The sequence below is a fragment of the Hypomesus nipponensis genome, chromosome 26 (genome assembly GCF_054491055.1).
Source record: "Hypomesus nipponensis isolate SF chromosome 26, ASM5449105v1, whole genome shotgun sequence".
NCBI classification, from domain to species: Eukaryota; Metazoa; Chordata; class Actinopteri; order Osmeriformes; family Osmeridae; genus Hypomesus; species Hypomesus nipponensis.
Window position 1 is genome coordinate 1,072,652 of NC_140386.1, and position 66,804 is coordinate 1,139,455.

The following is a 66,804-nucleotide window of genomic DNA, read 5'->3' on the forward strand; positions in this document are numbered from 1 at the left end:
AACCCTATATGCACAGAATACAATTACATTCTGAAGATCAAAATACACAGACACTAATTTGTAATTTTCAATTTCATTTTTTATTCCGAGACAAAAACTCTTATTAAATTATCTAGCACTTCTTCTGGTTTTACTCCTTCTTCCTCTTCTTCCTGGCCACCTCTAAGGGCACTAAATGTTGATGATCCTAGCCAACTCCTTCAGCTGAGTAACAGCCTGAAAATGGCCCCTCACCACAAGATCAATGGAGGACAAGGCCTGTAGATTCTTACTTTTGAGAGGTAGTTTGTTCTACTTGCCACAAGCTGTGTATGCCTTGGTCACCTTCCTAATAAAAGAATATAGCTCCTGATTGGAGCTTTAGATTGGGCACGGAAGATATAAAGCACATCTAGTGGGAAAAAAATATAGGCTATAGCACAAAATCACGCACCAATGAATTGCGTCAAGGTATTGCAGTCCGGACCGGAGTCCATTTATTGAGTACCCACCGCAGTGAGTAAAAGATACGCAGCAAGAAGAAACACTAGTGGTTCACGGTTGCGTGCATAGGCTACTGGTGATTTGCTTATTTCCTATTTACTTGTTGGGTGGAGGCAATCCAGAATTACTGTTGGTGCAATTATAATCAGACCCCCCCCCCTCCCTTAAAAAAAACAACTCTTTGGATCTGCACGATTCACGCAAGTCACCCAAACTGACGTGAAAAAAGCGTGAGGCGCCGAAAAGCGTGCTGTTTGCATCCCTGGTTGACGCTTAGTCCTGCAGAAGAAACCGATTTGTTGCAGCTCTGCTGCAATCGCACTGACGCTATGGATCTGTGACCTTATCATCATTCTGGATAAGCATTTCGTCAGAATATCCTGTCGTGAGTATAGTGCCAGTATTTCTATGCTTATTCCTTTCACTACCACGTACATGTGCGAATTGGGATTTTCTGTGCTCACAAAAATGAAGACAAAGCACAGAAACAGACTGAATGCTGTGCCTGATGCGTGTTGCGCTCTCCTCCTGCACCACGGACTGAAACGCACTACAAAAACGCAGACAGGCCCACCTATCCCATTAGCAATGTTGAAATGCTACAACATGTTTTGTATAATTTGTAATTATTTCAGATGTTGTTCCAATATTGCTGGTTCAATTGAATGTTGAAATAAGAAGAAATGGGCTATATGTTTTTTTTTTTTTTATAGTCTAAATTTAATGTCCGATTAGGCACTTATTTACGGTGGCCCTGAAGTGCAAAACATAACGGGAAATAGGAAAACACAACGGCAAATAGAAAAACACAACGGCAAATAGGAAAACACAACAACATTAATTTCTGACGGAAAAGGTAGGGCCTCTAGCAGAAGACGGACCCTCCTGATTGGATAAACGGACTGTCTGTTTTTTTAACAGGAAGGTGCGGTGAAAAACACGAACAGTACCTGTTTGAATGGTTTTCAACGGGACAGACAGCAGCACCATCTCGATTTACTGACATTTTCGGGATACTAACACATAATATCAATCGGTTACTGGTGTGTTGCATCATTTATATGTCTCATACTTTATTAACATTCACGTATCACATGATTAACTTATAACCATAGGCAGCCATATTGTGAAGCAAAGCTAGAAATGGCTATGCTAGCTGTGTGTTGTAGCCTAATGGTTGAGGACTATTGTTCTACTAAACATTTAACTTTCGAAGTAAATGAGACTTTTTTTATTCATCAGCCCAATTACAATTTACCACGTTAACAACATGTGTTATGTTCTGTGTACTTATATGTCATGCCAGGTTGCTTTGCTTCTTGTCCTAAGAATTTCCGTGCCCAGTCAGACCCTGTGTTGTTCTGTGCACCTGACAATAAAAGACTTGAACATTTATATTTGTAGTAGCCTACTTGATGCAAAGTTGAATCTAATCGAGATAGCAATCACACCAGCAACTGCTCAATTTAAGACAAGAAAGGAGTTTGCTATATAGAACAGAATATACAAGCAACCAATTGCATTCATTAAAACATTTTATAATACAATATGTCCGGTGAGAGGGTCATTGTTTTTCGTGAGAGGACCTGAAATTTCAGCCGAGCGTTGAGAGCTAGCTGGACGATAGGAACCCTTAATCAGCAATTCATTGTTGCTAGCTCTAATCACTAACTACGCTAATAACACTACCTTTGTATGCCAACGAACACCAATAACTAGAATTAATTTGACAAACGTGAGTTCAAGTGCTTATACTTATCCTGATGTTGTGATTGGTTGACAACATATCAACTATCACGTCATATGTAGCCTACGCCTTACATCAAAATCATTCTGAAAAATAGTGAAAGTATCTTAGAGGATTCATGTTTTCAAAATAGGTGTTCTCCTTCCTGTTAAAATACAGACAGTCCATTTTTCCAATCAGGAGGGCCGTATTCTGCTAGAGGCCCTACCTTTTCCATCAGAAGTTAATGTTGTTGTGTTTTCCTATTTCCCGTTGTGTTTTTCACTTCAGGCAGTGCTCAAAGTGGGCCGGTACTCACCGGCGCCTCTACATTTTACTCTTAAGCGTACCAGCACCTTTTCTTGCGTACCGGCACCTTTTCTTGCGTACCTGGTTCCGGACACGGTTTTACGGCATTGTTTATTTTACACAAAGTTCAAAAAACTATTTTGCGCTCAAATAAAAGCCAAAAAACTTGTCTCTCGCGCTACGCGCCCTTGCATTAAGTATCAAACTCCCGAACTAGCATCACACCAACACAGACTATGCATGCATTAGCAGGGCAGCTGTGGTGACATATACGGGGGCCGGTTCAGTCCAGGGGCTATTTTTACTCCCAGTCCGTCCCTGCCGCCCCGCAACATGAAGCCACCCCCCTGATAAAATATGTTCCCGTGGCTATACATTTATACTGTTAATAAATAACAATAAATTGTTGTTGTAACAGCAATATCTCCAAGTTTTGTTTTTCACTGTAGGAATCTCAAATTTCATAATGATTTGCCAATGCAAGAGAGTACCGGCACCTTTTTTTTTACACTTCAAGCACTGACTTCAGGGCCATCGTACTCATTGGATACCTTCTTTAAATATTGCTGGTTCAATTATTCAAAGAGAAGTGATCACTCAGTCTGAGATAGCTTATTAACAATGGCAGTAGGCCTACAAGTTCTGAAATAACAATAGAATATCCTCATTATTGTTCAATAATGGTCAAATCCACCTTTATTTTGTGATCTATAAATAATGTCTATTGGCTTGGGTCGTGAAGGCTTGTGACTTTTAAAATATGGGTCCCCAGAGAAAAAGTTTGAGAAACACTGGTCTAGGAGATGAAACCACCGACACGGGGCCCAGGTCTGTATCTAAACCCTCGGCCGATGGCCCACCCATAAGGGCTGTCAGTCCAATTAAGGCCCAAATGCACTGGTCCAGCTCAGATAGCTCTGGCCCAGCCTTCCTCCCTCCAGTGGCCAGCATCTGTCTTCTATGTTTCCATTTCTTTTTCACTTCATCGGTTCTGTGCCCTTCTCCGGATACAGCGTTCACACCATTGGTAATTGCATTCCATGCATCGATTTTATTTACCACTTTGTATAGTAGCTGACGCTACTAAATAGGATGTTGCGTTTTGCGCCAACTTCTTGCAGCAATACCTCCACTTCAGTATTACTGAACTTTTCTTTCTTTTGGAGTCGAGGTCTCCTACGTCTTTTTGACATTTCTCTGAGTGTGCGCACAGCCCTGTCATCTCATGCCCTTTATGGGAATTAACGGGCTGTTAACCTAACAAGGGGGCACAAGCTTTCAATTTACGACATATTGGGAGACATCATTCTAAGACCGAACCTGCAAACATTTCTGCTGTTTAGGAAACTGTCATGAATCACATGTAGACTTTTCTTAGGAACTTTCTTAAGAACAAATTTAAGAATTAACTTGAAAAATTATTGGTGAATGAGGCCCCTTGTTCTGAAGATGTCTAAAATGTGTTTTGGTCATTTGACCTGCTTGGCCGACTCACTGCTGCTTGCAGCTATATTTTTCCATTCATTTTGTCTGCAAGTTTTACACTAAATATTCAGTGGCCTAAGTTCCCAGGTCATTTTTTTTATTTATGAAAAGGTACATTATTTGTGTTTGTCAAACATCCCAGTTACCAGTGGTTAGATGCAGCACACATACAGTACTTTTGTTTGTAGGAATCAAGAGGTCAAGCATATGAAGCAATTCACATGGTTTAAAATGAAATCATTTAAAAGGCATGCCAGCATGTTATCATTTCAAGTCTGCTTTATAAATACAGATCATATAAAGATAATAAATATGTGCACATATTATGACTACAAAGGCAAATTATACGACACACTACAACACAGTCTAAATGGAAACACTCCAAAGTCCAACATTGGTCCATAGATATTCATTGTAAATATCCATTGTCTGAGGTCTCTTTTGTCCCCATTTGGCCTCCTATGTCATCATGCATCATTAAACTCCTTGCCCAAAAGCATTAGGAATATCCAAATCAGATAACAGAAGTCCATAAAAGACTCAAAAACGTAGCAGAAAGAAAGAAAAAAATATTCAATACTATATTCTTGGCACAACAGAAAAAAAGCACTCAAATTATTCCAGCATTTGAGGTAAGTGTCCTGTCCAAGAGTTAGACTTGACATATGTTGTAGTAGACGGTGTGTGTGTGCCTCTGGTTGATCGAATCCCCCATCACCTCTATGAAGCAATCTTTGTTTTGCATCTCTGTCATTGAGACGTTGACACTCTGTGTAGTGTGAGAGTTATGTGTGTTTGGCGTGCCATACGATGGCCCTGACTGGGAACAAACACACACAATCATCAATTAACATGCCAATAAAATGTTGGAACTATTCTTAAAGCTACAGCTACAACAGGATTTTAATTACATTTTCCAAAATGATTTCCCAGCATTTTTAGCTTACCTTTCCACTGAGAGGAAAGTCTTTACGGCATAGATGGGCGATGATCCCAGCAGCTAAGGCATCTCCCAATACGTTGATCATAGTGCGAAATCTGTCCCTATAGAACATAGTCATCATTAAAGGTAGGATGGACAATGTTGTTGAGAAGTACTATTTGTCTTATTTGCTGAAATAAACTTCACATCCTGATAGCAGTCATTAAATCAAATGCTCTGACAGTAAAATGAAATAAATGCGATATCAGACCGAATTTAGACCAAATGCAATGATTGGACGGGCGACTTGACTGTGTACTGCGTTCAGGTAGGTACGTAGTCAGGCAGCGCATTCATATGTTTTAGTAAAATGGCTTTGAAGGGAGGGGGTGTGATATTTTGGGTTGGATACTTTCAAACTCAAGCCAAAATTCCAGCCTTTAATGGCATTGTCTTTTTTTAGAATGGTTGGAAACTTCAGAAAAATCTTTGTTGGCTCCATTGTTTACATTGGCTGTAGTTCTAGTTCCAGTTATGACTAGTGTTGTTTTTGACGGCCTGTTTTAATTTTAGTTTTAGTTTAGTCTTTGTGTCAAGCTGTCATTTTAGTTTTGATCAGTTTTAGTCACGTTCATACTCTTTTTAGTCTAGTCAAGTTTCAGTCGACTAAAAGTCTGAACATTTTAGTCTTATTTTAATCAGACTTATCCATAACTATTTTTGTCTAGTTTTAGTCGACAAAAACTGCTGACATTTAGTCTAGTAATTTAAGTCAATGAAAATTGTATTTTAGTCTCTTTTTAATCAAAACAGAAGTAGTCTAAGCAGTAGTCTCGAGATGTTAATGCCAAAACCATTTGTCTAATGTAGTCCTATTGGTCTAGAATAAGGTAGGCCTATTAAAAGCCAAGTTGTTGATGCCAAATTCAGTTCAGTGTGATTGCTATGTGAATGACAAAACTAGCTACAGTATTTGGCCAACAAGGGATGCTTAGTTCACATGCAATCAGTCAGGTAGGAACTCAGAACCCACTCTCATACAAACAAATACACGAGCACACACACAGTAGCTACACACGTGGTAACCCACTTCACACAAAAAAACACACACATGCTAGTCACACACGTTTGTCTCAGACTCTCAGTCGGTTTCAGCTCCAGTGGCTAACGTTTAAAGCTAACGTCTAAAGCTAACGTTAAAATGAGACACATTAAGCACAGCCTCAAGAGCTAATAATAATAACGCGACAACGAGACGAAATAACGTTATAACATTTAGTCTCTTTTTATTTTGTAAACCACATTTCGTTTTTATTCGTCAACGATATTGCATTATACATTTAATTATAGTCATCGTCACATCACCAGCATTTACGTTGCGTCTCGTCTTGTTTTCGTCACTTCATAAAGGTTCGTTGACGACGATATTTAATCATAATTTTAGTTGACGAAAGCAATACTAGTTATGACTAGGGATGGGCGTGGTCCGGATATCCTAAAGTAAGTTAGTATTCGAATACTTTTTTCGAATCCTTATGAGCGTAGTTTAATTTAAAAAAACATTTTATTGAAAAACCGTTGCGTTGTGAATTCTAATAGTTGTGACGTTAGAAAATGATGAAAACCATCAAAAAAGGTAGGCTACGCCTGTGTTCTCCTTTCATTTCATTTAGCGCTACAATAAGCATAGTGTCCTGGCTAAGCAGTACCTCGCAGCAACCTCAGGTCCTGCAGTCTTTTCTACGCCGGCCTGCTCGTAAATCGACTCCGTACTCGCCTCTCCCCTGAGCATGTTTACATGCTAATTCTCCTGAATAAAAATGCGTATGGCTAATGCAGTTGTGGCTTATTTATTTTCTTACCAGTAGCTATGTAGAGCTAGTGTAATCGGCTGTTTATGTTTGCATTGTGTGGTGGCGCACCGTATCCTATAGGATTCCGGTTCCAAGTTAATATCCAAGTTAATATGCAATAGTTCTCCGTGTGTCTTTCGTTTTTATCGAGAATAGCCTACCCAATGTGTTTAATTCAGTCCAATGTAGCCAACTTTTTATTTCACATAATATTAGGCTAATCGCTTCTTCGCCAAATTAAGAGCCTACGTCTGAAGACGCAGCGTTTTTTCAAGTTCATTGTCTTTTCGTCATGTTAATAAATTGACCTTTCATTTGTTTTCTTTATTCAACCCTTATTTAATCTAATATCTTAACAGTCCCAATTATTGCCAGAATGTGTGGTGGTTCATGTGTTTACTGTATGCTTTGCGTCACGTCAGGCTAATTACATAACGGAACCACATTAACAAAATAGATTATCCGGATATTCGTAAATAATTTCGGATACTATTCGAATAGTGAAATCAGTTAAAATCTCCATCCCTAGTTATGACAAGTCCTTAGACAGTGACAAATAAATTATTTTGTCATTTTAGTTTAGTTAATTTTAGGTTACTTAAAAGTAGGGATGCACCAAATCCAGATTTTTGGGGTTTGGCCGAATACTGAATCCACTGGTTAAGATTCTGCCGAATCCAAAGCCGAATACCGAACCCTGCTTCCATCCTAAGTCCATTAACACAGTAAACATATTAATGAAGTAAACAACGTCCAGAGATGGGCAGTATTTCAATTACTTGTGTTTGAAATACACATTTCAAGACTTGAGTATTTTGTAATTTGTATTTGATATGGCCGATAAAAAATAAAATGTAATTTGTAACAAAATACTTTAGAGTGTTTATGTTAATCAAAATGTATTATATTGGTTTTCTGCTAAAATATATTACCATCACAAACATCAGGGGTCTCATTTATAAAGCTTGCGTACGCACAAAACGGGGCTGAAAATGTGCGTACGCCACTTTCCACGCAAAGGTTGTGATTTATAAAAAACAAACTTGACGGGAGGTCCTCCACGCAAACTCTGACCCTCCCGTAGGCCTACGCACATTTTGAAAACAGTTGGAATTGGCGACGCAGATGACCGTACTGTCGTCAGACTGCAGAAATTGAATGTGGGAAGAACATTACTCGTAATATTTATATATTTTGTTTTCCTCACACACTTTTTTCATTCAATTTCATGATTATCATGAAGATTGCATCCAGCAGTGTTATTTGCGCTTGTACTGAGTGATTCTTGTTCCATAAACACCTTGTACAATCCAACTCAAATTTTAAATAAAAATTCAGCGCTTCCTCACCATCAGATTGTCCACTACGGGAGTTCAGGAGGGGGAGATTCCCCGACTGCATGGAATACAGGATAACATCACATATCCTACCTTTAGATAACTGCAGAACACAGTGTATAACTAACTATATTTATTTAATACTGTGCAAATATCCTCATATGTCAAAAACTGGAAATACAGTCGTCAAGCTCCCGTGCAATCGCTACACTCTACGTCCTCGTTATCAGTCCAGACTTTAATAGATTACTGTTCATAACAAAACGCTTTTGTTTTCGAATTGTATCTCGACTCGCAGTATCACTGCCACAGTTGACGCCACTCGCACAGTTTTTTTTAAATTGGTGATCTACCGGCCACCACATTTTCGGAGTTTTCGGGCTCCACCAATAAGCTAACAGTGTCTGAGAAGTTGTCATGCGCTATGATTCACCGTAAAGAACAATCGTATGCCAGGGTCATGATGAGATACTAGATTAGCATTCATGAGGTGCTTTGCATTGACTATTGGTAAAAAATGGGCGTGTTCAGGGCGGGGTACAATGCTGATTCACGTACGCACACTTGTGGGTACTCTGTGATTTATAAAGGGAACATTGCGTACAGGTGTGCATACGCACGGTTTTATAAATCAGAATTTTTGTGTGCGTACGCCATTTTAGGCTTTTGGGCGTACGTACACTTTTAGTAAGAATCCTACGCACAGTTTTATAAATGAGACCCCTGGACATTTAGGTCATAACATAAGTCGTTATATCCACAATGGTTGAACCAGTTGTCATAATTGTAGGCCTAATTCACCATACAGCGCTTGCATGTACAGTTCTGCCTAAGGGTTGTTTGCTATGTTTACATTCATGTTTGGATTTTTCCCTTTGTGCTATGCAATGCTGTAAAATAGTCTGGGATTTTCTGAATCACACTGACATAAATTATATTGTTCCTGTCTTATGCCTGTTTTTGGCTCGCTATATCCATATAATTTTGGTTCGAAAGAGCTAGCTTAGTGCAACTAAGTAAACTCAACATGGCTGAGAGTCGAGAGAGAACAACATTTCCAAATTTTCCTTACTACTAACTCCAGTGCATAAAGCGCTTAATTTCATTTAACAAAATTCACTGAAGTATGGCCTCTTACCTCAAGTGCACATTAGTCCAAGCTCTTAGTAAAGGGTATAATGCAAGCTCAACATGGCTGAATAAGATCCATCGCAAAAGTGGCAGCTAATTTGGGGGGGAATGTTTAAAATGCTGATCCAAACAATGTCACTCTGCTTTCCATTGGATTATAAAAAGGAAATCTGCAAAAAAGGAAATCTGCAAAATATGAACTATGTAGACTGCACGGTTCTCCAGATGATTGTGGGAAACTAACACACAGAGACAGATATTCCTGGGATTATTAGAGATTTTTACTTGTGTCCATTTCATTTTGCAAATTGACTCTACTCTTAGAAATTTAGTCTTTCAGATTTTCACAGATTCACAGCAAATGTTAAATTGTATTTCCTTATAACAAATCTGCATTAATAATCAAGTTATCACTTCTGATGCTGGAGCTAGTTTGTTTGATTCTTCAAGTTAGGGTTTGCCAATACTAACCACTCTTTGTAGCCTAACCCACCACTATTCATGGAGAAGTTCATGGATAATTCTATTTATAATTTTCAACCGGAAACATTTTGGGTTGACTACGCAAGGCCGATCACATACTTTCGCCTTATCATTAAATTACTTGACACATATCATGAAAACTGTCCTTTAGACCTATGGGTAGTTATACCTGTGAAATACAACCTTATGTTAAGGACCACTGTTAAATAATATTTGTATTTAGACCCTTGCCCATTTTATAATCAAGATAGGGCACAACAGATAACATTTCAAAAATAGTTATTATTGCAGACTCACAGGACCCAGTCAATGGCAACAATGAGCGTGATGTCATCAGGTGGCAGTCCTACTGAAGTCAGCACAATCACCATAGTAACAAGGCCAGCCTGAGGGATCCCTGCAGCACCTATGCTGGCAGCTGTTGCTGTTATACTGAAAATTGTAAGTCAATAGAATTAAGAGAAGACATGAATAAACTGGTGTTTTTGAGTTGTGTCAGCAACTAAGCACAATTCTACAAACACTATACAATTCATATTGCATATAGGTAAAACAAACATGCTAAGAGTTTATTCATTAATTTTAAATTCATATGAAATAATAAGGAGATACAGCATTTACTGAAGGACATCTTCACGGGTTAAAGTGAAAAAGAATCTTGAGCCGGAACTTTTTTGAGGGGGGGGGGGGGGTTATCTTCTGCTAGTTTTCTACACAGGGTGACAAGTAGCTAATAAATTGTAAATGACAAGTCATGTTCCACAATAAATGTGCACAAACGTATTTTTAAGTCGCAGACACGGTCAGTCATAGACAAAATTGTGTCAGCTGTAACAGTTGCTCCCGGCAACGTTGTGGTAAGTTTGAGCACACGGGCAGCGGCTCTATGACATGACGAGCAAGCACTTTCTTACCGCTGCTGGCATATAGTAGCTTCCTCAAGCAAAACGTGCAGAAACAAGCTCCAGGCTTCATCAGTTTATTGCACCAACTGTCAAAAGGCTCGCCGTCTCTACCTTCTTCTATCCACGCCCAACGCCATTTATTTTTGCGTAATTTATCAATGGATAGGACATCATCCCCAGGCTTTATGAATTTGCGCTCCATGCATTAACCCTGTGTTGCCAGGACACACCCTGCTCTGCTTCTTATAGGCTTATAACATTAGTTATAGCTGCGTTCCTCTCATAAGATTGGTAGGGGTAATCAATTGATTCAAATATTAAACCGCATGCAAGTTCCCAAATAATTTTTCTCGTGGCCGCACGCCGGACATGAGAAAAAAATGATTCAAAAGAAAATACTTCAATACTGCATCTTGAAAACTAACCTCCCCAAAAAAGTTCGGAAAAGTTATTTTGGCAGATTATTACTCACCTTCAATAATACCAATTGGTATTGTATTTCATATTGTTGGAAAGCCTGATTAGTCTCATTTACAATGAGGTACAACTTGTAAGGATTCCATGTATGAGGTACAAATTTTAAGGATTCCATGTGCATTCGTGGAATGAGTAACACAGCTAAACGTGTGGGTAGCAGCCCCCAAAAATGTGCCAAAATCCCCTGCAATATTCTTCTGTTGGTATTCACTCTCGTTTTGAGCTTCATGTGGCATCAGCTTGGGCGTGCTGTATGTGCCAGAGTGACCAACGCAAACATGTTGGCTGACTTGCAACAAATCCTGGTTGAGGAATGGGATGTCATCCCACAGCAGTGTGTGACCAGGCTGGTGACCAGCATGAGGAGGAGGTGCCAAGCTGTTTTGGAATCCGTATGGATCTTCCACACGCTACTGAGGTCCCTGACAGTGTAAAAGGAATAAAGTGTAAAAATGGCCAATATGTGTTGTTTATGTGTCCTTATTACTGTGGGAGAGTGCAGTCAAAACGAGAGTGAATACCAATAAAAGAATATTGCAGGGGATTTGGGCCCAATTTTTTGGGCCGCTACCCACACGGTTAGCTGTGTTGCTGATTCCACAAATGCACAATCCTTATAAGTTATACCTCGCTGTAAAGGTGGCTAATCAGGCTTTCCAACTATATAAAATACAATATCAATGGTATTATTGAAGGGGAGGAATCATCAACCAAAAATAACGTTTCCAAACTTTTTTTGAGGAGTTTATTTGGTATAACTATTCAGCTAAAAACAATAATCATGTTATGAGTTATGAGGCTGAAGGAAAGACAAGATAATTTATTTTGGTCACACCCATCAATAGTAACATATTTAAGTAATTAGTTAAATCAAGCATTTTTTTCTAAATTATAATACCAGATTTGCCAGGATTCTACATAAAATCATACCTTATTGTGACCAGCTGGCCAAAGTCCAGCTCATAGTCGTTAACTTGGGCAATAAAGATGGCCGCTACAGCCTCATATAGAGCTGTGCCGTCCATATTGATGGTGGCACCCACAGGCAGGACAAACCGGGCAATCTGCCTATCCACATGGCAGTTCTCCAACAAGCACTTCATGGTGATGGGCAGAGTGGCTGAACTGTGGAAAGAGAGATAGGGTTTAGTAATTTTGGAATGTATGCAGTGAAAATTCTTGGCCATTCTAATTCTAGTGGTTCAAAAATACAATAATAATAAAAAATATATAGCTGCAAGCAGCGATGTGTGTTCCTCTGCAAAATGGCAAAATATTATGAACATGAACACTGTAGAAGATCGAGACTTGGTCAACAACAATAGGCTGAACGCGGATTTGAACTTGTAACCTTATGCTCATAAGTCAGTGTATCTAGCCACTCTGCTACACACCAAGGGCTGATTATTGACTTTCCATAGGATATTGAAATTGTTCTTGAGTTGATCTCTTTCCAGACTCTCAGTCAATTCACAACTAACAATAGTCATGTGGGCAACTGGGCTAGGCAGTGCTCATATTCAGCTCCTTGCGAGAATAGTCTGTGACAGTATTGTAGCTGATTTTCTGGTCCCATTAAACTACACAACATACACAATCAGGGTGACCAACAACATTATATTAACTAACCAACAATAACATTACAAACATCTAACTGAACGAACACAACAACTGAAATCACTCGCACAGCTTTTGTAACCAAACTATTTTCCACAAGTCTTTGCTTTTTTTGACATGCCGCACTGCATGCTAGGTACCCAAGGGTGCTGACACTGATTATCTAGATGTGTTCCCACTGCATGATATGAGTATTCGTTTTTGGTCAGCTTTGGGACAAAAGTTAAGAAACGGTTGACATTTCAAGGTAAAATTGCGCATGGTATTTCAAAAGGATGTCTGCCTGTTTAACTAAACAAGTAATCAAAATTATGACAGACTCAAACAGTGTGGCTGGATTCGAACCCATGACCTTGTACTTTGCAGGTCACCATTCCAGCTCGTTGAGCTATTCTCGTGTTGAATATTGTTATGTTCAGTTACTGTACAAAAAAGTAAGCTGTTTCTCCTGTGGTAAGCATTGTTAGATTCAGCCAATGTTGAAACAGCTCTAATTCAATCATATTTTGACATACCAAGGTGAAATTGTTTATGGTACTTCAGAGAGATGTCTGATGATCAATTTACTTAATTTGAGGCGAGCTAATTCGGTTGTAAATCTGACACTACCATATGTAGACTCCAAGTAGCTAGCTACTGTTGTAAACCTGGCTTGTTTTGCATTAACACAGTCTCGCTTAACAGATGATCGGAGTGTGGTTATGGGCTAAAATAAACACTCATTGCTATGTTTTACAACTGGAGGATTAACCGCAACACTCGAAACCGTTCTGTCAAAAAAAAAAGTAGCCTTTGACTGGTTTTGAATCTATTACCCTCTATTTATCAACACAACATCTCAGCCAATTGAGCCATTGCCAGATCTGGACTCTTGCCATGTTCAGTCCTCAACTGGATAATAAAATAAGATGTTTCTCCAATGGCAAGCATTGTCAGATTTGGTCCAAGCTCAAACAGCTGTAATTCAGTCATATTTTTACATATCAAGGTGAAACTTTGCAGGGTACTTCAGGGTGGTGTCATCTTAAAGCCTATTGGGTTTGAAAAACCATAATTCAAAACTACATTCGATTTAGTGACACAAACTTATTGAGGCAATGTGGACATTTACATAAATACACCCCTTTCGGACATTTTGTATTTGATTCAACTGTCTTAAGTAACATTTTTAAATAGGTCAATGATACATATCAGTTCAACATTTCAAGTCAATTTGACCTTTTTGTAGGAGATCTATTTTCAAGGTTTTCCCAAATTGTCCCTGGACAGGAAAGTCCATCATGGTGGACCTTATGGGTCCTTGAGGCTTTTTTGTTCCTCATGAAAAATGAGGCATGCATACCAAGTTTCAGAAGAATTGGAGCAATGGGGTGGAAATGCAACCAATCTGAAAAGTGGACATTTGGGTGTGGTCTGTGGCGCCCCTATGGTCTGATGTGGGCCAGTTTGTGTTTGGGCCGTAGTTGTGGCATGTTGTATCAATATGCTAAATTTCAAAACTTTTTACCAATGTGTTCATGAGATAAATTACAATAATAATAATAATAATACCAACAATTACAATAGGGTCCTCCTGATGGAGGAACCCTAATAATTAGTTTTAATCCTTAGCTGAGTGTGTTCCAAATATTTCCATTAAGTTATTTTTTCTGAAACGGTAGCTAGCTAAATTTGCCAGCTAACTAAATTGGCGTAGCAAATGTCAGCCTAGGCCGGTCGGTGTGCACTGTTTTGTTTAGTTTTGTCTTGTTTTGCCAATATTCCCTGAGTTCTCTGACCAGGGACCAACCAGGGACCAACTCCTCAACATCGGGAAACAACTACTGATTTCATTCCCACTATAGCAGAATTAGCGGACATTATAGTCAAAGCCACTCTCGGCTTTGTCCTAGCAGCGAAGTGTCGTAGAAGAGGCAAACGGACCAGTGCACTGGTGTGACTTCATCGGCGTGAGGTTCGTACAGCATTACCGGGGATTTTTTTTTTCAACATGGGTTCGCTGAGCAACAAACTCGACAAACTTCAGATACTGGTGTGGAAAAATTGAGACTTTCATTCATCTTCCGTTGTGCTTCACGGAGACATGGCTGAGTGACCTGATCCCAGAGTCTGCGTTACAACTGGCAGGGTTTAAACTTGTGAGAGCAGAACATGGCATAGGCTATATTTAGGCAACTTGTAATTCCAACAGCCGTTGCAACAGCAACATAATGTGGCAACATTTGTTTTTTTTGGCGTAGTCTTTGTAAAATACGTGCTGTGGGTCATACAACTCCATGTAGGCGTAGGCTACTTCTCAACTTCAATGACTAACTATATGTCGTCAATCTTCCCAAATTTCTCTGTTGGTTTGTGATGTTGCCTATGGGTTTCAGGGTCACTTCTGCTTGAGTGTAGCTATGCCAGCTCGTCTATCCCACTCTTAAACACACTGTTTAGAAACAACTGACAAATATGTTGGCTTGACAGTCAATGCAATCATCAATCAGGATTTTTCATTTTTTTTAAATATCATTTTGAGATATCGTTTTTATTGGAGTACATTACATTTATTCATTTAGCAGACATTTTTATCCAAAACAATTTACAAGAAAGAGCTTTACCAAAAGTGCATAGGTCAATGATCATAAACAATGAGATATCCCCCAAAACTTTGCGGGTAGCCAAAACATGAAGCATACATTGTGAAAAGCACATGGTTGGCCGTTTGTTACCAGCGTAGTGAAGGTGGGTGTTAAGTGATAGGCTAAAGCCTACAACTAAGTAGTAAAATCTTAATAACGTTTTTATTGAACCAAATATGTATCATGTAATATGGTGTATTTTATCATCCTCCAGCCGAATTTGCAAGCGTCTCACGAAAAAATTTGACCAGCTGTCAAAAGATTGCTGCAGAGCGCGAGCTGATCGCGGTGCTTTGCAGTAGTGATGTGTCGTTCGTGAACGATTAATTCATTTTGAACGAATCCTTACGAGGACTCGGGAGTAACGAGTCCTCTCAACGAGTGACTCGTTCATTTCCCGACTCGGTCTTTCTACGAGTCTTTGGATCATTTTTCACGTGACCTGCATAGGCTCTGTAGCTAGAGGAAACGAACGATTCGTTCATTTCCCGACTCAGTCTTTCAACGAGTCTTTGGATCATTTTTCACGTGACCTGCATAGGCTCTGTAGCTAGAGGAAACGAACGATTTGTTCATTTCCCGACTTGGTCTTTCTATGAGTCTTTGGATCATTTTTCACGTGACCTGCATAGGCTCTGTAGCTAGAGGAAACGAATGATTCGTTCATTTCCCAACTCGGTCTTTCTACGAGTCTTTGGATCATTTTTCACGTGACCTGCATAGGCTCTGCCTCTGTAGCTCGAGGAAACGAACGATTCGTTCATTTCCCTACTCGGTCTTTCTACGAGTCTTTGGATCCTTTTTTCACGTGACCCGCATTGTATTTTTTAGTAGAGGAAACAGTTTCCTTATTCCCTATTTCGCGTGGCCGCTGTTTTAGTAAGACGTGAATGATATTCGCTCAAGTAATCATACTGACTGGTTTTGTTATATTCACTTTACATTTACACTTACAGTTTATTGCAGTGTAATTGTTTGACGTGATAATTAAATGCTAGTGTGATAATACATGACCAAATCATACAATTTCATGATACATTATTTTAATGCAGGAATTTCTTTTGAAATAGTATCTGCTGGTGCACATGTCATGCACTAACCTACATGAGAATATGATACGTGTTTGCAGTGGACGTATACCCCCCCCCAGTTGAAATGAACGAATGACTCGAAAAAAGATTTGTTCATTTTACTGAACGAGATTCAAAGAACCGTCTCGTCTCGTCATCTTCCGCTTGTCCGGGGATCGGGTCGCGGGGGCAACGACCTAAGCAGGGAGGCCCAGGCTTCCCTCTCCCCGGCCACTTCCACCACCTCTTCCTGGGGGACCCCGAGGCGTTCCCAGGCCAGCCGAGTGACATAGTCCCTCCAGCGTGTCCTGGGTCTTCCCCGGGGCCTCTTCCCAGTGGGACGTGCCCGGAACACCTCACCAGGGAGGCGTCCAGGAGGCATCCTAATCAGATGCCCGAGCCACCTCAGCTGGCTCCTCTCGACGCGGAGGAGCAGCGGTTCTACTCTGAGCCCCTCCCGGATGACCGAGCTTCTCACCATATCTCTAAGGGAGAGCCCGGACACCCTGCGGAGAAAGCTCATTTCGGCCGCTTGTATTCGCGATCTCGTTCTTTCGGTCACTACCCATAGTTCGTGACCATAGGTGAGGGTAGGAACGTAGATCGACTGGTAAATAGAGAGCTTCGCCTTTCGACTCAGCTCCTTCTTCACCACGACGGACCGATGCAGAGCCCGCATCACTGCGGACGCCGCACCGATCCGCCTGTCGACCTCGCGCTCCATTCTTCCCTCACTCGTGAACAAGACCCCGAGATACTTGAACTCCTCCACTTGGTTCAGGATCTCCTCCCCGACCCGGAGATGGCACTCCACCCTTTTCCGGTCGATAACCATGGCCTCAGATTTGGAGGTGCTGATTCGCATCCCAGCCGCTTCACATTCGGTTGCGAACCGCTCCAGCGAGAGCTGAAGGTCACGGCCCGATGAAGCCAACAGGACCACATCATCTGCAAAAAGCAGCGACCCCATCTTGAGGTCACCAAACCGGACCCCCTCAACACCCTGGCTGCGCCTAGAAATCCTGTCCATATAGGTAATGAACAGAATCGGTGACATCGATTCAAAGAACCGAATCAGTAAAATAAACCAAACTTCCCATCACTACTTTGCAGCCTGTGTGGTCGGTCCAATTTAATAACATGGGTGCCGAAAGAAAAAAGGCTGCGCGTCGCAGGTAATTGCGGCGCTTCACAGCCAGAGTGTCCCAGGCAGAACTGTACATTTTGTATGGTGAAATAGGTCTACATTCATGACAACTAGGATTGTGCATGTATGACTTCTGTTATGAACTAAATGTCTAGATGTTTGTGGTGGTAAGACAATTTCACAGAGAACAAATAATACATTTTTATCAACATAACATAAGCAATTGACCGTTCCCCAGGCCACGCCCCCTTAGTTATTGTTGCTACGTCCGACACAATTCCCGGAACTGTCAACCCAAAAGCCATGGCGAGTACGGGGATAAGCGCTACAGCTGTCAGTGTGAGTGAGGATTTTTTGAGGAATACCTCTGCGATATCTTCCAGATCCAGGCAGAAGGGACTGCAATATGCAGTGGAAGGATATATTCAAAATATTAAAGTTAGCAACGAAGGGGAAACAAAAAAATCGAAGCCAAAGCTTACAGGTCTGAAGTAGCCTTGTCTGTCCAGGCACTTGAACAGCAAGCACAGGGTTGGGATACTCAGGAATAGGTCGCCCACTCACAAAATTCGACGAAGGTTAAAATAAAATATGTTTATCATGGCTTATTGGGTTTTGTTCAACAGTCAGTGCCGCCGCTCCCATAACACGCACTACGCGCTGTGCGTAGGGCACCAAGTCCTGAGGGGGCACCAAAAATATGCCGACTGAAAAATCATTATAGTATTATAATTATAATGCCGATATTATTTCAGTAGGCCTATATAAATATTACGCACCTTTAAGGCATGTTTATCACAAAACAGGTAAAACAACAGATATATATATATATATAATTGCTCAAAAAACGTTACGATGGTGCCCCCCCCACCACCACCCCATAAAAAAACAAATACACACTCAACTTTCCAAGCTCGCCGTGGGTGCCCTTTTCTATCTCAGTGGCCTGACGAACTTTGACAGTAGGCTATGTAAACTTTTCGAAAATTGCCTCAAAAAGACAACAGGAGTCAGTGGCAGAAACAGAAATAAACTGCAAGATGATGCCTGTGGATCACTTTCAATTAAGTCCATGTTTAATTATTGTTAAATACGGGAAATATGCTGCTAACTTATAGTTAGCCTATGCATACACCTCGAACTAGCTGACGTTATTGCTAATTTTAGCACACTCAAATATGTTAGGTGCAAACTAAATTTAGATTTTACTGTTAAAATGTATCTATGCATTTGAAATAACTGACGCCAGCTAGATGTTTCTTTACTGTACATTCTATGACACTTTTATATTCGATTGATCAAATAGTTTTTAAATGAGTAATAAAGGTGGAGAGCTCCTTGGCTGCATGCTTTCAGTTTTAAATGTTTATAATTAATTTGGAAAACCATGCTAAGAAACGTAAGGGTGGGGCTGAAAAATTAAGAGACAAAAATACATTATGCACTCAAATACATTTTGCTCGCGCACATTGCGCGCTCGCATTAACTCCGTAACCAGCATCATATCAAACACAGAATGTGGATGCATTGACAGGGCAGCTGTTGTGGTGGTGGGGGGTGGGGGCATCATAAAGGAATTATGCGTAGGGCACCAAAATGGCTAGCGGCGGCACTGTCAACAGTGATACAGTATTTTAAGCTCCTGGCAACTTGCTGGCGTTCGTTGGCTAGCTCAGCTTGCAATTTTACAGACGTTAACATTAGCATTTAGATTTTAACATTAACAAATTTGTCGGAGTCACTAGTTATGCACTAGTAGTGGTAATAATACTAGTTTACATGAACCATAACTGTTTGGGGATGTTCTCTCAACTAACATCTTAGTTCACTAGCAGCTTAACGCCAGCTAGCTACCTTGGAGCAGACATATGCTAAATGTTTGGTGATTCTCTAAATTAAGTTGGGAGTGGGGTCTCCCACACTGTTTTATCCACCGCCGGCACTTTCCCTCGAGTCTTCGGCTTTGTAAATGGAAAAAAGACCACACCTCCCTCTAAACTTTTGGGATATCGAGTGTCAGATCGACACGTCCCATAGGCACACCGTTTAACAATGTTGCTTCCGAGTCAAAGCTTGACGGACCTTCTTCTCTTAGTAGCGGTTGCTAAGGTACGATTGGACGAGGGCCGTTCGAGGGAGGAGTTTTGGGAATGGTCAATTGATGTAATAAATAGCAGACAAATAAAGGCTACATTATCATTTGTAGGAATGTACTAGAGCATTGGTAATTTGTTTTAAATGAGAAATTGCTTTTATGATGTGCATCAGTGACTAAAATAGATGAGGTTGAACAAGTGCTTTAGAGATGGCAGAGAATTTCAATTGTGATCTTATAAATATAGGTACCAAACCCACTGAGAAGAACTGTCATTACCAGCTGCATCACCAGTACAGTCCCGCACTATCTATAATTCCAGAGATCTGTGTGTCGCCGACATCATCGCGGGCACTGTGCCCCCCTACCTACAATGCCAGGAATCTGTGTGTTTACAGACCTGCAAACTTGTCGCTTTTCGGCGACAATCGCCGTTTTTCTTGGTCAATTGGATCATTTACGTGAATCATGTAGAACCGGAGAGGGTTTTTTTGAGGGGGGAGGGGGTGTGGGCTCCCCTTCTTCTGCATGCCATGCAGGCTTAAAATTGCGAAACATTATTGGGTAATTCTTGTAATTGACATTTCTCTGGGCCAATCAGAATCTTAGCACTTGCGTCAGAATCTTTAAGCACACAGCGTCAACTGTTACTGGCACTGGCCAGCTTGCCTACCGAAGTTGAGTTAGCCAATGTCGTTAGCGATGTTAGCTAACTTTAGTTTGCTAGGTGTAAATAACATTTCACTGGGTCTTGCAGCTGTGTTTAGCAAGTAGCAGTATTTCCAAACCCCCAGTTTAACTGAGATGACGCAGTAGACACGACGTGTGTAGCCTATTTATAATACGGGTGGTTGAAATCAAGCATTCTGATTGGTTGAGAGTGAGTCATGGGTTGTGCTTTATTGAGCATAAAGTACTATACGGTGTATAGGTGTTTATAGTACGCCTGTTTACATTTGCCTTAAAATGGAGCGTTCCATATTAGTGCGCACTCAAAATACCGGTTACATTTTTTGTTGTCATTGGTAATTTAGCATTAAGAGCTTCTTAACGAATCTGGGAAACCCGGCCATTATCGATAATAAAGAAATTGAGGTCTTTGAAATGATGCGGAACGAACACCGAGCCACCGGCAAAGAGAGCAAGAGTGGTCGAAAGCGATGTCATCAGACACGAAGGGAACATGAGAAACATTTTCCATGGATGCACAATTAGAGGAAATATCCAAATCAATATAAGCAAACCGTAACATGTTTAAACCTAATGTTTAAAATAAATATTTATTTTATTGAAAGTGTCCCATTGTCATTGTTGTTATTTTAAAGGCAGCTTTTATGAAATGAGCAGAGTCAATTGCGAGATCTAGCTAGCTTGCTAGGCTAACAAACGTGAAGTTCACAATGCTGTTTGTCCATTGCATAGCAACAGCCACTGTTTACCGGCAAACCCTGGAACACGTACCTCTCGTACCTTATTGCTTAAATATGTGCTAGGCCGGATACAACTACCACTCTATGGCCCTTACAAAAAAGAAGTATACTTCAAGTTTATTTTGTAAGTATACTTAGTATAAAAAGTATACTATTGTCATGTTACTTAAGTGAGGTATCATTCGATTCCTTAGATGCAGACAATTCGACTGAACCCTATAGCATCATTGTCGTCCTAAATGTTTTTCCGTCATTTGTATTTTTTGAAAAGCCAACTTTTCAAACTCCTCCTAGGCCGTTGCTCAAATTTTCATGAGAATTGTAACAGATCATCTTCAGACCATGCCGACAAAAAATCTTTAGAATTTTATCGATAAGTCAAACCGTTCACAAATAATGCGCAAACGATTTTGACAAAGAGCATGCCAAAGCGGATGTGAGGCCTTGCCTCTGCGACGGTTTACCGTAAGGAGACGAAACTTTGGAAATGTCATCACTAGCATGTCATCTAATCATTTTCCTAACCACAATCACCTTGATATGTCAAAATATGACTGAATTACAGCTGTTTATCCATGGGTGAAATCTGACAATGCTCGCCAAGGGGGAGAAACGGCTTACTTTTTTTTTTTTAAGTAACCAACCACAGCATTTCACACCAGTGAGAATAGCTCACTGGGATAAGACGGGCTCCTTTGAATCGCAAGGTTTCAGGATCGAATCCAGCCACAATCATCAAGCATGTCGGGATACCGGATTATCTGTTTAGCAAAACCAGGTATGCCACAGTAGCTGTCTAGCAGTATAATCATAATGGTAACAATAACGTTTCATTCTCAGGAAATTTATATTTATACTTAGGACTAGGAGTCTATGGCAGCCCATAGAACCGATTGGTGAAAAGTTTTGAAATTGGGCACGCTGTTTGAATTTGGGCACACTGATTGGGAACGGTCTCCTGATTATCCTCGCCAAGTTTCATGTTGAGCACTGAAACACTCTAGTGCCACCAAGGGGTCAAATTTGGAAGTGTGTTTACGCCCATAACTTTTTAACCGTAATACCGTTTTTCTTAATTGAGGTATCATTGGATTCCTTAGATGCAGACAATTTGACTGAACCCTATGGCGACTTCATTAAAAGTTTTTCTTTGCTGCTTTAGCTACAGAATTTCCATATCAAATGCTGCTTGGCCCCTTCATTGCTGCTTGCAGCTATATTTATTATTATACTTCTTCTGCCATGGGAGTCTATGGCAGTTCATAGAACCGTATGGTTAAAATATTTTAAATTTGTCACACTCATTGAGGACAGTCTCCTGATCCTTGTCACCAAGTTTCATGTCTACCCCTTGAGCATTCTAGCGCCACCAATGGGTCACAGTTGGAGGTGCGTTTACAAAGTATTTACGGCAGTGTCATTGGATTCCTTGGATCAATATGATTCGATTGTACCCTATGACATAATTTCCTTCATGACAATTTGTCCGCCATTTAGAATTGTTTGAAAAACATACTTTTTCATACTCCTCCTAAGCCGCTGATCTTATTTCACAAACATTTAATAAGATAATCTTCTGAGCATGCCGAGAGAAATGTATGGCATTCAAATTCTTTAGGCAAACCGATCTCAAATAATGTGCAAACGATTTTGACAAAGAGCAGGCCATATATATATGTACAGTTATTATCATTGTGGTTGTTGGTATTATGTGTAAGGATACACAATGTTCAATTGTATTTAACTAGGCAAAAAAAAAAAAACGTTCTGGGAGTACAATGGCACTTATTAAAGATTTGTTGGATCAGACTACAACACAAGTTCTCAGCTAACGACTCTGCTTCTGTCTGGAGAGGGCTCAGTCAGAACACCACTACAATCCCAGAGCCCCCTTCTCAATTTACAACTTTCGCCTGGCCAATGACCTGAACGAGTTTTACTGTCGTTTTGAAAGACAAGAGGCAGAACCCCAGCAAAGCAGCTGGGCCGGACTCTGTCTCTCCAGCGACCCTGAAGCACTGCGCTGACCATCAGCTCGGGTGTTCACAAACATCTTTAACACCTTCCTGGAGACATGCCATGTGCCTGCCTGTTTCAAGTCCTCCTCCGTCATCCCTGTGACCAAAAAGCCAAGGCCAACAAGACTAAATGACTACAGATCCGTCGCCCTGACCTCTGTGGTAATGAACTCTTTTGAACGCCTGGTCCATCCATCACAGACCCTCTCTCCTGGTCCCCCTGCAGTTTGCCTACAGATGTAACAGGTCTGGAAATGATGCAGTAAACATGGCCCTCCACTTCATCCTATAGCACCTGAGGCCTCGTATAAACGATGCGTACGCACGAAAAGCTCGCGTACGCTGGTTTCCACGTCCATGTATAAAAATTAACTTGACGTGAGAATGTGCAGGCTGTCATGCAAACTTTTGAGCAGACAGGAGAATGTGCGAAACCGTTCGCGAAGTTTTGTCTGGCTCTGTAACGTGGCGAATTCTAACTGAAAAGTGCCAAAACTCATCAAACATGACAAAATAAAGTTTCCACTACAGCTACTGTTATACATCTATGATGTTGACTATTCAAAAAACATGATTACCTCCGCTAAAAAAGTTTGATCATTGATGTGGATGATTCACATGAAACTGCCAAAACCCAAACGGGATATGCTATTACCGTTTAATCAGCCACCATTTAATAACTTCTGTTAAACTTGAGGGTGTCAAACGAACGACCAAATCACTCAGGAAATGCATGTCACCCTCTGTATATGGTTAATACTGCACGCTCATGGATGTCCACATATGAAATATATACTCGCTGTGCAACTCAAGATTGGCATGGGAAAATGCAATTGTCTCTGTGAGCCTGACTGGCTAAATTCAAGTTTTACATTGGACCAGTTCTTCTTAATTTCTCCCATGGTCCGGTTCTCCGAACTCACAGCATTTACGGCACTATTGACAGTTTTCCACTTCCCCAACTGTTTTAGTTTGTTGCTAATACCTGATGACAGGCCGCCAAACAAGACACATTTCCTCACCTCCACCTCTGTTTGTGATTTATAGAGGAAAGGTGCGCAGGACCTGGCATACGACCGATTTTATACTTGTCAATATTTCTCAGACCTGCAAACTCCTCAGAGTAAAAAAGGTGACAGTGTTGCAGAGGGTGGGGGGGCATGCCTCTGGCTCGATTTTTTTGTGATTTTAATATGCAAATGACACATTTCTGAGCATGACTTAAAGGCCATATTGCAGGTTAAACATCACTGTTGATAAATGGGTATATGAAGCACTCAAGATATGTATATCATTTAAAACATCTCCAAATGGTGTCTCTAAATGGTGTTAAAGACCAGTTTCTGTGGTTTTTGGTGTTAGCATTAGCATAATAGCACAATTTGGTGATGACGTCACGTTAGGGAGACGTGGAGGAGACTAGGCATAGATATCCATGGAGACTAGCCTCAGATTAATACTAGAACTATGGCGAATGACTGCAACTCACCAGGGCGCTTCACCAATTCCACTCATTCTCCTCAGACCATCTAACTACATAAAACATTTACACAATTACAACTACAACACTTTCTGTTGTGTACGCTATTGCAGCTTTGTCCCAAGATCTCTACAGAGTTGCTCAACACTTGAACACAGGGGCTTATTCCTTGAAAGAGGAACTAGAGATGGTACAATTTCTGGGAAAATTGTAGGGTGTGCGTTGGTTGCAGATGGGTCAGTTTGTTATGAAACAAGCCGAACTCCCTTTGAAACTAGCTATTCTAACAACGTTGTCACCAGCAGTATTTTTCAGATGGAATCGCGATTCAAACAGTACCATCTGCTAACTGAAAATATGCCCCCAAACACGTAAAAAAGCTTGATATTTATTTAGGGAGAAATGGCTAATTCAAAACAAGTTTGCTGGAAGCGATCATTGTCAGTAAAACAAGACGACCATTTGGTCTCAGTCTAGAGCCCTGCATGGAGAAGCAACGAGCCAGCTAGCCTAGCTGATGCTGCTACCCTAACTTCAGTGAATGTGCCGGAAATGAAAAGTGTTTCTTTTGACATAACCTAGTTTAGCCTGTGGCATTGAAAACAGCAACGCACCACACAAGCTTGAATTTAAATACATTAATTAATGTGACATTACTTACTGCACATGCAAGTCTTGAATTACTTAAATGTTTGATGCTGCCAGTACACCACGGCACAATAGATAGTACTTGAGCTACTAGTACTGTGCAACAGTCTATCCCCCCTTACAAAAAAGAAGTATATTAAAGTATACTATAAGTATACTAAAATACGGATAGTACACTTTTAGTTAACTTTATATATACGTTTAAGAAGTATGCTTAGAAAATAGTTCACTTTCGATATACATTTAAGTATGCGTTGAAAATAGTTCACTTTTGATATACTTTTAAGAAGTATGCTTAGAAACAGAAAATGGTGTACATTTATTCTTGAGTAGGACGTACGTTTTCTATTATTATACAGCAAAAACAGTCAAGTACATTATTGTAAAAAAAATAAGATCCATCTCATACAAATCATGTCTATGAAAATCTATTATGCATTGCACATTGACTCTTTTTTTCGGTACTGAAGCTGTAACCTTAATTACTTCCAAAACATTCTGAATCCCTACCCTCTTATACTAATAATTATCAATTGGAGTATTAATGGAGAAAAAAAAAACGAAAAAGCTACTTGAGAATTTGAAGGTTATACTGTCAAACTGACTGAAGAACTAAATATCGACGTGAAAAAATTAAGATAGCGTGGCTCATTGGCTGGTCAATTCCCATGATGCAAGGCAGTAAATAGTGTTAAAATTTGCTGATAAGTTTGCCGTTTGTTTGAAATACAAATGTAACTTCATGAATTTCATGATTTAAGTGTGTCTGCTTAGAATGTAGTGTTTTGTTGCGTGGTAATTGTCATTGTTGTGCTGGTTTACCATTGAAATCCTGAGTTAAATGACTGTTACGTTTCATGAGAACAGCTGGATTCATCAAATGTCAATGCTTAAACCATAAGTAGCTTCTTTCAGGATCTGCAGAGTAACTTTGTGAGGGCCCACGTTCTCGCCATGTGACGCCAGATCTGAGGCGTTTGAGGGTCTCCTAAACATTTAAATTTATTGATAAGTCATAGTGAAATTACATTTATTCAGTTTACCTCTTTAGGTACTTACATTAATTGAAAGTGCACTTGTAAGTATTGCAAAGTATACTTTGAGGCTCTTTAGGATGTATACTTCATGAACTGAAAGTACAGTACACAGGTTACTTTAGAGTATTCCAAGGTATACTTTTAAGCACTTTAGGAAGTATACTTTATGAATAGAAAGTGCACTACACAGGTTTCTTTAGAGTATTCCAAAGTATACTTTGAAGTACTTTAGGAAGTATACTTGATGAACTGAGAGTGCACTACACAGGCTACTTTACAGTATTCAAAAGTAAACCTTGAAATACACTAAGTGTACTTTAAAGTATACTAAATGACCTAAAAAGCGGGCCAAATCAGTTTACTTAGTACAAAAATGTGCAATTTTCCAAACTTAATGTTTGATTTTTAAAGTACAGTTTTGAATTTTTTTAAGATTTTACATGATTTGAATAATTTAGATACTTACCACCCACACGAATGTGTGGTGCCGTCTTAGGCTATTTTAATTTAAATTCTTTTCACATGTAATCAACATGCAAGTGTGTGTTTCGTCAACGCTGTTACTGACACATCAATCACAGTTTGAAAATGTTTTAAATCCATATTTAGAACAAATCAGATAAATTATGAAAGATACATTCCCCCTTGTTACAATAAGTGTGTTTGTAACATGAAAATATTGATGAATTTACTTAGACTTTCATAGATGTTTATTTACAACACTGTAGCAGCATTTTCTGTTTTAAGAAAATGTTGTGGGAACAAGACATTAATATCCCAATGTTTTTTGAGTCGTTCACTGTATCTTACAAAACAAATGAAGTAAGTTGATTTGACAATTGTCTTTACAGTTTATAAATTGTATTAGAATAATGTAACAGGGCTGGCAACTCAGTAACAGGGTTGACAACAGTTACCACATTAATTATACTGCTTGTTTAAGTTACAATTATGAGTGTAATTTAGTTAAAATGGGATATTCATAAACCTTTAATTCAACATGATGAATCAGAATAGTTTGGAAAAAGATTTATTAAGAGTTTTTAGCCAAGAAGATGATGGAACATTATGATGATACTGCGGATGTAAACAAATCGTTTTTTTCAAAACATGGTATTCAAACAGGATATTGAAATTACATTGCAATCAGATAATATATTGAACATGTTTGGCCTTAACACATTTTTAAAAAGCCTAATTGCATCTGCTGTACCATTCTTGTCTGCGTACCCAACAAGTTTTGACCAGATGTCTTTTTGTATATCTACGTGCCGTGCTGTCACTTTAACAGGAGCTGGAATCAATCTTAAGATATCATCGAACATGTACCAAATGCTGTCCTCACGGGCTGGCCAGAAATATCAATTTTGGCCAACACGGTGCATGCACTTCACTTCGGCATATCCTTTGTCTTTTGCCACAATGATTCCTGGGTATAGATTGTTGTGCGGGAGACACCATTCCAGTTGATCTCCTGGGATCCCGGAAGTTCATCTGTCAGGTGCTCCTCTGACTGTGTTGGTTGAGACCTGACTGGGATGTTTGAGGTTGCTTGAGGTTCCTAAACCTGGATCATTTGAGGGGCCAGCAGAAGGAAGATGAAGTGGTGAGTGCTTAAACATGTGCAGGACAGATTCTTTAAGGTGTCACACAGACAGCTGACGTCCCTGGAGATAAGGTGGCCTTTTCTGTTGGTAACCACCTGGTGTATTCGCATTGTCCCTGGGACCGATTGGATGTTTGCTGGCATGTTACGGTATGCATCTACAATGTTCTCGGTTTCCACATAAGAGCTTCACTGTGGTGCCAGTTGTCAGTAGCGCTCGCTTAAGTGTGGTGGCATCAGGGATATCACGCCCTTGACTCACAAGCTGATCTGCCAGTCTTTTTAACACTCCACCAACAACACAAGGAGCTCCTTTCCCGTCGCTTGATTTGAAGAAATTCCAGGTGCCACTCTTAAAGCCTCTCTTGCTCAATTCTGTACTAAACAGGAATAAATTACCCTTCTGCCTGTATTGAGTACAAGGACCATCGCTGAAGAAGTGGACCACAGACACAGATGGATGATGGGCTTGTAGATAGTCCAGTATTGGCTCAAGATGTTGCCAGATTGCCAGAGGACCTTTTTGCTTGGATTCTGAAATGGTGCAGAAGCAGAGAGGGGGCTTGCAACTTCACAGACATATAACACACCTGTGTGCATTGTTGCCTGTCGGTGGGAGGCACCAAAATGCACATCCTGTATCTCCGAACTGTACTTGCACAAGTAATTTTTTGAGAAGTCCACATGTATAATACATTCGTATGAGAACAGACTTCTCTTTAGTTCACTGGAGAATAAGAACTGCTGCTTGATGTTGAACACATGCTTCTTGAACTTATGCAGTAGACAAGGAAATGCTCAATGAGCTCTTCTAAAGAGCTTTCAAATATATTTTTTTGCTGTGACTTTGTAAAGTACAGACTCATTTTCTTGTGGTATGGTCTTTTATTTCTCCTCAATTACCCACTGTGTGTATGGCATTGTGGTATAATGAACAGTAGGCAGTTTAAAGCTTTTCAGTTTGCATGTGGGACAATCCATACGTGCACTTCTTATTGTTGGTGCTGCAAGATACCTCCTCTGTTAACCTCTCAAGGTTTGAGTTGGGAAGCAAACTTAGTTGCTTAATCTTGTCAACCACAAAGCCAAGGTTTTCATGGATTTTGCACATGCATGTATCTCTGTCCTGAATGATTGGATGTATGACCCAGAATGGAAGTCTGCAGAAGAGATTATAGGACAAAGCGCTGTTCGTATTTTCAGATTGGAACTTTCTGTGAAGGTTTAACAGTGAATCCACAAGAAATCTAGCGTGGATGCCAGCGCAACTTCTCCCCGCCCACAAAAAAATTTGGTCGGGAAGTTGGGCCTGGAGGGTCTCGTATTGGGAACAACTTCATAAAACCAGGATCGGGACGGACCAATGAAATTGCCAGGGCGGGCTTTATACGATAATGGACAGATGATCGACAGTAACATAATCAACAACGTCACGAAAGAGCCCTTGGGTTAAATTTGTTTTCAACAAACAACATATTACGTTGCTCTGATTGGTTGTAGGTCTATCCAATTGAGCGAAGAGGCATTTGTTTAATGAGTTCGGTTAAAACAGACTCATATTCTGACTAGAATTATGAGTATGACAACGTCAGGCTACAAGAAATCTGGTCTGGTTTTTTCCAGGTGTAGGCCGACTGACATCCTCTCAGTCATATAAGGTTTTGACACCTGACTTGAATTGTGCTGGGATGCAGAACTTTTCTATACGAGTAAAAGAAAGTGAATTTCTCTTTTAAGTCACATTTCTCATTAATCACGTGAAGCTTTACATTTGCTTTTCAAATCCCTCAACAGCGCAGTATGAAATGTGAGGGGGTTTCGTGCTTGTGATCGCGCAGTTGAGGTGCTCAGGGGATGCTTGCCTTTAGAAGATGGGGATGCCGTTTTATTCTTTGGGCGAAAGTACCTTTTTTTTGTACTTATTTGTCTTTTGTTGATCTTTTTCCAGGCTTTGCCTTAATTTCGCACGGTCGTGGTGGAGCCTCTTTGTCTCCCTCTTTGACCTTAAAAGACCCTGCTCACGTTGCCTGCAACACAATGATACATTCATCAAACATTTGTACTGATAATCAATATATAGCGATATGCCAAATGCCCACTTTCACATGAACACGCATGCACACGCACACACTAATAAACATAAATATACAAAATTATTAAAGACACAGAATACTGCATCCACATTGAACAGAAGCCATAACCTCTCTTTCCTCTAACTCTAACCTTAAAAGGCCCTGAGTCTGGCGCTGGACCTCTCTCTACATCTGGCTCTGGACTTAAAGGTGGCGTCATACACTGATCTATTGTTGCTGCATTTCCTACTTTGGCTCTTCTGCATTTCACTTGTGCTGCTCTCCAATTACGCCACGTGGCTTTCCTTTCTCGATCATCGAGTTCACTAACAGACAGTTTTTTTCCCTGTATTTCGGTCCTTTCTCCATTTTGCCCTCTCCTTTTCTAAATATTCTGCTCGTCTCTCGGGATCAGCATCTCTACGTTGTCTGTACAAGCGCTGTTTCTCAGATGCAGAAAGAGGCATCCTAACAAAATCATATAAAAAAACACAACATTCTTGATAACAGTCACCAATGTAATTTAGAAACTTGTAATGATCGATAATTCATGTAGTTACACACAAAAGCATACGGTAACAGGGTTGACGGAAAACTGTATTGGCAGCCATTACTAGCCATGTGGTCAAGATAATGGCACCACATGGTGTGCATTCATGAGAAGCTTAAATTATGTTATATATGTATATTTAACATTTCTAACAAATAACCTTTTAACTTATGCTTTTGTGGTAACAGGGCTGATACATTGAGCTTGTCCACCCTGTCAGGCATCACATTACAAAAAAAAGCCTTAAAAGAATAGGACACTTACTTGTCTTTTAACCATCATCATAAAATGCAGATGATACAACTTCCTGAAAATGATACAACTTTCAGAACAGTCCATTATCCCAAAAGGGGATGCTTGTGATGACACGTACCAAGTCTTGTCTCAATACAGTAAACCGTTGCAGAGGTATAGCCTCAAGTCTATTTTGGAATGTCAGAATTGTGTTTTTTTGTTGCATTATTTGAAAACGGTTTGACTAATCAATTCCAGACATTTTGGTCGGCATTCTCTGAAGATTATCTGATTAGATTTTCGTGAAAATTGTAGCAACGGCCGAGGAGGAGCTCGGAGCAGTTGGTTTTTCTGAAAATTCTAAATGGCGGAAATGACATAGGGTGCAATCGAATCGTCTTGATCCAAGAAATCCAACAACAGCTAATTTTTGAAAATTATAAGAAGAGGAAGAAAAAGGTAGAAACAGGCATATAAATAGGTAGCTTCGCCTCTTGGCCCCTAATAATAATAACTACAAAAACAACAATAACAAATATTAAAAGGCTAAATGAGGATCGAAACAAGCAACAACAAAAAAATCCAAAGAAATGTGCTCATTTTTTCTATTGCATTATACTTTATATATTATATATTTATATATTTACATATGTATCTATTGTTGCATTATTTTATAATGTGTACAATATCAGGTTACCCAAGTAAAATTGTATATTGCCAAAGTGAAAGTAAGATTGAAAGTAAATAAAAACCACAAACCTTTACATGTTAAAAGGAAGAATTAAAGCCTGAGTAACATGCCTCTCCTTAATTCACTACTGCAGTTTAGCCTGTGTTGCTTGCTGCCACCCCAGATATCCCCTCGGTCTGGGCCGGGCAACGTTGAGATAGAGATGCATACAGGCAATCACAGGGTTAGCAACTCAGAACAACACACAAGCAGCCATTGAGCCAAACCCTGGATTAAGAACCCACACCAGACCAGGGTAGGGTCTGCCACACAGGCCAGACCAGGACAGCACAGCACTACAATTGCCTGACTGCTTAGTATTTGTTGACAGACAAAATGGAACAATTTACTTTCTAAACAATACATTTGACACAGTTTAAATCGCACCAAAACACTGCACTTAAAGGATAGTATATATTTTTTTTTTAAGTGACAATCCCCATATACGTCCTTGCCATTTATTGTAAACGCCACTGGTTATCCTCATTTCACTGGACTTTGTCCTTCCGCAAATTAGAGCTCCCCTGCTATGAATGTAACCACAATTTAAATACAGGTTAACTCCAGGCTGTTTGTGTCTAGTGCAGACACTGGTGCATCAGATATTGAGGATCAGCTGTGGGTCAATTTCCTTGACAAATGTTGTCATACTTGAACAGTTAAATGAAGTATTTACCTTGAGGAGGTGGCAAGAGCAATGACCAAGGCTTGCAGGAGACCACGAATGTAGGTGAAAGGGTTCTTGTGGGTCAGGATGAAGTAGAAAAAAGGTAGGAGAATGAGACCATGTACAAAGAGGCCAGCTAGGACAGTGATGGTGTACCAGCCCAGTTTCTTTCCAAGTGTAGATGGATCCTGCATATCCAAAATTTTTCCAGCAACCAGAAATATAATTCCAAAAGGAAAATACCTATTGCAGAAAAAGAAAACAATAAATCAGATTTGTTCAATCAAATTTGATTTATGATGACAGAAATCATGAAAAGTAATTTTATGCAAGTAATTTTGGTTTGCAATGTTTGGAGAGAAAGTGGAGTTTGGTTAATGGATTGCAATGCAACAATAAGAGTTTAGGGTTAGGCATCCAAAAATGCGGTCAATTCCCAGACAAGACCGCATTTTTACTTAGTCTTGATCCGGTTTCGGACAAAGAGTACTCTGGATTTTCTTTCTAGACCGGTCAAGACCACAACTGCGGGAATATCACAAAATTTCCTGTGCATCGTTTAATTTATTTGTTAATATCATTACTGTTATTGGATGTAAAACATCACACTTCAAAGGCAACCAATAACTTAAAGTTGAAATTACTAGTGCTGTCAGTTTAACCCGTTATTAACAGCGTTAGGGCAAACCTATTTTAACAGCGTACATTTTTTGTCGCGCGATTAACGTTCTTTTTGGCCAAACAAACTTTGTAGTTTTTTTCACATGCTGCCACAGAAACTACTGACATTAGAAAAACTACAATACCACACCGGATCGAGCTAGACCGGAAACAAAACAGCAGGCACTTGTTTGGGCTTGCGAGCCGGCTAATGAGTAGTAGTAGGCTAACGTTGAGTGGATGGCGAGAGCACGACGCCGAAATGGATGCCAATAAGATTCTGAATGGAAAATGTACTTTAAGAAGTTGCCAAATGGTTCCATTGACAAAGCCAAAGTGATCTGTAAATGTTGTCGTTGTGAACTGAGCTATCATTGCAGCACGTCCAATCTGAAATACCACTTGATGGCCATTGCACACAGCTGATGTGAATTCTCCGCCCCCTCGTCAAAGCCAGGCGATGGCAATGTTGTTTTCAGTTTAAAATAAACATGTGCACCAAGCAATCCGATCCACTTTTCCATGTTGATAAGAGCATTAAAATGAGAAAATAATGGGACAAAAATAAATCAATGGACATTTAGAATAGATAAGCAAGATATCGCAAGTTAACTATGACATTAATGAAATTAATCGTGATTAAATATTTGAATAGTTTGACAGCACTACAAATTACCCATCACCCCTCCTCGCACCCCAAAAGTTTATTTCACACCTCCCCGAGCACATCCTATGCCAGGATCCTATTTGTGGACTTCAGCACTTCAAAACATTGCTGGTCTAGAAGTAAGAACCGCTTGCGTCAGGGGGTGGGGTTACCGTGACCAACAAGATGAATAGAATCCTTTGATCGCCATTTCTTTACGTTTTTACTATTCATATTTCAGCTGAACGGTATGTGTAAATTAGCATATTAATTCAAATTGAAAGAAAATGTGTTTATTTTATTGATGTTACAGCTCATTTGTACATTTTTCACCAACTTTTTGATAACCTAGCTAGCATCTCAGTGTTCATTTTGCTCCGACTTTTTGATAAGCTAGCTAGCATCTCAGTGCAGTGCAGACACTAGTTAATGTTAGCAAAGTTAGCATGGGCTACAGAAAATGTAAAATAACACGTTCAAAAGAATGTACTTGGGTTCTCAGCGTTCTTCTGATTAATAAACAGCCTTTGTGTTTGGCGCTGCCGCGCTAGCGTTGCTGGGAAAGATGAGACGTATACAGTGACGTAAGACCTGGCTCTGTGGTGGCTCTCTAGCCCATGGAAAGGCAAACCGGTTCATAGAAGCTTGTCAATCGAACCAAATAGCACTAGAACTGGCAATAGCACTAGCACCCAGTTCATTCTGGCGGAAAAGGGGTACCTGTACAAGAACAGCTGCACGTCCAGTCATCAGTCCGTCAAACTGCTGAAGATTGCAGACGACCACCCTCATTGCTCATCTCTGGTGTGGTGGGGATGATTTTGACTACAGGTGGGAAGCTGACAACCTGGTGACCTGGGGCCTCATGTATAAAAGATTGCGCAGCTTTCATACCAGAAGATGGCGTACGGCCAAAACTTGAAAAGTTTAAGGTCATTTCTTTGTCTGAATTAAAATGGCTAAACACGCTAAAAAGAAAATATTCACAGACTGTGAGATCAAGGTTCTAACAACAGAGGTGGAGGCGAGAAAATGTATCCTGTTTGGCAGCCTGTCATGTAGTAGTCATCTTTATTGTAACTCGCTTTTTACTTTACAGTAAATAAAAGAATGACATTTTGTTTCAATAGGCTCAGGATAGTGCAGTGACTACAAGGTCATCAGGTGTTAGCAACAAAACAAAGTCAGCGGAGTGGAAAACTGTTATTATATGCACCCTTTCTTGTTTTTAATCTGGAGCACTCGGATATAAAGTTTATGCAGGAAGTAATAGGTAGTTCTACATTAACACTGAATTTAATACTATGAACTAATATGGAACCAAGATTAAGTAAGCAGTAAGCAATAGCGAATTTAGTACAAAGGTAGTTCCTTGGTAGGTATTTGATTATTACTAAATAAATATCCTCACTGAGAACTACTTGACAAATTAGTTCAAACTACTTGAGAAACTATGACAAATTAAGAATAACCAAAGAATTACTAATCACAAAAGTAATGTCTAAAGAGTGAACAATTGTGTTTTTTTTACTCTTAACATGGTCATAGCATTTCAGAAGTTTGTGCCTGTGTGCCTTGAACCAGTTTACTGTATGATTATGGGACACGTCCTACCCAATATTTGATCATACTGTATGATTATGCGGGCAATTTCAATTTGTCTGCTATTAGGTCTCTCTGAGGCTCCGAAAATATCAAATCCAGTCGACTTGGCTTACCGAAACCTATTTGTCCTGAATCCATGTCATGTTTTCCCTAAACCTATCCTCTGTTGCAACGTCAATGAGTGAGTTAACTAGGAGCGCAAAATCATTTGACAGTGGCACATTTTTATGGATGGTAACTATACAGTATTTGGCTAACATAGTCCCTTACGACAACAATGACTAGGTGAATTTCACTAGAATTTCGAATTGTAGAATTAGTGCAAATTTCGAATTGTAGGCTAGAATTAGTGCACATTTCGATTGCAATACTGTCATTTTGTATGAGAGACTTTGTACAAGCTAGCCGACAGCTATAGCCTGGCTTTACAGCTAGCAACAACTGTAGCTAGCGTTTTGGGCCATGTTCCGGTTCTCTGAATTGGGTTATCTAGCAAGTTATTTTACCTATATCCTGCCATTTGTACTTTCTTCCTTCATCATTTTAATTCCTTTGGAATTGCGTTGCTGTTGTATTTCGCAGTTGTGGCCAATGCTAGATTTGTGAGTAGTGAGTAGGCCTAAACGTTATTTTGGGTTAGGGTTATCCATGTACTTACTTATTTAGCCATTAGGTTTGACTCAGTTTATCATCACAGTTTGTTGAATCATGTGTTGAATGTTTAATTTCAAAATACATAAGTTTAAATGCCAGGTTTCATCATTGTGACAACATTTTTTTAATTATTAATTACGTTATTGAACAATTAATCGATTATTTGCTAAGGCATGACGTCACTCTCCCCCTCCCTCACAGCGCATTATGCCATCAGACGGATTTTAACAGATAGCGATTGCAACGCATCACTGCCTGGCTACTGCATAGACTTTGAAAAATAACATTGGAAAATAATTTTCAAAAGAAATATACACGGTTAAATCCATCCTTTTAAATGTCAGGCTTCTCGACGCTGGCAGAAGCCTAATTATTTGACAATTTAGTTGTAACCTTTAACTACGCCACTTAATGTAAAACTATGAGCATAGTTGACTGGTCATCAGACTGGACACAAATACACAAGAATAATAACAAAACATGTCTTAATGCCATATTAAATCATTGTTTTAAACTGACAGTCGTGGAAACTTATTAGCAAGATGTAGGCTATAGCTACCTTACAGGCTAGCCTACTTTCGTTAGCTCGCTTGTCATCACACGTCCTCCTAGCTAGTGTAGCCTGAATGGTTTGCTGCTGTAGACCTCCGCTGGAGTTTATATTTGTTAAATTATATATTAGCGGAGACGTTGAACTATGGTAAGTAAATACAGCGTCACAGTAACTGCAGTAGACTTTATCTTTCCTTGAGAAATGGTCCCACACTGCACTTCTCGTAGCCCGCTTCATCTTTGCTTGTCTGCTGTAGGAAGTCGCGCTCGCGCAAAATACTGGAAGATGTTGTTTTCATAATGGGCGGCAATACGATAACGATTATTCATTAGGCTTGGATTTTTATTCTAATGAATTCTTAATGACAATTAATCGATCATCGATTATTCATTACCAACCCTAGATGAGTTCCAACGTTTCAGCAAGGTGGGGGGACTTTCCACACAAAACATCGATTCCGGGATACCCGGAAAAGTAATGAGAAAGTGCAATCAGCAGCAAACATACTGGACCACAGAAATACCCCATAACAAGAAACAGACAGCAGCCAGATACAAATGTCTCAGGTCAAGCCCCCAGATGTAATCAACACTCCCCACACAAGGTCCTATACTCCTAGAAGACATTGTGTGAAAATGAATGGACAGTCAATGGCCGTGTTTCCCAGATTTGTTAAGAAGCTCTTAAGCGCTAAGAGCTTCTTAGCAAATCTGGGAAACACGGCCATTAACACTACAGTTTATTGCAGACATGGACTACAAGCCAAAGTTAGTTGGGAGTCTGCCTTTGGTGGAGAAAAAGGAACATGTAGTAATATTGATATTACACCAAAAACGGAAAACAAACTGTTCTCTTACCGCTTGCATATACTGGATGTGCTGGTTAACTCCTACGATATCCTGCTCTATAATATTCAAATCTCACTCAAACATAGGCTACTTCATATACTTAAGCAACCACAGATTGACCTTAACATTGAACAATACAGTTTCTATTTTGTTGAACCCAGTCAGCTGCTCGCTTCTTTTGTGAGTGTTGTCTGCCATATATTACCATAGCGAATGCTGCTGCTGCTACCGCTAATGCTACTAACAGCTGTGTGCTTTGCTTGCATGGGATAGTTTAGGATGGAAGTACTCCGATGATAACTAAACTCAGCCTGACAATCAGTACACACAGCCTTAGTTTTGTCAACCGAGCCGTCTTGCAACTTTTTGAAATGGAACTTTCCATCTAAAATCCCTCTCCATCATTTAGCTACCGTCAGCAATCAAAATCATGTGACGACAGGTGAAAAAGAAAAAAAAGAAACCACTACGGCACTATTATTATTTTTTGTCGCGTGAAAGTGAGATTGCGTTAAGTCTTTGTGAAAATCTTTGTAATTTGAGCGACTGCGGGTCGCCCGTGAGACCACCTAGTCTTTAAGGTGGCAGCAATGCTAGAAAGCATCATAGTAGTATTTTCGTAATTTTATAGTTAAAATGTACACAAAAAAACAGAAAGAGGGAAATGTTATGACAATATGACTATTGTGAAGACAGCCAGGTGGTAAGATTTTAATGTAGGTTGCTGTAAAAACGTTGATTTGTTTTCTAGTGAGAGCCCTGTCAGCCTCCATTGACGATTGCGGCAGCAACAACAGTGTTGTCAACGAGTGTTGACACTCATCGTCAACAGTGTTGTCGATCTGCGTCTGCTGAGTATTTTCTTAATTTTGTACCAGGATCAATTCTACATAAAACTGGAGAGCAGTGTTTTAAAGATATGGCGATTGTGCAGACAGACAGCGGGTCAGCCTATTTTTTTGATTTGTGTAAAACTTTGAATTTGAGTGAACCACGTCTTGGTTGACGTTAGCCTCAGAGTCAGACTCTGCTCGCCCACTGGCAGTGTGTAGTAGGAGGCTACTGCCTTCAATGCCACAGCTATGGCTAAACTTTTACGTCAAAAGAAACATTCTAATTTCCGGCGCTTTCAAACAATCAGTGAGGCTAGCAACAGCAGCTAGCTTGCCTCTAACAAACTTCTTTTGAATTAGCCATGTCCCCCTAAATTAATGTTAAACGTTATACGTTTTGGTGGGCATATTTTCAGTTTACAGACAGTACTGTTTGAACCGCAATTCCATCTGAAATACTGCCAGTGACAATGTTGTTACAGTAGCTTATTCCAAAGGGGGTTGGCTTGTTTCAAAGGCAGTTCGCAATTTTTAAAGGATGTTCTTAATGTATTATGCAATATGTGTAGGCTAAATGCTTGAAAATATCACTAGAAGGGATAACGGATCCACCTACAACCGACGCAAACAAGCACACCCCACAATTTCCCCAGCAATTGTACCCTCTCTACTTAACAATTAGATTGCAAATAAGCTATGTTTTGTAGAGCAGATAAATGTAACTAATAAATGCATTTTTGCATGTATTCAAACATAGGGCAAACAAATCATTAGTCAATAAAATCTATCTATCTCTGTGTAAGGCGAATTAGTGGTTACTCAAACTATAGTTTGCGATCAGAAGGTCAATAGAAGGAGCTATTGAAATGTTCTCAAACATTCAAGGGTCTGATAGATCCAGTTATCCTGGCAAAACAGTTATTATTCTTTATTTATTGACAGGGGACAGCCCAAGTATTGCTAAAATTAGAGAAGTGTATTAGTTTGGAACTTCTAAGCTAAAAGCTACGATCTTTGCTTGCTGTCCCGCTTATCCTGCTCTCAGATGTTTGCTCCTTGAGCAATAAACTGGACTGTCTCTTTTGTGTTTACATCAACACAAATGGTGCAATAACTCTATGCTAGTTTCTAATTAGGCTACTGCTCATAGCTGGTGGAGGCTATGACTGTCGTGTTCACACTGGTAGTCACTGAAATAAACATCTTAGTATCTATATTTTTACGTGAGGATTGATCCTTTTGATACAACATCAGTCAAGAGTAGGTGGAGAATTTTGAGAGGAATATTTTCTGAACTGTACTTTTTGAAGACCTCAAAATATTTTAAGACCTCATCGCCACTTCAAGTTCTAATCTGCAACAAACCTTTAACTTAATAAACAGTTGTAGTTTGCAAATAAATCTATAGAGCACAATCATACAAAATAACTCAGATAAGGTCGGAAGAAAAAAAGCTTAAATAAATAAATTAAAGCAAAGGCAAGGTTGTTTAAAATATTTGGATGTTTGCGTTTAGTGAGTGGTGATTCACCGCAGTACAGGGACGGACTGGGATTAAGAATCGACCCTGGACTTTGACCGGCCCACTAGAACCAGCCCCCTCATTCATTTGAGTCACATAACGTCACTGTACCTTTAAGCTTCCATCTTACCGACCGACTCAGTCTCAGTCATGCCTGCAATATGTGATGCAGTTGGAGGCAACAACAGCCAAAGGAGGAACCCCAGACTAGTGTTGCTTTCGTCAACTAAAATTATGACTAAATATCGTCGTCAAAGAACCTTTATCAAGTGATGAAAACGAGACGAAACGCAACGTAAATGGTGGTGATGTGACGATGACTATAATTAATTGTATGATGCAATATCGTTGACGAATAAAAACGAGACAAAATGTAGTTTACAAAATAAAAACGAGACGAAATGTTACAACGTTATTTTGTCTCGTTTAGTCGCGTTGTTATTATTAGCCAACTCATGTGGCTGTGCTTAATGTGTCTCAGTTTAACGGTAGCTTTAGACGTTAGCTTTAAACGTTAGCCACTGGAGCTGAAACCGACTGAGAGTCTGAGACAAACGTGTGTGTCTAGTATGTGTTTGTTTGTGAGATTGTAAAGTGGGTTACCACACGTGTGTAGCTACTGTGTGTGTGCGTGTGTATTTGTTTGTATGAGAGTGGGTTCTTAGTACCTATCTGACTGGTTGCATGTGAACTAAGCATCCCTTGTTGGCCAAATACTGTAGCTAGTTTTGTCATTCCCATAGCAATCACACTGAACTGAATTTGACATCAACAACTTGACTTTGAATAGGCCTACCTTATTCTAGACCAATAGGCCTACATTAGACAAATGGTTCTGGCATTAACATCTCGAGACGACTGCTTAGACTACTTCTGTTTTGAGTAAAAAGAGATTAAAATACAATTTTCCTTGGCATAAATTACTAGACTAAATGTCAACAGTTTTCGTCGACTAAATTAAGACTAAAATGCTCAGACTTTGAGTCGACTGAAACTTGACTAGACTAAAAAGAGTATGAACGTGACTAAAACTAATAAAAAATATAGCTACAAGCAGCGAATCTAAAATATTATAAACATGTGTACACTGTAGAAGATCGAGACTGAGACAACGAGAGCAAAACTACTTAATGTTTGGCCAACAACAATAGGCTGAAAGGGGATTTGAACTAATGAGCATAAGGTTACAAGTCAGTGTATCTAGCCACTCTGCTACACCAACCCCTGATATTTTGTGATTAGTAAGGGCTCATTAATGACTTTCCATAGGTTATTGAAACTCTTCTTGAGTTGATCTTTTTCCAGACTCTCAGTCAATGCACAAATGAAGCATAGCGCAAGTTCAGTCAGGCAAGACCTCTCCCTGCGCTCGGGCAACTTCATTAGTGGTTCACTACTAACTCCCCCCACTAAGAACGCTCTTCTTCCCTCCGTCCTATACCGGGCTGTCATACGGTTTGGTTTGACTGCCGATCTCGTCTATCAATTAACGCTGTCGAAGAATCACATGATCATGCCTTTAAATAAGATTCTCTCCCAGTGTAGTTTCTCCAGGCGATCAAGTGCGCGACCCTCAACCTCCCCGTCGCCACCCAGTTCCTGTCTCTGTCTTCAACTCGTTGGTCGTCTGCTGCCGCCACCGCCACCAGTGTCTTGACTCCGTAGGGGATTCTTCTCGGATTTCGGGCAGGCGCCCGCTGAGCTATGATTCCCCTCGGGGTCTAAGCTCCAAAACATTGTTGTACATTTACCATTCTGTAATAAACTCCACTCCCCTCTTACCTGGTCTCTCCCGATTGAACTAACAATAGTCATGTAGGCAACTGGGCTGGGGCAGCGCTCATATTCAGCTCCTTGCGAGAATAGTCTGTGATGGTATAGCAGCTGATATTTTGGTCCCATTAAACTACACAACATACACAATCAGGGTGACCGACAAGATTATATTAACTAACCAACAATAACATTACAAACATCTAACTGAACAAACACAACAACTAAAATCCCTCGCACGGCTTTTGTAACCAAACTGTTTTCCACAAGTCTTTGCGTTTTTGACATGCCGCACTGCATGCTGGGTACTCAAAGGTGCTGACGCTAATTATCTAGCTGTGTTCCGACTTCATGATATGAGTATTCGTTTTTGGTCAGCTTTGGGACAAAGGTTAAGAAACGGTTGACATTTCAAGGTGAAATTGCATGAAATTGTGCATGGTATTTCAGAAGGATGTCTGCCTGTTTAACTAAACAAGTAATCAAAATTATGACAGGCCAAAAGACTGTTCCTAAATTCGAACCTGTGACCTTGTGTTTTGCAGGACAACGTTTCAACCCATTGAGCTACCCTGAAGGCTGAGAACTTCTGGTCAGTTTCTGTCAAAAAAATAATAATAATAAAAAAAAAAAAAACGTATCTCCTGTTGCATGGCTTGTTTGATTCGGCCAAAGTTTAAACAGCTGTAATTCAATGAGCTTTTGACATATCAAGGTGAAATTGCGCATGGTACTTCAAAACAATGTCATCCTGTTTAACTAAACATATATTCAAATTTAAGACAGACTCAGTGTGGCTGGATTTGAACCTACGACCTTATACTTTGCAGGTCACAGTTCCAGCTCGTTGAACTATTCTCAGTTCTGAGTATTGGCATGTTCAGTTACTGTACAAAAAAAAGCTGTTTCTCCAATGGTGAGAATTGTCAGATTTGGTCCAAGTTCAAACAGCTGTAATTCAGTCCTATTTTAACATACCAAGGTGAAATTGTGTACGGTACGTCAGAGTGATGTCACCTTAAAGCCTATTAGGTTTGAAAAACCATTATTGAAAATGACATTTGATTTAGTGACACAAACATATTGAGTTAATGTGTGAATTTACAAAAATACACCTTTTTCATCAATTTTGTACTTGATTCAATTGCCTTAAGTAACATTTTTCAATACGTCAATGATACATATATGTACCACATTTCAAGTCAATTAGACCTTTGGTTCAAGAGAAGAGGAATTTTGAATGTTTTCCCAAATTATCACTGTACAGGAAAATCCATCATGGCAGACCTTATGGGTCCTTGAGGCTTTTTTGTTCCTCATGAAAAATGAGGCGTGCACACCAAGTTTCAGAAGAATTGGAGCAATGGCGTGGAAATGCAACCACTCTGAAAAGTGGACATTTGGGCGTCGCCTGTGGCGCCCCCCATGGTCTGATGTGGGCCAGTCTGTGTTTGGGCCGTAGGTGTGGCATGTTGTATCAATATGCCAAATTTCAAAACTTTTACAACTATTTTCCAAGTCTTTGCGTTTTTGGAGATGCCGCACTGCATGCTGGGTACCCAAGGGTGCTGACGCTGATTATCTAGCTGTGCTCCGACTGCGTGATATGAGTATTCGTTTTTGGTCAGCTTTGGGACAAGTTTCAAGGTAAAATTACATGAAATTGTGCATGGTATTTCAGAATGATGTCTGCCTGTTTAACTAAACAAGTAATCAAAATTATGATAGGCCAAAAGACTGTGCCTTTGTTCGCCATGAGAAATAAGGCATGCACACCAAGTTTCAGAAGGATTTGAGCAATGGGGTGGAAATGCTATCACTTTGAAAATCGTACTTTTGGGCGTTTCCTGTGGCGTCCCCTATGGTCTGATGTGGCCCATAGTTGGTGTGGGGTACCCACTCAGATGTAGTATCACTGTGCCAAATTAGAAAATTAGTTACCAATGCCATGTTGAGTTATTGTGGCGCAAGGAAAAGAGGAATAATAATAATAATAAAAAAGAAAACAATAGGTTTCCACCTGGCGGAGGAACCCTAAATACCAACAATAACAATAGGTTCCCTCCTACCGGAAGAACCCTAAATATAGCAGCAAGCAGCGATGCGGGTTCCTCCGCAAAATATTATAAACATGTACACTGTAAAAGATCGAGAGTTGGACAACAAAAGAGCAAAACTACTTCACAGTCACAAACTGGCGACAGACAGCTGCTCTCTGTGGCCAACGGCAACCTTGTGGCTAGCACCGTGCATGTGGGACTTGACAGCGTTGATGCCCATCGAGGCTACGCTTATCTTCTTTTTACAATATGTACAGTAAGCCTCACGGTTGTTTTCAGTGACAGGCTTCAGCCATTGTATAAACTCGTCCTTCTCCAACCAGGAGTCTGCAAAATTAGATTTTCTAATTTTGGAGTATGATTCGCAACATTTTGGAGGGCAACACATCACCTGACCGTGCATTTTGCAAAATACGTGACTTGCTGACCAAGCATGTCGTTGTTTATAATAGTCATGGGGAGGAAAATAAATATACTCATGCATACGTTTTTGAGTCAAACTCTTGGGAAAAAGCTTGAACAAACTGTAATGCCTCATCAAATTGGGATTACGAATTTTAAGACTTTTTAATTAAGGGCCTTAATTTTCCCAAAATGGATTTATAAATTTGTAATACTTTTTAAGACCCCACGGATACCCTGGGTAGATGTGAAGGAAAGAGGGGGGAGTTGAGAACCCAGCTTCCCCCAATCAACTTCTGACTTCAGAGACAGGACTCTGAACTGTATAAAACTTTGAGATGACAATCGATGTCTGAGTCCAGTGAAACCAACTATGGCGTAAATGCCATCGGAGTTTTCTTTTCTCCTGGGACTCAACAAGATTAATGATTGCAATTAGAGATTGATTTCAATTTGGTCTATGGTCAATTTACGAGGTAAATACCAACCTTGACCAATGTAATTTTTAAGTATATGAAATGGTAATTTATAGCCTTTCATGCTAAATCCCATTGGCATGCACTGAGGAGTTCTCTATACTTCCTTATTATTTCAAAACAAATAAAGAAAAGCATTGCAAATGTAAATGTATATTTCTACATCATTGTTCAGTCCATACCAAACAGCAGCATTGATGATCTTCATGACACATTCGTTGATGCACTGACACACGTTGACAAGAGGAGCTCCTCTTTCCCCCATCTTTCCAAGCAACAGACCTAGGGAAAAAAACATTAAAAGCTCTTTTGGTCTCAAACATTTACATTACATTTAGTCATTTAGCAGACGCTCTTATCCAGAGCGACTTACAGTAAGTACAGGGACATTCTCCCCGAGTCACCTCCTCTGAGCTTTCCTTTTTCACATGTAAAGCTGACATGGTACATAAACTTGGCATAGGCTATATTTAGGCAACTTGTTATTCTAACAGCCTTTGCAACAGCATCTTAATATAATGTGGCAACGTTTGTATTTTTTGTTGTAGTCTTTGTAAAATATGTGCTGTGGGTCATACAACTCCATGTAGGCCTATAGGCTACTTCTCAACTTCGATGATTAACTTTGTGTCATCAATCTTCCCAAATTTCTCAGTTGGTTTAGGATGTAGCCTATGGGTTTTAGTATCTCTTCTGCTTGATTGTAGACTATGACAGCTCGTCTACCTCGCTCTCTGTTAACCTCTTCATCCCTAGGCCTTTTTCTTAAGTCCCGTCCCCGAAAAGGCATGCCCACATCTAATGGAGTGTATCTCCAAAACTACAAGGGCTATAAACATAATGTTGGTATCAAAAATATGGTAACACATGAGATGTATCCTGAAGTGGAATTATTATTGTGGGTATTAGTGTGTCAGAGTAAATGAAGATAGAACATTAAATTAAATTGTGGAAATCTAAATTCCGCCTAAGAAAAACAAGTTATATATGGAATGCTATATTCAAATCATGGGTCTGCAGCGGTAAAACAGTTTGAAAACATTATCCTATGTCTGTTGAGTATATATGTGAAATTTGATGTCAATAGGGTAAAGTAAACCAAAGGTCTAGTGCAGTGGTTCTAAACCCTGTCCTCAGTGAACCCCTGTCCTGCATGTTTTAGATGTTTCCCTTCTCCAACACACCTGATTCAAATGCATGTTCGTTACCAGGCTTCTACAGAGCTAGATAATGACCCTTTAATTTGAATCAGGTGTGTTGGAGCAGGGAAACATCTAAAACATGCAGGACAGGGGTTCACTTAGGACAGGGTTAAGAACCACTGGTCTAGTGGTTTGAGTTGAAGAAGTGTTAGGCAGAAATGTGGACATTTGGGTAGATTTGGGCACCATCAGTGCTATTGACTTTTATCATGTACCAGAGAGCAAAATTAATTTAATTTCACTATGTGTAAGTTTCATTAAAATACAACAGTTTTTTTTACTTAGTTTCACATTTTCACCCAGACCTCTATCTATGTTCCCATTGAAATAAACCATTCTAAGGTAAATTGTGACTACAAACTGAGTAAATGTATTTAAAAAGTACACAACAAATTTAAAAACAAAAACTCAAAACATCTCAACACTATGTACAGTGATATGGTGACCTTTAGTAGATTATCAATTGTTAATATCAAATTATTATCAAACTGTTCCATGCCAAGGCCCCCCCAATATTTTACTGTTGACTGTTCTTCTACAGGTGCACTCTTGCACTTTTTGAGTTTCATGTTGTTTAATTGTAACTTGTTTAACTGCATGCTCTTAGATGGTTCTTCCCTTTGGCACTTATTTGGTTTTTCACGATGTATGCTTCATGTTTTGGCTGCTCGCAATGTTTGGGGCTACCTCGTTGTTATGATCAGTGACCTATGCTCTTTTGTAAAGCTCTGTCTCTTGGAAGTCGCTTTGGATAAAAGTGTCTGCTAAATGCATAAATGTAAATAGCATAAGCTATTTACTATTATAGAAATTGTAAAAAATAAATAAAAAAAACCTTTGCTGGGACCCCCATGACATCAAAACTATATACAGTGATATTAGGTCCTAAAACAGGTCCTTGGTACCCTAAAACAGAGGTTCCCAAACTTGCTAAAGTCCCATGGCGGTTCCCAGCAGAATGAGTTTCAATGATTGCGCGCTTGGATATGTCTCGCGCTTAAATATCTCTCGCGCTTGGGTATCTCCCGATTCGATTGGTAAATTGTGTGACCCCACATCATGTGACCCCTCTATGGAAAGCTAAATATTAGCTTAATTACACAAGAATAGTTTAGGAAAAACAGTTTAGTCAATTGTGATACATTATATGTCCAGTAGATGGGGACAAAGACGTCCTGTTTCGCTTAGAACGATATAGCAGAGCCTGTTTAAGGAGAGCCTTGCCACTCCCTATTAAGCCCCATTGTACTGAATTTGGCTGCAGTTCCACCAAAGTTCCACTGGGGGTGATCGCAATCGAGTGCATGTTGAATGGGAGTCCATGGAGCTAAACGGCTAAATTTGTCTCTTTCGCCTGATTGTCGTTGAGAAATCTCCAATTTGATTGTAGTTTTTGCATGTTCAACATGGATTGTAGGTCGAAAGTTGAATGAACGAGTACTTATGTCCATTTGATTTCTTACAGGGTGAGTCGTAACACGCTAGCATTCTACTAATGAATGCTGATTGGTTAGTGAAGGACTGATACGACCAGAGCTCCCGCTTGATGGCATCTGAAGCGGAATCAGAACGTTAGAGCATTAGCCACATTAGCAACAACATTAGCAAGCCAAAACTCTTTCTAGCATGTGTATTGACAGGGAGAGCCTAACCTGTTAGCTGTGTTGTCGATGCCCTGAGAGAAAAAAGTAAGTGACCAGAGCTTGCCGTAAAGCAGTAGCTCTGGTCGTACGATGTGTATGACGTCAATGACATTTTCAAAAGCTTTTTAGAACAGAGGCGACTTAAAAACAATCTAACAGCCAGCAGTGTGTTTCCCGAGAGTGGCAGTTCTCTCTATATTAGACATTCTCTGGTGTTGATTTCTCAATGTCGGATGTTGAACCTGTTATATATTTCGGAGCACAAGGTAGTAACACGGCAGATACAAAATAAAACATCCGGTTAATTTTCAAAATAATAATAATAAAACAATTTTTGTGGAAACTTGCCCTTACTTCATGAGTCACCATAATGATTCTTCAAAAAGCCTCAGAATGCCAAATTTTTACCTCAAAATTTCAAAAGCTCCACACCGCCCTCAAGGTTTTTAAAGATGACACATCTGAATACATGATGTTGAAATGGCATATTGTTTTCATTTCTATCAGTTTAAGATTTGACTGTGTTTATATTCTTCACTAAAGGGAAAACAGGATAGGGAGGAAAAGGTTGTGTCAAACCAAGCTCATCTTTGGGCCAAGCAGCAAGAAGAGGAGCAGTGAATAGAGAGATAGAGGGAGAGCAGGTACTAAAAAAGGAAGAGACTATACCAGAACTGTATACGTTTTAAAAGTCAGAGGTTTAATGCATGATAATTAGGTGATGTTCTCTGATAACAAATAAACCTATTCAAAAGTCATAACGATGATGCTTTTGCTCCTTAAGACTCTGAAAATGGCTGGGTTTAAATAATGTAATAAAAAAAAATTGGGGGGAGCATGCCCCCGAACCTGCCTAGAAGTTCTGACTCATGACCTCAGTATTTTTGGGGCCCTGCGTACGGCCCAATCACAATAAAAAGCGTTATGTATTATAAGTTAATGTAATACATGAATGTTAATAAAGTATCAGACATACATGATACAACACACCAGTAACCAATTGACATTATGTGTTAATATACTGAAAATGTCCGTGAATTGAGATGGTGGTGCTGCTGTCTGTCCCGCCGAAAACCATTCAAACAGGTTGACAGCAGTGGGGTTTTTTTTTTTTACTACAGCGAAGCTACCGGAAACACGTGACAAAAAAGCTCTAGCTTTTTTCCTGTGTTTCACTGGCAGTGAGTGTTCATAATGTTGTATTTCACTCCATTCTACACCAAAAACGTCGGGGAGGACTGCCTTCAGTAGATACGAGTCTGCTGAAGATAGCCAGAATATCGGATTTCTTTAACCGAGCCCGTTTTATTTGTCATTTGCCGGAGAAAGTGACTTCCGTTGGCCAGCTTAATTGAAAACCATTCAAACGCTGACAACAGTGGGGGTTTTTTTAAATACAGCGAGCTACTTGAACACGTGATCACGTGTAGGCGAGATTTTTTTTTTTACGGCTCTGATGTAAACCAAGTCCTGGGTATTTTTCTCCGCCTTTGAGAAAATGAAAGCTGAAACGCTCGGTTTTGACAATGTTCCTATTGTTACATCACAATAGGGAAGGTTACCTCCCCTTTCTCTGCTTTTCCCGCACAGAGCATTTGGCCCACCAATGAGAAAGTGTGACCGTGCAAGCGCAATATTGATTTTTCCTCGAAACTTCATGGCTTGCAAACGACCAAAGCATGGCAGTTAGCCCCGCCTCTTTCTTCCTCATAGCATTTAAAGCTACAGACACAGAAACAGCACGTCCTGAGGAAAGCTCACTGTGTGACTGCTCGTAGTGGCTGTAATTCTGCACCAAGGCTGAATTTTGGGAAAGAGACTTCAGATACAGTATTAGGGGACCACTAAGGCCTATATAAAAGCATCCAAAAAGAGCATGATCTTTACATTTCGACCATTATGGTCTTCAAAAGTCTTAAAAAGGTCTTAAATTTGACTTACTGAAACCCGCAGAAACCCTGAGATGCTGTCTCATCCAGTGAGAGGTCCGATGACGTTAAGATCAGGTGACTGGATTGTGGTGACGGATTTGAAACAAAAAGTCCTGGGGTCTCATTTATAAAACTGTGCGTAGGATTCTTAATAAAAGTGTACGTACTCCCAAAAGCCTAAAATGGCGTACGCACACAAAAATTCAGATTTATAAAACCGTGCGTACGCACACCTGTACGCAATGTTCCCTTTATAAATCTCAGATTACCCACAAGCATTGTACCCCGCCCTGAACACGCCCATTTTTAACCATAAATAGTCAACGCAAAGCACCTCATGAACGCTAATCTAGTATCTCATCATGACCCTGGCATACGATTGTTCTTTACGGTGAATCAGCGCATGACAACTTCTCAGACACTGTTAGCGTATTGGTGGAGCCCGATAACTCAGAAAATGTGGTGGCCGGTAGATCACCAATTAAAAAAAAACGGTGGCAGTCAACTGTGGCAGTGATACTGCAGGTCGAGATACAATTTGAAAACAAAAGCGTTTTGTTATCAACAGTAATCTATTAAATTCTGGACTGATAACGAGGACGTAGAGTGTAGCGATTGCACGGGAGCTTGACGACTGTAATTCCAGTTTTTGACATATGAGGATATTTGCACAGTGTTAAATAAATATAGTTAGTTATACACTGTGTTCTGCAGTTATCTAAAGGTAGGATATTTGATGTTATCCTGTATTCCATGCAGTCGGGGAATCTCCCCCTCCTGAACTCCCGTAGTGGACAATCTGATGGTGAGGAAGCGCTGAATTTTTATTTAAAATTTGAGTTGGATTGTACAAGGTGTTTATGGAACAAGAATCACTCAGTACAAGCGCAAATAACACTGCTGGATGTAATCTTCATGATAATCATGAAATTGAATGAAAAAAACATGTGTCAGGAAAACAAAATATATAAATATTACAAGTAATGTTCTTTCCACATTCAATTTCTGCAGTCTGACTACAGTACAGTCATCTGCGTCGCCAATTCCAACTGTTTTCAAAATGTGCGTAGGCCTACGGGAGGGTCAGAGTTTGCGTGGAGGACCGCACACTCTCCCGTCAAGTTCGTTTTTTATAAATCACAACCTTTGCGTGGAAGTGGCGTACGCACATTTTCAGCCCCGTTTTGTGCGTACGCAAGCTTTATAAATGAGACCCCTGGAACAGACCCGAGGTAGATAAGTTCGTTCCTGGCTAGTTTCAGATGTGATAATCAAGGAGATAGCATGGAACACGTGAGTCATTGCAAAGCGTGCATTTGGTTTCATAGCGTCAAATCAAGGAAAACTCAGAGTTGTGCCTATAGTACAGTTCGTTGAGGTTGCCGTTTTTATCAACTAAGCTACATTACCTATGGGAATATCACACAAACACCATGCACACACAACCATGGCATCCGCAACTTGGACTTTGTGATATTAGAGGAACAATGGGAATTGTCTTGGGAATGGCGTTCCATTTCTAAATGGTGCTATGACTACAGATATAATGATTTAACTGTTTCATTGGTAATAATGCAAATATTAAATAGATTCAGAAGTGAAGTTTTGAACTTATTCTGTGGAATAAAGCTGAGGTACAAACACTCCTATTATGTATGTTCTGCCAGTTACGTAAAGATGTTCCAGTTGATTTTGTTATGTTCCAGGGCAGAAGTTTGAATGTTTTGAGAACAGTGATACGACTGTTGGAAAAGGTGATAACAATACTGTTTCTTTTATGTGACTTGAAGTATTATTTGGGAGTTGCTTTAAAGCTTACTGTTTTGTTTTTGAAAAACTTGATTGTACTACTGAGAGTTGACATTCATTTTGCAAAGTGAAGGAAATTGTGAACATGTAATACAATTTCAGGATGTGTGCCAAAGTAATGTGTCTTATCATGCAGAGGTTGTAAAGTGTTAGCAGCAGGGGGAGACTGAGCTTCTTTTAGTGTCTTCTATCTATAAAATGGAGATCATTTTGACCAGTTTGACATCTGGAAACAAAGTCTGGGGTGACTTAAGGGTTAACAGATTTTTAGGGTGGTTAAAAGGAGTTTATGACTCCCTGGCCTGGAGAGAACGTGCAAAATGAGAGGTCTTATCACTTGACTTGGAGAAGAACACAATCAGGGCCTGTTTCAACTATCACTGTATTGTCAAGGAGAATCCGACTTACATTTACTGAAAGGTTGATTGTTTTAGTGCTGACCATGTTGACATGTATGCATGTTCTTATATCCTGATCATTTCTGAATTGATTTCTTTGTTACAATCTTTGTGTAAAATTCTATTTGTTTGGTGAAGGAGATCTGAGATGATGTTTAGGTCTGCCGGTGAATGCATCAGATGTCAAATGACCACTCTGCTGAGCGATGACAGGTTTATCCCAATACCATGGATTTTCCCGTTGTGTCCAGTGCATTTACACTACATCGACTATAATGCTGTATGGTCAAATTGATTATTACAATTTATTTTATTAATGATTTAGATTTTATGTAGTTTTTATTTTATTGACAGTGTTGGTGTGGTTTTGACTAACACAGGAAAAAACAGGAGTGAGATGTCAGAAAAGTGACAAGTGTCTGTATAAAATGATACTATGTTTAGCCTTGTGTGTAGAGAGGCCAACCCCAATGAACTGTAGGCAAGGTCCAGGCCCAGGTTAACATACAAGACCCTTATCTTGGGGCTGAAGACTAAGAAGAGTTGGGGGTTTGTTTGTTTAAAGGAGATACTGTTTGACAGAGGTAGAAGGGAGACTGAGGTCTGGTGACTATTAGCTGGTCACCTAATGGGGGTAGGGGTTGATGTTGTAAATGTCAACTGCAAGGGACGCAGACACTCAAGATCTATGAAAGAAGAGCCATGTGACAGTTGCATGCTTGTGTATGAACCAATGACTGGAGAGCGGTTTCATTTAAAAGGTTAGCTAGCACAACATGCTAACAGACAAACTTTGTACCACCATGCTGGGGCGCCGCCAGATACATTTTAATGCAGGGGCTGAGGGGGTGCTAGATCATTGACAGGGGGAGCTGCAATTATATATATATATATATATATATATATATATATATATATATATATATATAATATAAATACTATCAGGGCCGGAGTGTGACCCATTTTTTGCCCGGCAGTGTAATTGCCAAAACCAGCCCATCCCCACCAGGGGCCCAGCCATACGTTGAACATTTGGTGCTTGACCCAAACCTAGAACCGAGTCAAGGTTTTGATGTGAACTGAAATCGGAACTGAAATGCGATCCGCGAGCAAGATTTTTAACATAAATTTCAGTGCAAAATAGTTTTTTTTAGCTTTATCTAGCGTAATGTAAACACTACGTTGGACTCATATTGTTATATTTTTACGGAAGTTACAACCCACATTTTTACCTGAAAGATTCAGGGCTTTTCAGAAAACTTGTTTTTCCCACCCTTGCAGGAACCTATGAAGTGACAGCAGCTAGATCTTTCCTTTTTTTACCTGGATTTTTCAGTTCCTCCTGGAATCTTTTTTCCCATTAATTTTATTATTTTCGAATCAGCTTAATCTTGGTAATTCCCACCACAACAATAAATGATGGTTTAGGGTTGTCTCCATGAAAACAATCTTGGTACACGCACTTGTGTTTGAGAAAGAGAGCATGCGTGACAACTGAAAACGGCACTTTTTTATGCACGGTCTGATCATGCGCTTTTTAAAATTAAAACCTAGCGTAGCCTATTAGCTTACTTATCGGTCAAATAGTAACTTAACAAACTTAACACATATCGTTTTATTCGATGTGTGAAAAAACAAAGAGAAAGCAGGCGATCTGCTGGCCCAATTTATGAGCGGGCAGAGCGGCCCACCGGGAATTCTCCCGATTCTCTCAATGGCCACTCCGGGCCTGAATACTATAACTAAATTAGCAATATTTTGGGGAGTGCTATCGGGGTGCTTTGGTCTTTCTTGTGGGTGCTGAAGCACCTGCTAGCCCCCTCCCTAGCACCGCCCATGCCACCATGTGGCCTTTTGTCTCCTTGTTGGCCGGCCGCAAGTAATAAAGCTTTCTTAACTTCTTCACCGACTGACTGCAATACTCGGTAAAGATTAATATTTTTGACACCTGTATATAAGTAACTTTATTTGGATTGGTTTTAAAGAGAGAAAAAGAGAACGAAAACACAAATACAGACTTATAATAAAATACAGCTGGCTTTACCCATTGTGGCAGAGAAGATGACAATGCCTAATACATTCATCTGTTGGCTGCTGCCAGGACTGGTCTTGTAGTGGATCTCTGGGGGAGGGGTGAGCTCCAGGTAAACTGTATGGCCGTTGGGGTCATTCTCGTCCGGAACGATGTAAACAAAATTGGGCTGGATTGTTTTTGTCTTGACTTTCAATATAGGGACCAAGTCGGTTTTGTACTGGTGTATAAAAACCAAAGAAAAGAGGAAAATTTGAGTTAACAAAACATAAGGTAATAATACAAACAGTAAGCACTGCTGATCATGCTACATGTATTTGTGCTTTGGAGCAGTGGACAATTATTTGTGACACAGTCCAATGAAAAGGGGCTCTTGTCGGCATTCCGTATGGTCTGCTAGAAGTCGTTTTCACAGTTTTCATTTTCTTGCATATTACTAAAGTTACGAGTGTTGAAGAAGCCACTCAATATGATAAACAACATGTTTAGGATGACTAAATACTCATGCACTAAATATTCTTGTTTACCTAAGCTTCCAGTTGAGTGGTGGGGGGCGCTTTGTAGGATGTGATTTTATTTGATTTGCATCACAGTGCAGCATGGTTTTCCCTAGGATACTTATGCTAGCACGGTGGTACTAGCTGTAATGTTTTGTATGTAGGCTATGTTTGTCTGTACAAAGTATGATCCCATCCACCCTCCTAATCAAGTAGTGAATTGGCAGATTTGATCTTTAGTCAAGTACCCTTAAATATATTTCACTAGTTGTGTCAACTTTCGAGCAGGCCTTCTGTGTGTTCGGCATACATTTTTGTCACACGTTTGTTTTAGTTTACATCCACAGACTAAATAGAATAAATAGCTTAATCTCGGGCATTGCGCACAGGATTCATTTTTCTTTGTTTGACCTGGTGAACCGTGAATACAGTTTTCAGGTTGTTTTCGGAAAATGCCATTTGCACCAACAAGTTAACACATAACTTGAAACATAATCGGGCCAGGTACAGTGCCAAGTAGTCAGTGCAAAAATACTGTGTGTTAAAACACACATCTAGGATAAATCAAGACAGCAGAATCCTGGAATTTGATTGAGTTCAAATATTGTTTTATTTTTATTTTCTTCACGGCAATTAAATAACCGGCGCTCAACGCTTCTCATGATTAACACAAAACAATCACACCTCTTTTAAAGCGTGAAAAGGTCTAAAATATTTGAAGCCAAATATCTGGCCTAGAGCTTTCCTGGTTTAGCAACATTCACATACGTGTATTTTCTTCAACTATTTTCAGATTTCAATGTATGACACATCATTCCAAAGCTTACAATCTGCATTTACACAATCTGAAAAAACCAGAGAAATAAGTTGGCCGACAACCACCCCTTTTCACCAGAGCATGTCACATTTACAGTGTACATTGATATTGGCAGCTATTTTACTCACTTGTTGAAATGTGGCCTCAATAAGATTGGAGGGTACCATGTTCCTAAGAACAAAAACAACACACACATCATGACATCTTATTATACAGACTTACTACTTAGCACCAATTTCTTCAGCTTCTAGGTGTTTAAAAGCACCCCTTTTGTCCTCAGAACAGGCTTAATCCGCCAGAGAATGGATTTTGAAAGTTGTCGAAACCATTCCTCACGGATGCTGGTCAGTCTCATCCCATAGAGGCTCAATTGGAATGAGATTGTTTGCTGAATTCACTGTAATGTTTGTGGGACCATTCTTGGACAACCCTAGACTTGTGGCATGGGGCATGATCCTGCTGAAAATAGACATTAGCAAGTGGATACACTGTTGCTATGAAGGGAATGCGTTATATTGTCAGTGATGTTCAGATATTTTGTGGCATTTAAACATGGCTCGACTTATCAAGGAGCCCAATGTGTGCCATTAAAACTCAACCCCAACATCATACCAGCAGCTAGCAATCGTAACATGCAGCATGATAGATGCATGTACTTGTGTGCTTTTCTCTAAATCCCCACAGCATGAAACAGCAGGAATCACATTTCATCAGACCAAGCTCATGGACCATCCTTGATACACATGGGACACTGTTGAGCGTGAAAACCCAGCAGCTTTGGACACACTCACAAACACACCATGCACCTACCACCATACCTTGTTTAAAAGCCTTAACCATTTTTGTTGCCCATTTATCCTCTGTAGAATTAAAAAATACACAATCCATGTAATTATTTATCAAGGCTCAAAAGTCTTCTTTCACCTAACCTCCCTTTCATCTACATGTATGTTTTTTGATTAGGTTACATCGTTAAAGGATCAGAATCAGACCAGACGGCATCTGAATTTTTCAACCTAAATGTTCACATAGTACATAAAAAGTGTATCTCATATCATAGGTAAATCACTCTTGAAATTCACCACCACGGAATAGGATAGTCTCCTCACAAATATAGTCAGGTGTATGAGAGGTTATGAATGAGAAGAAATTAGAAAATAGAATGGAATAGATGCCAGGTGATCTTTCACCCTTCAGTCAATCAAAAATGTAAACAATAAAAGACAGGAAGATCCAGAAGTTGTCTAACACAATGCACTGAATTGCCTCTGTCCACAGGGATTTTCTCCCTTCTTGTCATCAGTTTCACTTTGGCACTCATCTAATCCCATGCCAGAGGTTAATTGGATGATGATGGCAGACTTGCTTGGGAGGGCCTTCTAAAAGAGGAATTCACTTTTTAGACAGGCACAAGCAAAATGTCCTTCTAATGTGTGCTGGATTGGGATCTTCTGTAGAGTCTATTGTATCACCACAGTGGATGACGGAACTAATCTGTAAATCATCCCATCGTGGACAACTAAAAATACTCTAATCTCCCCTGTGATTTAATTGGATTATGTGTATGTATGTGTATTTGTGTGTATGTGAGTTAGTGCGTATGTAAGATAGAAAGAGTAAGAAAAATGCAGAAGCAGTCTCTAATACAAAGGCAAGTATCTAGCCCATTTTGCCCACGACATCTAGCTAAAATGCTGACGAAGTAAATTTCTTACAAATACACCGAAGCATTTCGCAATATGCCATTATGACACAATATAATTTTACTACCAAGAAATAAACATACAAAATAAAAAACTAAAACTCCTCACATTTACGTTCCGATTGTTCATTTAGCAGATGCATTTATCCAAAGTGACATACAAATAGTGATTATAGTAGTAGATTACAGAGGAGCAATCACGGACTGGAAGTGCACAGTTCTAGCCATAATACCATGGTTATGGACATGGAATGGTCTGTATTTTATAAGACACAGTACCATAACATCAGTGGCGGTTGGTGACTCAAAAAATTGGGGAGGATAGGAGGAAAGCCGACCCACTGCGTCATGTTATTTTACACTAGTTGGCTATTTATCTCTACTTTCTTATGTTCAAGTTATATTCTTATGTTCAAATGTTTCAAATAATCTAACTAGCAACCTAATGCAAATTTACTATACAACTACGGTAAGGTAATGCACCCAAAGTTTATCCCCATCTTCCATAAGGAACATAAGCCTTTTACAATACAAAGGATTTATATTGTAGCGAGGTCAGCCAGACCACATGGAGCCAACACCTCGCCGAAGGCATGAGCACACCCAATTAGACTTAGAAAAAAAAGAAAGTGTACATACAGACAATGGAGGCATGCTTTATAGTTTTCTTGGCATGACCTACTGTCAATGTTTTCGTATTAAGTATACCCTGTAAAGACAAAACAATTATTTCACTAAGTTTGACCTTCTTCAGAAATGCCAGTGTCATGGCCATAACCAAAGGTGTAAATGGTGGGGAGACAACAAGGTTTGAAGTTCAGACAGACCAGTGCCTAAAATGTTTCACTTGACAAAACATGATAGTTGTTTAATTATCAGTTTCTTCATTGATATCCTACTTGCAAATAATGTACATGATCAGCCATTCATATTTTTCACCAATCCAGGGTGTCCAATAACAAACCTCAAGGTATAGCATCATGAGTCTGGCTTGTTGAGTTTGCCTGCCTTCGGCAAGCACAACCATTGTTCTCTCTCATATATATTCATTTTTATTATTATTATTTTCCAACCCCTAAGGATCCCTCAATATTAGGACTACATGGACAACGTTGATGTCAAAAGGTTTGTCTTGGTAGCGATTGCGTTGCTTCTATTGGGATTTATGTTCCATTCCACGGTTTAGGCTTGAATTACGTTTTGTGGTAAAAAGTGCCTTGTGTGCACCAAGGGACCTCAGTGCTAGCCTAACGTCACAACGTCAGCACACGTTAGCAACGATGCATAGATACGCCATTCTAGTAACACAGACAGCGATATCAGCAAGCCCTCAGCATTAGTACCATAGCTAAAAGTCTAGGAAAGTTGAGGCTACTTTTCTCTAAGTACCTACGAACATGTCTTAATCTGCTAAACAAGTGGGTTCCCCTTGGTTATTTTGGTGAGCAGTCTCACAAGCCCTACTTACCCGGCGTCATGGAGCCGACCAGCTGAATAGTTATTTAGCACTAGCGTTGCTACCTGCATATACCTACAGCTGGCAGCTTTGCTCCGTTTTGCTCCTAGATTCATTCTATCTCGTTGTTATGATCAGTGACCTATGCACTTTTGTAAAGCTCTCTTTTGGAAGTCGTTTTGGATAAAAGCGTCTGCTAAATGCATAAATGTAATGTAACCGGTCGAAGGGCGTACAAAAATACAGGGTGTTGATACTGACAGCCCGGAAACATACTCATCTGCAACCGACGCAAGCACACCCCACAATTTCCCCAGAAATTGTGGGGTGTGCTTGCGTCGGTTGCAGATGAGTATGTTTCCACACACAATTTCCCCAGAAATTGTACCCTCTCCAGTTATATTACAAGTTACCAGCAGCCTGAGGATGCAGTGCAACTTACCTAATTAGGTCAAGTAATGCATCTGCTGATGTCATCACTGGTCCGCCGCCCAGTCTGTTGCTGTCCATATCAGTTCCCACCCCAGGTTTTATGATGATTACCAGGAGGATGCCAACCACCACAGCAATGAAGGTCGTCCATAAATAGTATGTCACTGTTAGGACTCCCATACGACAACACGCTTTTGATTCCATGGATGACAGACCTGACATTAAACTTTTAAGATAAAAAAGAAAGAGTGTTTTGAAACAATGTACTTCCATTTAATTCTCAAATCTAAGAAAAAGACAAACAGTGTATAAAACAGGGAATAATTGTCCTTTTGTTATATAGTTAATTATAATTCAGTTATTTTTCATATGATTTATATATGGTTGAAACAATTGGTAGCTCAGGATTAGGACTTCTTTATTTATTTTGGGTTTGAAACGCCACTAGGAAATTGTCAAGAGGAGCTGGACCAAATTAATCCAATGTACCTATACCTATTTACAAATTGCAAATGTACTTTAAATTACATGGCAATCGATGTAACAGTAATGTTTGTTTTTTTTAAGCTGTGAAAGGCCAAATGTGGGATTTGTATCTTTGACAACTACATTAAACTAGACCATGACAGGGTGTGACTTTACATGTCTCACCTGGACGTGATGAGTGGAAGGATAAGCATTTTGAGCATCCTCATGAGGAGTTCTCCAGGGAAAGAGAAGTAGATTTTAGCCTAGAAGAGGAATCAAAAGTATAGGTTATTGAATATATCTAAAAACAGTAACCTACAATCAGGCCCCATTTGTAACAAATTTGTATTAAATATTTGGGTACTTTTGTTGCCACTATAGAATTTAAAGTTCAAGATTCCACCACTTTACATCTCTTAAGAGAAATAGATATGCTACTTTTAATGCAATTTTGCCATTTCAGATTCTGAAGGTAATACTAGTCTACAATAAGACTTTTTCTTACAAACATGTAAGGTGGTTACTCTTCACCAGCGATTATTGTGAACACGTCAGGTCATGTATACTGTGTAAAGTCGGAGAGACTTTACAAGAGACTGTGCATCCAATAATCCCGCCCTGACAGTACTAAGCTTAGATTGACCTCGGACATTTCCTGTGTACCATCTTCCACTTTCAAGTTGAAATTGTCAATCTTTAATATTTTGTATGTCTAGTACACATGGTCATGCCATTCATTTTCACAATTCAAATTGTGGGAACAGTCCCCTAAATAACGTGGGGGTAAGCACAGAAGGGAAATTACCCAGTAAGAACCTTTGAGGGAATTCCAGCTACCAGCTCCAACAAACATGAAATTCATAAAAGATTTGTTACCAATTAGCATTCTATTTGTACACTGGACCTTCATCATCTATTCGACAACTCAAAGTCACATACCTGGGTGGAGAGCTGACTCCCTCTTAACATGAAGCCTAAGACACAGCCAGTCAAAACTGCAAAGACAGAGAGCGTCAACAACCCGTTGCGCTGGCAGAACTCTTTCACTGATTCCCGAAGATTCACTGAGAATATCTCGCAGAAAAGGTTCTTGATGCGTTCCATCATTGTCATCTCAGAGTCTCCTGGGGCATAGGAACTGTTGTCTGAGCGTGTTTCCTCTCCTTCTGTGGGCAAAAGTAGCTCTTCCATGATTTCTAGCTTTCGGCTGGGCAAATCCTACAATTCTGAAGGGCCTAAGGTGTGATTGCCTTTTCCACAGAAGGATTAAAGCATCACAGAGCAAACAGCACTCAAGCTACCGTGATGAGGATTTAGAACAGCAAAGAGGATTACAGCCTTGTAAGAAAATTGAGCACATCTTTGTTAGTGGTGGCTTGCTGCCATAGATAAGTGGTTGTCAATTCAATTCAATTGGCATTTTATTGGCATTTAGAAACAAATGTTCATATTACCAAAGCAATGGTGGAACCACAGAACACAGAAACAATATTCATATAATTACTATGGACGTTGGTATACTATCAATGTTACCAGATAATACAATATCAACCAAACATGGCAAATTCAGTTGAAAGATTAAAGGAAACTTTAACATAACCTTAAGATTGGTTATTAGATATACACACATACACATGTAAGTCACACACACGGTATATGTTGTGTGTGTGCTTTGTTTGTGTGCATTGTGTGTGTAGGTCACTCACTTTCTCTCAGGTTGTGGCATATTGATACATACTGGGCAACAAGGTATGCCCTGTTTCCTTCTCCTAGGAGGATTTTTACCTTTGAAAGGTCACTAAGACCTTTGAATCTGAGATTACAGAGTGGAATTTGTTACAGTAACCATTTCTTATATCACTGAATGTTTCACATTGTAGGAGGAGGAAGTGCATCTCTGTTTCAACCTCACCTGTCGAACAGTGACCACATATTCTGTTTCCTTTTGGTTGCCATTATTTTTTGTGACTTCCTGTTTCAATTGCCAATTGGTGGTCACTGAGCCTGTACTTGGTTAGGATCTGTCTCTGCTTTCTATCTTTGACAATAGAGAGATATTCTGCCAGTTTATAATCTCTTTCTAAGGCTAGATAACATTCTAATCTACTTTGGCTTTTAGTTTCTTCTTTCTAATGTTCCAGGTAGGTTACTTTACATTGTGTTATAATTTGGTTGACTCTGATTGGTGTTTGGAAAGCAGTGTTGGTGTGAGACTGGTCACGGTGTGTCTGAATGGGGGCAGTTAGTCTCAGCACCAAAATGTCATTGTACGTAGTGCGTAGGGCTGGGTTTCTTGGTTGGCAATGTTTTTCATTTGCTATTTTCCTTAGGTCTTTTCTAATGGTTTTACATTCTTGATCAAACCATTTTTCAGTATTTTGCCTTTTAATTGGTTTCCGTTTTGTTTGATAAGGTCTGCTTTGATAGCTGCTTTGTGGAATATTATATTTACATTATCAATGGCCTTGTTTACACCATCTTTGGTTGGGGCATACTGATTTTGATCATATTTTGATATGTCACTCATTAGATCAGGTGAGTTCAAGGCCATGATGAACTTGTCTCGACTGTCAGGGCCCATCTGTATGTAGGATGTAATTTATACAGTTTATTGGGTTCTTTTTTTCTTTCACTCAGTTGATCTGAGAGTTAAAAAAATAGATTTATTTGGTTGTAGTCTGAGTGGGGGGATTGCTGTCTGACAGTGAATCCACTGATAGTGGAGGGGTCCATGTCAGTGATTGCATAGTCTACCACACTAGACCCAAGAGCTGATGAGTACGTGAATCTCTCCAAAGAGTCCCCTCTGAACCTACTACTAACTATGTACAGGCCTAAGGCCCGACAGAGGTGCACTACCTCCTTGCCACTTTGATTTACAACAGAGTCAAGGTTGTTCGGGTGGGGGATGGTCGGTGTGGTAAACAGGGGAGACTGACCAAACACATGGTTGTTGCACTGTGGGTCGATTATGTCAGGTTCGGTTCCTGTCCGTCCATTCAGATCTCCAATTAGGAGCACGTTTCCCTGGGTTTGGAAATATGTAATTTCCGAATGGAGTTTCAAAAAGGTTTTCTTCAAAGTAAGGAGAATCTATTGGGGGTATATAAATAGCACAGAGATATATATCTCTATCAGTGATGCCCAGGGTTTGATCTACCCTTAACCAGATATAGGATTTACCCTGTTTAACTGGTGAGATATGATGGCAAAGACCTTCTTTATGCCACAGCAAGATCCCCCCCAATGTTCTGCCCTTGTGTATTTTATAGTTTTAAAGAGGGTACCATGACTTCATTGTATCCTGGGGGACAATAAGTGAGAAGATTATTTTGACACCATGTTTCTGTCAGCACATCTATATCAACATCTTTGATAGAATAAATAAATTCAGGGTTTCCACTCTTCAGCTCAAAGGTTGAGGAGTGAAGACCCTGTATATTCCAACAACTTACATGAAATGAACGCATTTGAAAACAATCAAAGTGAACCTGGATAGTGAGACAAAAATTAAAACACCTACAACTATTTCTCTATTAACAACACTATATAGTAAATGTATGTATTTTAAGGAGGTGTACTGTTTTTGTAAATATTACCGCTGTAATAGTTACTACTATTTCTATTACTACTACTACAAACAGTATAGTTCCATGTTGTTCTGTTTGTCAACTGGGAAGGTGTACAGTACAACTTAGCTGGATAGAAGCCTGGTGCACAGGGTGTGAGCATCTCCCTGATGTCTCCCAGCTCAGAGGTAGCAGGGGAAGGGGCTGTGGCAGCAGCCTGGGCTACAGCTGCAGCATAACTCCGCTGCTGGGGGTGTGAAGGGGGACAAGGGGCTGCAGCATGGCTTTGCTGCTGTGGGTTTGGAGGGGAAACGGGGGGGTACAGCATAGCTTTGCTGCTGTGGGTGTGGAGGGGGACAAGGGGCTGCAGCATGGCCCTGCTGCTGTGGATGTAGAGGGGGACAAGGAGCTGCAGCATATCTCCGCTGCTGTGGATGTGGAGGGGGTTGGTGGGCAGAAGTTTGGGAGGGGGAAAGTGGACTCCTCTGGTTGTGCCTTACAGTGGTGAGGTGGTGGGTGTGTGGGGAGTTGGACGTCCAGGCTGGATTGTAGTGTCTCCTTGCAGAAGGGGGGATAATTCTAGGATGGTGGTGAGTAGAAGGAGGGTGGTCTCTGAAGCTCCCAGTAGTGGAGTGGGTGGAGGGGCTGCGTTCCAGGGATACATCTTTGAGGGTCTTTGCAAATGTTCCCATCTTCTCTTTGTGTACATGGAGTCCGTCATAAAGGTCCCAGGTGCCAATGGTTGGGTGGAAGGCCAGGTGGACATTAGGCAAGGTGGAACATTCTCTTCTGACCTCCATATTAATATCATGGATGACATGAGGGGGGTGTCTGTCCTAGGAAGTAGAGTGGAGACCACAATTCGGATATCAGGGAACTCCATACTGGTCTGCTTCGCCATCTTCTTTATTGCTTCAGCAGTCCTTTCGGAGGCTGTGCAGGTTGTTGGTTCCTGTGTGGATCACCAGGCACTGAGGGGCTCCTGAGAGTCTCCTTTTTCAGCAGCTTCATTGCCTGGCCTGTGTTGCTGCAGCATTCAGACAGCACTTTTTTTACCTGGAAAAAGTTTGCTTGTGTCCAAGAATTTCCAATCTGAATCGGCCAGCAGGACCACTTGTGGGGCTTTTTTTTCAGGGGTGGAGGGGAGCTGGAATGGGCAGGGCTGGCCGTTGACAGCTGGGTGTGTGGATGTATCAGGACGTGTCAGGGTGTTGTTGGGCTGGGTGCTGGTTAGTGAGGAGGGGACTGAATCAAGGCAAGGATTTGGGACACTGGCAGGGAGGGTCTGTGTCTGTACTTGTTGTTGTGGGGATTGATGAGAGTTTGGTTGTCACATGGTTGTCCATGTTTGTTGTCTTCTATGACGACACAGCTTCACTTTCAGTTGACCACCTAACAGTTGATCTGAGTGAAGTAGATTATTATTGCTGACCCTAGAATACCATGGCATTTGGTGTATGTTGAACTAACATAAGTCGGGTTATGTCGGTCGACAAAAGTGTTGCTGGTAATAATGGTATTAAAATTCTTCAGACTCTGTCTCTCCAGCCACCCTCAAGAACTGTGCTGACCAGCTGTCTCCGGTGTTTACCTACATCTTCAACACCTCCCTGGAGACATGCCATGTGCCAGCCTGTCTCAAGTCCTCCACCATCATCCCTGTGCCCAAAAAGCCCAGGCCAACTGGACATATTGACTACAGACCCGTCGCCCTGACCTCTGTGGTAATTAAGTATTTTGAGTGCCTGGTGCTGGCACACCTTAAATCCATCACAGACCCTCTACTGGACCCCCTGCAGTTTGCCTACAGAGCCAACAGGTCTGTGGACGATGCAGTTAATATGGCCCTCCACTTCACCCTACAGCACCTGGACTCCCCAGCATCCTACGCCAGGATCCTGTTTGTTGACTTCAGCTCTGCCTTTTATACCATCATCCCCGCTCTGCTTCAGGACAAGCTCTCCCAGCTGAACGTGCCTGATTCCACCTGCAGGTGGATCACAGACTTCCTGTCTGACAGGAAGCAGTGCGTTAAGCTGGGAACACAAGTCTCTGATTCCCGGTCCATCGGCACTGGATCTCCCCAGGGCTGCGTCCTTTCTTCTCTACTCTTCTCCCTGTACACCAACAGCTGCACCTCCAGTCATCCGTCCGTGAAACTCCTGAAGTTTGCGGACGACACCACCTTCATTGGGCTCATCTCTGGTGGAGACGAGTCTGATTATAGGTGGGAAGTAGACAACCTGGTGACCTGGTGCAGCCAGTACAGCCTAGAGCTCAATGCTCTCAAGACAGTGGAGATGGTAGTGAACTTCAGGAAGAACACAGCCCCACTCACCCCCATCACCCTGTGTGACTCCCCAGTCAACACTGTGGAGTCCTTCCGCTTCCTGGGCACTATCCTCTCCCAGGACCTCAAGTGGGAACTATACATTAGCTCCCTCACCAAGAAAGCACAACAGAGGATGTACTTCCTGCGGCAGCTGAAGAAATTCAACCTGCCAAAGACAATGATGGTGCACTTCTACACAGCCATCATCCTCACCTCCTCCATCACCACCTGGTACGCTGCTGCCACTGCCAAGGACAAGAGCAGGCTGCAGCGTATCATCCGCACTGCAGAGAAGGTGATTGGCTGCAATCTGCCTTCCCTCGAGGACCTGCACACCTCGAGCACCGTGAGACGGGCGAAGAAGATTGTGGCTGACTCCTCCCACCCCGGACATTCCCTGTTTCAGTCCCTCCCCTCTGGCAGAAGGCTGCGGTCCATCAGGACCAAAACCTCACGCCATACAAACAGTTTCTTCCCTTCCGCTGTTGGCCTCCTCAACAAGGCCAAAGCTCACACTGACTGAATGTCCTTAAAAACTTTTTGCACTACACTCAACTACTGTAATATTTGTATTTTATATTGTAAATTGGCAACTTATATTCTACTTTATTGTATATTCAATTTTATTTTTAAAAAAATATATTTTTTTTTAAATTGTATTCCACTTAGTACTGTTATTTTATGTATCCTTAGTATAGTTAGACCACATATTTAAATTTAAGTATATTCTCCCTCCTGCCCGTGGCTTACGGATGTTATTTGTGAAGAACGTCCACCCTTCGAGCAGCTGAGAGGAGATGGCGCAAGTCCAAAGACGGTCTGGACCTTGAGAAGTATCACTCCCTCCTTAAATCCTTCTCTTCTCACATAACGGGTGCTAAAACCCTCTACTTTCTTAACAAAATTAACTCTGCTTCAAACCCCCACAAACTTTTCTCTACCTTCTCCACCCTTTTTAACCCACCTCTCCCACCCCCTCCCTCCACCCTGACAGCATTCTCATTCTCTCTCATCGCCCCACCTCCTGTCCCCTTAATCCTGTCCACTTCTCTCTCTTTCAAACCATCTCCCCCTCAATCATAACTTTTCTGCTCCATGTCCTATAATCCTCTCTTACCTCTGGCACCTTCCCCTCTGCCTTCAAACAGGCCAGAGTTACCCCTCTACTCAAAAAACCCTCCCTTAACCCTGCCGTCCTCCAGAACTACAGACCAGTATCACTGTTACCCTTCTTCTCTAAAACAATTGAACGTGCTGTATCTAACCAACTGTCTAACTTTCTCTCTCAGAACAACCTGCTTGACCGCAACCAATCGGGCTTCAAGACCAGCCACTCCACAGAGACTGCCCTCCTTTCAGTCACCACTGTCCTCCAGTCTGCCAGAGCGGCTTCGAGGTCATCCGTCATCATTCTGCTGGACCTTTCTGCAGGTTTGACTTTCTGAGATGGGCATCACTGGCACTGCACTCCAGTGGATCTCATCCTACCTGTCGGGAAGATCCTACCAGGTCTCTTGGGGAGGCAAACTTACCAGACCCTTACCAGCTCTCCACTGGTGTCCCACAGGGCTCCGTCCTTGAACCCCTCCTCTTCTCTCTGTACACCACCTCACTTGGACCGATCATCACCTCCCATGGCTTCTCCTACCACTGCTACGCTGACGACACGCAGCTGTACCTGTCGTTCCCCCCGGCCAATCTGGGGATCTCAGCTGAGATTGAGGCCTGCCTCGCAGACATCTCCACCTGGATGACCGAGCAACACCTCCAGCTGAACCTCGCCAAAACAGAACTTCTCATCATCCCGGGCAAACCCTCCATCTCCCACGACCTCTCAATCACCCTGGGATCTGCGACAGTGACCCCCTCATCCTCTGCCAGGAACCTTGGGGTTACCATGGATGACGAGCTCTACCTCACGCCCCACATTGCTGCAGTCTCCTGGTCGTGTAGATTCACCCTCTACAACATCCAGAAGATCAGGAGATACCTGTCTGAGCACTCCACCCAGCTGCTTGTCCAAGCACTTGTCCTCTCCAAGTTGGACTACTGCAACTCGCTGCTCGCCGGTCTCCCAGCATGCACAACCCGCCCTTTTCAGAGGATTCAGAACGCAGCGGCCCACCTGGTCTACAATCTACCCAGACGCTCCCGCGTTACCCCGCTTCTCATCTCCCTCCACTGGCTACCCATCACGGCCCGCATCCGATTCAAGACCCTGGTACTGACCTTCCGAGCAGTGAACGGGACTGCACCCGACTACATCAAGTCTCTCCTCCTGCCCTACACCGCCACCTACGGTCTTCTTCAGACAACCGCCTGGTGGTCCCACCGCTCAAGACCGCCCG

The 66,804-nt window shown here is 40.6% G+C and overlaps 1 protein-coding gene, 1 long non-coding RNA gene and 1 pseudogene across 2 annotated transcripts; 1 reads left to right on the forward strand and 2 right to left on the reverse strand.

Moving 5' to 3' along the window:
• Positions 1-4,148: 4,148 nt before the first annotated feature.
• Positions 4,149-59,746, reverse strand: LOC146220961 (excitatory amino acid transporter 5-like). The gene is made up of 11 exons (XM_084692240.1): positions 59,495-59,746; positions 58,739-58,818; positions 58,098-58,313; positions 54,626-54,668; positions 53,196-53,403; positions 44,351-44,450; positions 32,146-32,379; positions 12,042-12,236; positions 10,027-10,161; positions 4,951-5,047; positions 4,149-4,823 (listed from the first exon to the last, which is right to left on the reverse strand). The coding sequence occupies exons 1-11, from the start codon at positions 59,744-59,746 to the stop codon at positions 4,656-4,658; spliced, it is 1,728 nt and encodes a 575-aa protein (XP_084548366.1). The 3' UTR covers positions 4,149-4,655.
• On the reverse strand, positions 27,344-28,804 carry LOC146220962 (uncharacterized; annotated as a pseudogene).
• Positions 39,571-41,877, forward strand: LOC146220963 (uncharacterized). Its single transcript, XR_014750724.1, has 2 exons — positions 39,571-39,752; positions 41,776-41,877. It is a non-coding gene; the product is annotated as an uncharacterized LOC146220963 (long non-coding RNA).
• Positions 59,747-66,804: the final 7,058 nt, after the last annotated feature.

What these genes read in the sequence shown, in the direction of transcription:
- LOC146220961 (XM_084692240.1), bottom strand. Translation starts at nt 59,746, where the DNA reads ATGGAAGAGCTACTTTTGCCCACAGAAGGAGAGGAAACACGCTCAGAC. An exon ending in GCTCTTGCCACCTCCTCAAG is followed by an intron (nt 12,237 to 32,145) that starts GTAAATACTTCA and finishes CTCTTTCCACAG; the next exon opens with TTCAGCCACTCTGCCCATCA. An exon ending in GGCCAGCTGGTCACAATAAG is followed by an intron (nt 10,162 to 12,041) that starts GTATGATTTTAT and finishes TACAATTTTCAG; the next exon opens with TATAACAGCAACAGCTGCCA.